Source organism: Microtus pennsylvanicus, chromosome 16 (assembly GCF_037038515.1).
Source record: "Microtus pennsylvanicus isolate mMicPen1 chromosome 16, mMicPen1.hap1, whole genome shotgun sequence".
Classification (NCBI taxonomy): domain Eukaryota; kingdom Metazoa; phylum Chordata; class Mammalia; order Rodentia; family Cricetidae; genus Microtus; species Microtus pennsylvanicus.
This window is the reverse complement of record NC_134594.1, coordinates 46067899-46138501: the sequence shown is the minus strand read 5'-3', so window position 1 is coordinate 46138501 and position 70603 is coordinate 46067899. Positions and strand designations below refer to the sequence as shown.

General features: G+C 45.0%; 3 protein-coding genes across 4 annotated transcripts; 1 reads left to right on the top strand and 2 right to left on the bottom strand.

The window, feature by feature from the left end:
- Positions 1-17142: 17142 nt before the first annotated feature.
- On the bottom strand, positions 17143-32105 carry Plrg1 (pleiotropic regulator 1). Of its 2 annotated transcripts, none has more exons than XM_075950715.1 (15): positions 32001-32105; positions 30570-30676; positions 29139-29281; positions 28498-28551; positions 27931-28021; positions 27230-27317; positions 24225-24326; positions 23294-23386; positions 21862-22011; positions 21620-21721; positions 20924-21026; positions 19687-19795; positions 18805-18944; positions 18124-18317; positions 17143-17304 (listed from the first exon to the last, which is right to left on the bottom strand). In XM_075950715.1, exons 1-15 carry the CDS (start codon positions 32007-32009, stop codon positions 17245-17247), a joined length of 1545 nt encoding a protein of 514 aa, XP_075806830.1. In that variant the 5' UTR covers positions 32010-32105; the 3' UTR covers positions 17143-17244. The 2 variants fall into 2 exon arrangements, with proteins under 2 accessions (XP_075806830.1, XP_075806831.1); XM_075950716.1 differs by having other exon boundaries at positions 28498-28619; positions 28669-29281; positions 32001-32096.
- A 6123-nt stretch (positions 32106-38228) lies between these two features.
- Positions 38229-45893, top strand: Fgb (fibrinogen beta chain). The gene is made up of 8 exons (XM_075950824.1): positions 38229-38360; positions 41290-41481; positions 41927-42110; positions 42990-43217; positions 43688-43801; positions 44116-44241; positions 44622-44907; positions 45508-45893. Exons 1-8 carry the CDS (start codon positions 38283-38285, stop codon positions 45734-45736), a joined length of 1437 nt encoding a protein of 478 aa, XP_075806939.1. The 5' UTR covers positions 38229-38282; the 3' UTR covers positions 45737-45893.
- An 8038-nt stretch (positions 45894-53931) lies between these two features.
- On the bottom strand, positions 53932-61226 carry Fga (fibrinogen alpha chain). The gene is made up of 6 exons (XM_075950815.1): positions 61081-61226; positions 58922-59050; positions 58315-58498; positions 57195-57340; positions 55566-56703; positions 53932-54803 (listed from the first exon to the last, which is right to left on the bottom strand). The coding sequence occupies exons 1-6, from the start codon at positions 61132-61134 to the stop codon at positions 54082-54084; spliced, it is 2373 nt and encodes a 790-aa protein (XP_075806930.1). The 5' UTR covers positions 61135-61226; the 3' UTR covers positions 53932-54081.
- Positions 61227-70603: the final 9377 nt, after the last annotated feature.

Below are 70603 nucleotides of genomic sequence, written 5' to 3'. Positions count from 1 at the left end.
AAGGGAGCTGGCCTAGGACACCTCTTCTCCCTCCCTCCAAGTCCCCGGGGAATTCTGCTCTATCCTTTGTGCCATTGGAGTTTCTCCCTCCCTCCGACCAGCTTTCTGAGCTAGAGAAGTGTTGGTTGCTAGGAGACTGAATTGCCTTTTCAAGTAGAGTACTTTAGACAGAAACAATTCGTGTGATTTTCTTCCTTAGTAAAAGGGAAATTGGTGAGACGTTTGCAGCACTGTTTTCTATGTCGTGCTTTTGTGCTCCTCTGTGTGTTTGTTTTTGCAATCATAGAACCTTTCATTTGCTTTTCCCACTGCTCCACGCTGCAAAAGAGACAAGACTGACTGCTCCTCCAGTTGTCTGTAAGGATGAAAACCGTTCCCAGGCTTGTTCCCAGGCATGGCGAGGTGATAGTTTGCCTGCTCCACTCCCAAGGGAGCAGAGAGTGAGAAGCAGAAATAACATTTCGATGGACTCGAAAATCAGAAAGTGACACCCATGAAAACATATTAGTTTTGCAAGCAGGGGCTTGTTTTATGCAACTACTTCTTAGGTTCATTTTTCTCAAATTTCTAAAGTCGTGCAGTCTGAACAGATCGTTTAATAAGTGTTCAAGCCACAACTTAGACGAAGAAGAAGTTGCTGACTTCCAAACAGAGGCTCTGTTGTACCCTAGGGGAGCAGGCAGCATAGACAGGCAGGTTCTTCTAAGGAGACACGGGAATGTCAAGTGCAAACGCCAAAAAGGAAGCTGTGTCAAAATGCGGTCTCTCCTACGGCATTAAATGTCATGTCTTGCATATAGTAAATGCCCATTAAAAACAAATCCTAGTGAGGATGATGGCAGCAGCTTTGCCAATAAAATTCTTTTCTTCCAAATCTCATAGCTTTTGCTTTAAAATCAAGTTGCAGTATTCTTTATTACTAGAATGTCATATTGTTTGTGAAGGTTGACAGTGTTGACAGTCTGAAGCCCAAGGACTTCCTTCCTTTGAATGGTTGAGGGTTGGAGAGTCTGCAAAAGAGGAGGGGAACGTTCCCTCCTCCTCCGCTTCCCCACTGTCACAGAAATCTGTCTCCTCTTGGTTCCATTTCTTATAACAGGTTTGTTTTATCTGTGAACCAAGCTAAGTGCTGCGGGGGCAGAGAAGGGGTCCTGGTTCAGGTTTGCGTGGAAACAATGAAAGCCAATGGTTCAAAGGCATCTGCGCCACCAGCTTCAGCTTGAAAGCGGCCACAAGTCCCATTTAGAACCTCTCGTCCCCCTCTAATGAGACTTGCTTTTCCTTAAGCTCCAGCATTCAAAAGAGCACGCTGTTTTGTTTCTGGTGTCGTTTAATGCTCTTCTCTTTTAATTAACGGTAAGAATTCAATTCTCCAGCTTAGTGGCAGGGTGCCTGTGATCCTGGAAGCTGTGGCTACAGACCGAGAACTGGAAAGCTAAAAGGGAAAATTATTTCAAGATCATCAAGATGGAGAGTTCCATTAGGAGTAATCAGCAGTCTTAGGGTCCACGTTACATTACTCTATGCAAGAGTTCTTTAAAAAAAAAATGCTGTGTGCATGCAGGTGCCCCGAGGTCCCAGATTTCTCCTGAAGCTAAAGTTGTGGGATGTCTGACTTGGATGCCTAACACAGAACTCGGGTTCTATCCAAGAGCAGCAAGTAGTCTTCACAGCTAAGCCATCTCTCCAGCCCCTCCACAATCTTTGAGAAAGTCCTATTCCCACCAGTGAATGCTCACACTTTGTTGAAGAGGAATGATCTACTCACCCATCTTCAGAACCGGCCTCAGTCTGATCTTCTCACCCAGGGGGTGTCTGGGCTCCTCTCGGTCTCTGCCTTCCTCTGCTCATCTTGTAGGAATCACAGGGCTCCTCGTGCTTTCGCACGGAGATGGGTTAGGTGGAGCTCTGCCTGGTCCTCACTGCTCCTGTCCCTCTCCCCTTTCACCTCCTGCCACCCTGGAAATGGCAGTGTAAAGCTAAGACCTCAATCCCTTGAATTGTAAAATTTTACAGACGGGAATTCAGTCTTCCCGGATGGTTATTTGTTTGTTGATTTTATTCTGCATAAAGAAGTGCTCTTGTACACTGTAAAGATTTATCACTCGTGCTGGTTTAATAAAACGCTGACTGGTCAGTAGCTAGGCAAGACATATAGGTGGGGCAACCAGACTAGGAGAATTCTGGGAAGAAGAAAGGCAGAGATGCAGTAACAAGCCAGACACAGAGGAACCAAGATGAGAATGCCTTACTGAGCAAAGGTACCAAGCCAAGTGGCTAAATTTAGATAAGAATTATGGGTTAATTTAAGTTTACAAGCTAATTAGAAATAAGCCTGAGCAAGAGGCCAAACAGTTTATAATTAATATAAGCCTCTGCATGTTTATCTGAACGTTACTAAACGGCTGGGGGACCTGGCAGGACAGAAACTTCCATCTACAAAGAAGGATGAATTAAAGTCTGGCTGGTCCAGGATTTCCCAGTGTTTTCTGACTGGCTCTGACCCATGTCAGAATGTGTTTTAGAAAGTCTTCCCTCTGGGGTTCCAGGTCAAGCCAGTATGCTTTAATTCACCACACAGTGGCTAGTCAATGAATAATTGCTGTCCAGTGATTTGTGACTCCTAAGCTGCCAAGGTGATAAGAATCCAGGGGTGTTGTTTGAACAAATGAATTTTCTTTGAAAAGCCTCTTTAGCCTGTGATTCCTCAATCAGTCTGGCTCATGTTATAGATGTCTTTCTTCCTCTAGAGAGCACAACACTGACCGAGCTGGCGGCGGAAGAAATAAAGGAGGAGAACCACATAGGGATGCCGTCAGGATCCAGCATCTTCTGCCTCTGATATCCTGGCTCCTTTATTATCATCAGCATCAGCACCAAAATGAATTCATAACCCAACTCAAAGGATAAAACCAAGACAACCAAAGTTTAATGACTAGTCGGACTAAGTATTTAAACATGGATAAAGGAGAACCTAACAATGTTCACACAGCTCAAAGAATAACTCAGTCAATGTCTACATAGCTCAGATTATATTTAGATAAAAACCTTATGAAGAATACTAGCTAACATCCCTTATAACAGAAAATAAAAAATACTTAGTGTGATGAGATGCCCGAATCCCTTCTGAATGGCTAATACATTGAAAAGAAGCGAAGTCTTTATAAATCCAGCTCTCGCTAAAGGGCATTGTCTCAGAAGAAAGCTATCATTACAGACGTCAGCTTCTAAATGCTGGACACACTAATCTGTTCTTCTGGACATTCACCATGTTCGTTCTTAGCATGTCTGCTAGGTTGCTATAACCAGATAATCATATTACTAAATTAAGATAATTGTATGCTTGTCTGTGTGCAGTGCTCACATGCATGTCCACAGACACATCCCTGCTGACAGTCTATGATTATAGATCAAAGAGCTCATGAATGCTATTCCCCTGAGGCTGACCACGTATGATTTCAGATTGTTTTCAGATAACAGGAAGGCTGAGACTGGGGCTAGCTTGAGCATCTGAGTGCTCCATGAAGGTGCTCTTCCTGGAGATTAAGGCTAGCTCGAGTGTCTGAGTGCTCCATGAAGGTGCTCTTCCTAGAGATTAAGGCTGGCTCGAGAGTCTGAGTGCTCCATGAAGGTGCTCTTCCTGGAGATTAAGGCTGGCTCGAGCATCTGAGTGCTCCACGAAGGTGCTCTCTCTGGCCAGCTGTAACTACACCCGTCGGGCTCTTTAATAGTTCGCTCAGGTCTGAGCTGCACCTACAGAACGCATGTCTCTTTCACGCCATTTCCTGCTCAGCTTGGCCACACATCTGGGAAGGTGTTTTGAGTCTTCATTTGCGTTCAGAATTCTCCGTAAGTCCTCAGACTGGAAACAATGGAAGACTGGCAGCGGAGCAGAACAAGGCATCCTTCCACAGTACTGTAGACAAACTAGATCAGCAGAGACGGTGTGTTTCCTAAGCCTCTGCTGTCTCTGGGACCCAGGTTTCATGACACACCTCTGTGTGCATAGAAGGTAAAACTAAATACTATCCTTTTGCCTTTTGTGTGCAGTTTTTAAACTATCTATCTACTCTGTCTACTCGCGGGCAGAATTTGGTGTCGCTCGGTGACCTAACCTTGGCAGAGTAACATGAAATATTGTTTTAATGGGCATTAGTGATGTCTCCAGAGTGAAGGCGTCTGAGAAGAACCAACACTGGGAACAATGAAGAAAAATGCCCCTGAGAAACTAAAGTGGACGTGTCTTGTTCTTGGATTCTTTTTGAGAACCTGATAAATTTCATGATAGTGCGGTTGCTAGGATACTCCTGAAAACCTATTAAAGTAAGCCCTTTCCTTTAAAGGTTTGGGCAGGGTCTCCATTATTTCAAAATAGCTTTGAAAATCATGATCTGTTCTCCAGTGGGCTTCATCTAAGTGAATAAAACAGGCGAATGAATAGCCCTTATGAGGAAAGAAAAGGTTACTGAAGTCCTAAAAATTAATTCAATTCTCTCATAATGAAATATCTTAAGGTAGATTTGTGGAGATTCAGACTCTCAGCCCTCAAAAGCAAAAGTATAAATTAAAGCTAACATAGATTCTGCAGGGTCAGTGGGATGGCTCGGAGGGCAAGGTCCTTGCTACCAAACCTGACAACCTGATTTCAATCTTTGTAACATGCAAGATGGAAGGAGAAAGCCACCTCCCTGGAGGAGTCCACTGACCTCCACACTGGCGCCATCTTCTTAGCTCGTGTGTCATGGTGCACTTGTCTGTGGACAAACATGCAAGGTGTGATATAAAGGGCTTTGTAGGCAGCCGGAAAGGGAGCTCGATGTCCAAGGGAGCCTCAGTTACTACAGACGAAAGGTACCTTAGGATCGTAAGCATCCTGCAGGGAACACATTCTTAGCCGGATCCTGACTGTTGGAGTAAGGCGACTCTAGCAAGGTGTGAAGCATCCGTAGACCACGCGTGCTTTGCCGAGACATCCTGCTCAGCAATACAGTTCTCCCCAGAGCTAGAACTAACTGGTACCTGCTTTGTCCAGCGAGACTACCAAGTTCAAGCTCATTTGCCTCAAGAAACCTGCACTTATTTTATTTCACGTTATGTATTGAGCTTAGGTCTCGTGTATCCCAGACAAACTGGTTTCAAACTCGCTATGTAGGTCAAAAATAACCTTGAACTTCTGATCCTCTTGCCGCGATGTCTGGCATTACAGGCTTGTCTCACCACACTCGGGTTATTGATCAATGCAGGACTTAGTGCATGCTGGGTAAGGACGTCCCCTGCCTACAAAGTCTGCCTTTGTTCATGAGGCCAAGAGAGGCAGCTTCCTCGGAGTGAGTCTCCTGGAGCAGAGACTGCCTCTGTGGCCACCAGAACAAGACAGCCTGTAGTCACACAACAATACTGTGACTCTGAAGTACAGCAAGGCAGAAGAGAACAATTACTAGATAACGATTTATCGATCTATTTAGTGATTTAAAGCATTGCTTACGCTGCCTGTTTGCCAAGAGTTCCCTGGCTACCTGAAACAGAATAACCTGGAGGAATAGCTGAAACAATGAGTCGTTGCCCTTAGCAACCTGCTGACTGCCACATAGACTTCTGTAAAACCTTGCTTGCTTGCCTGCCTGCCGCGCCTTGTGGTTTTGGAGTATAAAATGAGAATGTGGCCTGGGAAGGAAATCTTTCAGGAGCTCTCCTGGCTTTGGTCTAGTGGTGACATCTCTCTCCTTGACTCTCTTTGGGGAGGGAATGCTTACTACAACAGTCCACAGTGACATCTAGAAACCGCTGCTGACATCCTCTACCCATCTTAAGGAGATAAGGGATGATTGTTAAGTCCATAGCTAAGATTCCAGCCAGGCACACCCTCCTGTCCCCAGCTGCATGGGGGTCCTGTGGGGCTGCTAGGATCTGTCAGGGCGGAAAGAAAATTAAAGGCAGGGCTCCAGCAGACTTTGTGGTCAAACCCCATTCCGTGGTGGAGCATTTAGATGTACAATTGTTTTGGGGTCATCCAGAATCCTTATAAGTAACCCCCACAAGGACCGTCATTTCTTTGGTCGGTCATTGCTCTATCTGGGACGAATACACGTTTCTTTTCATCTCCCCAGGAGAAGGAACACAATGTCCTACGGCTCAGACGTGGGGTCAGGGGCTGAACCAGGGCTGAAGGTGTAGGTATTTGTCTGTACATCGTTAAGCTTATTACGTTGGTCATATTTCGGTTGCTATGACAAATACCTGTCACTTTACAAGAGGAAAAGTTTGCCTGGGGTCACAGTTATAGAGGCTTCAGACCATTACCAGTTGGTATCCCCGCTTTCGGCCCTACGGCAGACAATAAATCAAGAGGGGAATTCAGGGCGAAGGGAGCCTGCTCGTTTCATGGTAGATGAGAAGGGACGTGAGACAGGTGAGGAGAGAAGCCAAGGTTCCTCTTTCCTTTGTTTTAACACACTGTACTTCTTAAAGAACACGTGGGCCTTTGGGGGACACTTAGGATCAATACTACAGTATTTACAGTGAGACGCTTAATACGTTAGTGATAAAAATATAGACTCATAGATTGAATTTTTTGATCTGGATGTTTGAGATGTAACTCAGTGCACAAACCAGGCTGGCCTTGAACTTGTAGCAGTTCCCCTGTTCCTGCCTCCCAACTTCTTGGATGCCAAAAACGCACCCACTATGTCTGGCCAATCTGGAAGAGTCAAATTGAGCTATTTGCTAATCTATGAAGTTACATTAAATTGTTATCCTCTTAAATCTATGTCTCATTAGAAAGGCATTTTAACAAGAGTTCTTTTTTTTTAATTTTTTTTTTTTTTTTTTTGGTTTTTCGAGACAGGGTTTCTCTGTGGTTTTGGTGCCTGTCCTGGAACTAGCTCTTGTAGACCAGGCTGGTCTCGAACTCACAGAAATCCGCCTGCCTCTGCCTCCCGAGTGCTGGGATTAAAGGCGTGTGCCACCACCGCCCGGCTTAACAAGAGTTCTTAAAGGAATATCTTACACTGTCTTCCCTTCAATCCAGGTAAATGACAGGGAAATAGTTAAACATCCACCCTTTCTTTATGCATATTTGTCAAAAATGTGGGCATGGGTTTTATTTTTAACCAGTGTATCTTATATTACATATTTGATCAAATAAATTCTTAACAACAAGAATGGACTGAGTCATAGAAAGAGCTATCTACATTTGCATAATATAAAAAGGTTGATGAAATAAGCTAGCAAAACCAATAACATTACAAAGCAATAAAATTAAAATGAGTTCTTTGTGACATTTGAAAAATCAAGGTTATTTTTACAAGCTATGATTCCTCTACACAATAGTAACTGTAATAATGGTGATAATGTATGTAATGCATTAACATGACCTGTTTGCCATAAATAAATTTTCAAAATTTGGCTCCACCTCCAAAGACTGTGGCCATCCAGCTAATGAGTCTTCAACATAGCGCTCACCCAAAAGCTGTGCATAGTGTCCAGAGTCATCCCAATTTGACCCTAAAATAAAACACGTGGCTGTGACAAAGGCCTGGAGATAGGTTATTCCCCTAGCATCTAGAACCACGATGGTCCCTAGATAGAAGTTGGCAGGAAAGAACTTTATGGATATTTTGGGGCAATTACAAAAGACAAAAACAGTGGTGGAAAAACCCAGCTTAAAAACATGGGTGGCACATTCAGGGACTTGGAGAAAGGCAGCTGAGAGGAAACATCCCGCCTACGGATGCCAAGTGCGGAGTCAGTTGTCAGTGTCCTGTTGCGGGGAAGTGGAGGCCCTGGGATCTGAACCCGCCCGTCATCAGCTGGAGAAGATCAATGGTCCATAAACGACGAGTATATTTAACCCCAGGCCCTCTCTCAATCCAAGGCCTCTTAACAGAGAACAGTTCTACATTCAAACTATTAAGTTATTTTTACCACTGACACAGGATCACTTCGCTTTTTTTAAATTCCTTAATCCAAGTCAAGAAGTCAGCAAGGGTAGAAGACAAATTCATTTGGTATCATTTCTCCCCTTCAGAGTTGAATTCTTCAGCAATACAGAAACTACAGAAATTATATCCCCAATTTTTTGGTCGTTATAGAAGTTTCAAGCCACAAGCTATAACAAAGAAGGGTAGTAGAGGGTGCGTGGATCAGTGTAAGATGGGGCAAAGGTCACCGGGGACGCTGCGAGGTGAGAAGCTGATCTTAGCACGTGTTTGATCTTAGGAACTGATGAGTTTTTTTTGCTAACTGTTGATTACATTTGAAATTCACCGAAGTATAAACTAACTGCATTAAAATTACTTTCATTACCGCTTAATTTTTTGGCATTTAATGATTTGCTCAAAGCTTGCCTTCATTATAACTCTTTAAAGCCCAAATCAGAACACTGGAAAGCAATTTTCTCAATTTCTCAATGATGGGGATTTCTGATTTTCATGCTCTAACAAAGGCTATTAAGTACCTACCATGTGTCAAACACTGTTCCATGTACAGAATATGCTCATGAATGGTGTACCCCTGCTTCTATGCAGAACATATTCATTGGGTATTAATTTTGATGGGCTTTTGAATAGCCACTGAAGCATACCTCTAGACATGTCATGAAGGCATTTCCAGGAAGGTTAAGTGATTAGGAAAAGCTGCTTTGAATGTGGGTGGCACCATGCCACAGACTGGTGTCATAGATTGAATGCAGAGGAGAAAGGTAGCTGAGCCCCTGTGGGCATCTCTCTCTGCTTCCTGGCTGTGGATGCAATGTGACCAGCTGCCTCATCTCCTGACTCCATCCATGCCTTCCCTACCCTGGTGGACTGGATCCCTCTAAACTGTAGGTGCAAGCAAATCCTCTCTCCCTTAGGAAGCTTCTTGTTAGACATCAATCACAGCAGCAAGAAAAAAATAACTACTGTAGCAGGGAACCAGACAATAGAAAATAAATCTGTAAAACAGAAGCGACGTATGAGAACCAGGAACAGGTTTCAGAGAGCTTACCTAGCACGCAGGAAGCCCTGGATAAATCCCAAGTTCTCACAAAACAGGACACCTGTAATTCTAGCACTGGGGAGGTAGAGGCAGAAGGATCATAAATTAACTATGTAGCAAGTAAGCCTGGGCTGATCTCCCCTGCCCCCCCCCAAACAGTGATCCACGAGGAAGAAAATCAAGCAGAGCTGAGGAAGAGTGTAGGTGAAGGGAACAGACAAAAGCACCTTAGCCTGAGTACTGCCATTTTGACTTCAGACTCCATTTTACCTGCAGGGTGAAATAAAGTTCAGGTCCCTGAAACCCTAGAGGAGCTTTCAATGGCTGACCCACCTCCTCCCTAAACCATAGACATCGTCCTTATGAATCTTTAGTTCTTTAGCAACATCATGGCTGTTTCTAACCACAGACGGAACAAATGGATCTGATTGGTTGGGCTGAAAGCCTTGCACTGTATATCAGTTGACAATGGTGGAACACAAAAGGAAGCCCCTAATCTCTAAATCTTGACTGGTGAAAATTGTAACTGTAACTTGGCAACAATGTTGGTGGGTTTTGTTCTTATAAGCCCTGCTTCTGCCCCTGCTCCTGGCTGTCAGGAGAAGCAAGGCTCCTGTCCTTGTCCTGCAGTGCTGATCGGTCAGTGACCACTTATGCGGTGAGTTATTGAAATCTTTGGAAATCATCAGTGTTTTCTCTCTCCCTTCTCATGGAACAGAACAGGGGGGGTGTAACACTGGGGGCTTATATGTTTGGAACAGGAGGATGCTGATTTTAAATCGGGTAAGAAGTGTGTTTTCTGTCATCCCTTCACCAAAGAAAGAGGAATTTGGAGTTCCAATTTTTACTAAATTAAACCCAAATAGGCAGTTCTTACCAATATGTCTATTTGATACATTCAAATCATTAGATAATCACATTCCACTGTATCTTTCAAAACAGGTTTATTCATAAATATCGCAGAATTGTGAAGGAACTTAAACGTGGTGCTTGAACACACTTCATAAAATAGTTTAAGATCAGCTGTACTGAGGGACAATTGAGAAGTAAGATGTGTGTATTAAAAGCATATGGGACTTAGTACATATGCACTGTGACATTATCAGTCTATTACTATTTCCACCACCTCAGAAACAGCTGTTCTTTTAATGTCTATTTTATGTGCATGGATGTTTTCCCTGTAGGTATGTCTATGCACCAAGTGCATGCAGTGCCTACAGAGGCCAGAAGGGGGCGTCATATCCCTCGGAACTAGAATTAACAGAAAGTTGTGAGCTGCCATGTTGGTGCAGGGAATTGAACCCAGCTGGTCTGAAAGAGAAGCCAGCTCTTTTTTTTTTTTTTTTGATCTATTTATTGTCGGGTGGTGGTGGCACACACCTTTAATCCCAGCACTGGGGCGGCAGAGACAGGTGGATCTCTTGGAGTTCGAGGTCAGCCTTGTCTACAGTAAGTTCCAGGACAGGCTCCAAAGCTGTAGAGAAACCCTGTCTCAAAAACAAAACAAAAACAACAGCCAAAAAAGGATTTATTTATTATGTATACAGTGTTCTGTCTGCATGTTTGACTGCACACCAGAAGAGGGCAACAGATCTCATCACAGGTGGTTGTGAGACACTATGTGGTTGTTGGGACTTGAACTCAGGACCTCTGGAAGAAGAGTCATCTTTCCAGCCCGGAGCCAGTGTTCCTAATCGCTGAGCCACATCTCCAGCTCTATAGTCACTATTTGTACGGTGAGAATACTAAGATCTGTTCTCTCGGGTGACTTCAGTGCACAGAACACTGTTAGTAGCTAGTGGTATTTGCAATGTCAGCGCCCTCTGGAAGCTCATACCTCGGGCTAGCACCTCCCCAGGCCCTCTCAGAGCCTTTCCAAGGACTTCTGGACACTTGTGTACATCCCTATTGCCTAAAACCAAAGAGGTAGTTTCAAACTTGGCCACACACTGCACACCCAGAATTGCTCGGTGTTTGACATTTCTACAAACAGACCCGAGAATGTAAATGAAAGAACCAAGTCAAGAGGCGTTCTGTTAGATGGAAGGCATCCATACATTTGAAAACAATTACTGAAGGTCCAACATGTTCTTGTGTGTGTGTGTTTGTGAAAGAGAGAGAGAGAGAGAGAGAGAGAGAGAGAGAGAGAGAGAGAGAGAGAAGACAGGAAGTTGAGATTGCTTCCCAGGGAGTGGAAGGGTGGCTCTGTGGTTAAGGACCCATACAGCTCTTGCAGAGAACCATAGTTTGGTCCTGAATATTCATATGGGGCAGTTCACAACCAACTGCTCCAGTCCCAGGGGGATCTGATGCCTCCGGTGCCCTCTGGAACTTGCACTCACACCCACGCACACACAAATTTACACACATAACATTCCACTACACACACAGACACACACACAAATTTACACACATAACATTCCACTACACACACACACAAATTTACACACATAACATTCCACTACACACACACACACAAATTTACACACATAACATTCCACTACACATACACACACACAAATTTACACACATAACATTCCAACACACACACACACACACACACACATATTACTTCCCAGAGTAACTAACCCCTTGGGCTGACAACAACAACCTAGAAGGAAAGGGGAAAGACTGAACTCCCATTGTCCTTCTCTTGCAGCTTTCCTGGGCACCGGTGACCCAACACCTCCAAGTCAGCTGAACAGAGATACAGTATAGGTTGGGAGAGCGGCTCGGCAGTGGAGTACTTGCTGACGTTGTGGGGGAAGAAACCACTGACTTTGGTGCATTCCCCACCATTCTGGCAAGCACAAAAATGCATAGGCCCATATGAGCTGGGGAATACAAATTGTAAGTTTGGTGAGCTTGCATACAAATTAAGTGCTTATATTTGCATTTAAATGAACACTGCGTGATGTAAATATAAATGCTAAGATTCATGCTAATATTTATTTTTTATTTTTATTTAGAATGTTAAGTAGCACACCAAAAAATAAATAAATAACAGCATCAGAAAAAAAAAAGGAGGAAGCTTCATGTTGTAGGACCTACTGTTAATGGCACCTTCTGTCGGTTTGTAAACAGCAGGTCTTGAATTTTCATTTTGCTCTGAGGCGTGCAAATTATGTAGCTGATTTTAGTTTTAAGTATTATGTGCTAATATATGTAAAATCATTTGGAATAATGCCAGGCATACAGCAAGTGTGTTATGAACATTGGTTTCTACCATGGTTACATTACTAATGTATTTAGAAAGACAGAACACATCTACACATTGCTTCTGAAGACATTAGCTACAGCAAAACGTTAAAAGACGGTTTATATGACTATTTCCTGCCTACATGTAGTTCATGAGTGGTATTTGGATACAATGTGCCCTTTGTGTAACCCCAAGCTTTTGCCCATTTCCTAAAAATGTATTATGTATTTGACAACTTTATTTCTTAATTTCTGAAAAACTGAGGGGAAACAATGCCTGTTCTTTACAACACAGAACATTAGAGTGGCTCAGTCTATTGCTAGTGGGTATTTGACTTGCTTAACAAGTTAGGAGGGCTAACTAGCTTAGGGTCTTTCTTCTAAACGCATCAGAAGCTACCTAGCAGAGTTTATTATGTGGTTTATTTTAATGTATAAAGGTCTAGTCACTCAAAAAGATCTGTCAAATACTGGGTGGAGAGGCACAAGTCACACAAGGGAATAGTGTTTAGCCTCAAAAAGGAGCACTCCATTGCTGTGGGACAATGGTCTTTTATCCTGTCACTTGTATTATTTTTAAATAAATGTTGATTGGCCAGTAGCCAGGCAGGAAGTAGAGGTGGGGCAAGTATAAAAAGAGTGACGTTTCAGTCTACAGTAGTGACCCAGCCAGGGAGGAAGCAAGATAACAAGATGTGACTGCCTCGCCACTGAAAAAGGAACCAAGCCACGTGGCTAACACAGATAAGAATAATGGGTTAATGTAAGGTGTAAGAATTAATTAATAAGCCAGGCAGTGGTGGCGCACGCCTTTAATCCCAGCACTCGGGAGGCAGAGGCAGGCAGATCTCTGTGAGTTCGAGACCAGCCTGGTCTACAGAGCTAGTTCCAGGACAGGCTCCAAAGCCACAGAGAAACCCTGTCTCAAAAAACCAAAAAAAAAGGAATTAATTAATAAGAAGCCTGAGATAATAGGCCAATCAGTTTATAATTAATGTAAGCCTCTGTGTGATTTCTTTGGGACTTAGTGACTGTGGGAACCAGGCAGGACAGAAACCTCAGTCATCAAATGGTGCCCACATGGACAACTGCATCCACATAAAGCCAGAGAGAGCTTGGGAACTAATTCTAGACATAAAAAAAAAGGGAAAAAGGTTAAATTCCTTAAAATAAAAAAGAAAGGAAGAGAGTAGTTGGGTGTGGTGGCACACACCTTTAATCCCAGCACCTGAGAGACAGAGGCAGAGAGACCTCTGTGAGTTCAAGGTGTGGTGACACACACCTTTAATCCCAGCACCTGGGAGGCAGAGGCTACAGATCTCTGTGAGTTCAAGGACAGCCAAAAATACAGGGAGAGGCCCTGTTTCAAAAAAGCCAAAAATTAAAAATAATAAAAAAAGAAATAGAGGTTAAAATAAAGACACATAAAGATGAAAAATACACAGAAAGTCTGGATAACATATGTTATGTTTTCTTTGAATTTTTTGAATGCTGAGGAAGAAGCAACAGCTGCTAAAAGGTATTTGTTTATAAATACTGCTGAATTAATCTAAGATAGGTATTTTGAAAATACTGACTTCAAAATTGAAGTCAAAAGTATGTTACTTTGAAGAAGAGATCTTGCTTTTATTTCCACAAGCAACAAGAGGCTGTGGATTCATTCTGGGTTAAGAAAAATAAGGATTGATCAAGGAAGACCCTCTGAGAAATCTCTGCTAGGAGCCAATGGCCCAGATGTCTGAGTTCTACATCCAGAACTGATTCAAGACTGCTGCCTGAAACGATCAAGCCTCACAAAATTTTCCAACCAGGACTTGGCCACAATTCTAAATTTTCTTTAGGTCCCTATAAGATTATCAGCACTCTCAATCAGCAGGAAGTAGCCTAGAAAACTATGCCCACATTGCCAAAAAAAATGGACTATGGATATTTTCCTTTGTTTAGAATGTTGGTTACAAGTTGTTATGGATAATGGTCAGGAGAAAAGATAAAGGATATTAGATTCAGAGTTCTTATTTAAAAAATGGGGGGAGAGGCCGGGCAATGGTGGCGCATGCCTTTAATCCCAGCACTTGGGAGGCAGAGGCAGGCGGATCTCTGTGAGTTCCAGACCAGCCTGGTCTACAGAGCGAGTTCCAGGACAGGCTCCAAAGCCACAGAGAAACCCTGTCTCGAAAAACCAAAAAAGAAAAAAAATGGGGGGAGGAAATGCTGTGGGACAATGGTCTTATCCTGTCACTTTTATTATTTTTAATAAAACACTGATTGGCCAGTAGCCAGGCAGATAGTATAGGCGGGGTGACCAGGCAGGAAGTAAAGGTGGGGCAAGTGTAGGAAGAGGGAAGTTTCAGTCTACAGTTGTGACCCAGCCAGAGAGGAAGCAAGATAGCAAGGTATGACTGCCTAGTCGAGAAAGGTATCAAGCCACGTGGCTAACAGATAAGAATAATGGGTTAATGTAAGATGTAAGAATTAATTAATAAGAAGCCTGAGCTGATAGGCCAATCAGTTTATAATTAATGTAGGCCTCTGTTTGATTTCTTTGAGACTTACTGACTGTGGGAACCAGGCGGAACAGAAACCTCAGTCAACTCTCCATGATGAACCTTGAAAATACCGTCCAAGGGGAAGAAGGCAGAAAAGAAAGACTACATTCATGAGTCCACTCCATGGAGATGCCAGAACCAACATATCCATGTGATGTGAGATTCCCCTCTGTATGCTGTGAATACCATTGTTAATAAAGAAACTGGTTTGGACTGATAGGGTAGAACAGAGCTAGGTGGGGAAAACTAAACTGAATGCTGGGAGAAAGAAGGGCGGAGACAGGGAGATGCTATGTAGCCCCACCGGAGACAGATACCAGAACATTACCTGGTAAGTCACAGTCACGTGGTGATATACAGATTACTAGAAATGGGTTAAATTAATACGTAAGAAGCTAATGAGCCAAGCAGTGATTTAATTAATATAGTTTCTGTGTGGTTATTTTGGTTCTAGGCGGCCGGGATGAACAAGCAGCATCCTACTACATCTATGGGTGACAAACACAGATTAGTGGTTGGTGGGGGCATGGGAGGGATTGTGGAATGGAAAGGAATGTCACTGTGGTTGGTTTAATATACAAGCTGATTGGCCAATAGCTGGGCAGGTCGAGGTTAGGAGGACTTATAGACAAAGGAGAGCTTGAAGAAGGCAAGATTCTGAGAACGGTGAGGGGATGTGGAGAGGAGATGGACTTGACAGACTGAGAAAAGGTACCAAGCCACATGGCAGGGTGTTGATAAGAAATGTGGGTTAATTTAAAATGTAAGAGTTAGCTGGTAACAAAACTGAGCTATTGGCTGAGCATTTATAATTAATAAGTCTCAGTATGGTTATCTGGGAGCAGTTGCCAAGACATAGAGAAACTCCGTCTACAAGGGATGGCCAATATGCGTGCCAGACAGGCCTGGGGACTAAGTTCCATTGTGATAATATCCAGGGGCGGGAGGAGTTGTCCTTTGGCCTCCACATGTGTACTGTGTCATGGGTGCACACACATACACAATAAAAATAGTAAGCCAATACTTTTCAGATACCGCACAACTACCCTCCTTTTCTCTCCTCTTTCCCGTCTGGAGATGAACCTCGGTGGCAGTTCCAAGTACAGTTCAGATTAAGCAAACGAAATGCAGAACCTCCGTCTCCACGCAGGGATCACTGGACCGGCTTACACACGGGGGCTGGTGGCTCAGTATCTGCCATCTGTGCACAGCATTCTCAGTCACACACCCCCTTCTGCCTTCCAGCTTGAGGGAACCTTTTCTGAACACTTTTGTTTCATGATCATATACTAGAGAGAACAGTTTGTGAATACGTTTACCACATAACACAGGACAGCACAAGGCTCACTTCTAAAAGTGCTCCTTCAGTGAATACCGGCGTCAACACACCATCTGAAACCTTACTGGGCAGGATGGTAGGGACACACCCACCTTCTCGTACAAACGTCATTTAGGGACTGTGCTGACTAGTTTCATATCAGCTTGACACAAGCTACAATTATCTGAAAGAGAACCTCAACTGAAAAACTATGGCCACATAAGATCTGGTTGTAGGGTACATTTCCTAATTAGTTGTAGATGGGAGAGACCCTGGCCTTCTGTGCGTGGGCTTTACCTGGGGTGGTGGTCCTGGTCGTCTATAAAAAGCAGGCTGAGCAAGCCCCGATGAGCAGCGTTTCCCACACCCTCTGGAACAGCTCCCACCTCCAGGCCCCTGTCCCTTCAGGGATGGAAGTGTAAGCCAAATAAACCCTTTCCTCCCCAACTTGCTCTCTGGTCATGGTGTTCATCACAGCACAGAAATCCTAAGACAGCGACTAGATATCACCGATTTTGCTTTCTTCTGAGACACGTTAGCTTCTCCAGGATGCTGATTTTCTTCCTAGTATTGGTTTCTAAAATACATGCATTAAGAATTGAAGATAATCAAAATATATAAAGCAGACTAAATATTCTCCTGTAATTCCACTACCTCATCTCACAAAGCCATTGCCATCAATCTGATGCGACTTCATTAATTCTGAGTATGACTAGCTTACAAAAATGCTTGTGCATTTTACATAAGCAATCTAATGATCTAGTGTTTCCTTCCAGAGACTACTGAGAAATGTGGGATCACAATCCTAGCGCACTCGTCCCGTGTGGACAGGACCTTGGGTTGGTGTAAAGGACAGAGAGCAAGTGTGCAGTGCGTGGGTGCACATGTCAGATTCTTCCTAGAAAGGAAAGAGGACAAAGGATTCCAGGAGTTTCCATCAGCCTGGAAAACTGCTACACCCAACGACAGCATGCAGGATGTGACCTCAGAACTTGAAACTACCCAAATCCAGGGCAGCTTCACTTGGACTCGTTTCTGACTGCACACTGAGCCATCGTTCTTGACGGCTGCACTGCACTTAGCTGCTTTAGAAATAAACACCGCTGATGGGCACAGGGAGCAGTTTATTGTAAAGTACAAAGCAGCAGTGACTTCCGCATCAATGCCAAGCTAGGAACAGGGGGACAGCCATGAAGACAGTGCCCACTAAAATCTCTTCCTCTTGATAATCTCTGGTTTCCAGCTGACTGGGTGAGTTTCTTCCGTCTAAAAACAGAACAGTAAACACAGTGTTACTTTATCAGTTTGTTTCCTTCCCACAAGAAGACCTTGTCTTTGCTAAATCACACTACTTGGCAGGACATGTTTAATGGATCCTGAGGATTTTAAAACCATCTGACCAACTTCTGGCATTATCCAGTCTAATAAAGGAGGAACGGCTTTATCACACGTTCAAAGTCAGATTTCTGTTTAGATATTACACCACCACCCAGGCTGTGGTTCCAGATTTCATTTCCACAGAAGTCTACTACTAAAATGTATCGTTTTCCCAGTAACTGCACTGACAAAGAACTGGGTCTAAAGGTAATGTAACAATGGAGCCACCAGAGTCACTGGATCACACAGAAGCCAAGATGACCACTGCAGATGACAAATCCCTCAGGACTGTAAGGAGTCCTTCTCTTTCTGCAATCACGTGAGAAGCCCCGCTAAACTGGCGCGGCAGCTCTTACTTTAAAGGCGTGTAAAAAGCTGGGTGCTTGCTCATGCCCAGTCCCTGACTGGGGAGGCAGAGGCAGGAGTCTGCTTTAATCCTAAGGTCAGCTTGAGCTACACAGTGAGTTACAAGCCAGCAGAGACACAATGTGAAGCTCTGTCTCTACACAGTGAGTTACAAGCCAGCAGAGACACAATGTGAAGCCCTGTCTCTACAAAGTGAGTCACAAGCCAGCAGAGACACAATGTGAAGCCCTGTCTCTACACAGTGAGTCACAAGCCAGCAGAGACACAATGTGAAGCCCTGTCCATACATAAGCCAGCAGAGACACAATGTGAAGCCCTGTCTCCATGGAAAGCAGCACTTACCGCAGTCTCGTCCTCTCTGTAAACTTTAATAGTTTTGTCAGCTTCTGCTGTTAGCAACCGGCTTTCTGACTGATCAAACGCACAAGCAAATATTCCCGACTCACTGTCCAAAGACCCAGGCTGGACGGCTGCATGGACCCGCTGAAAATTATAGCCAGTTCTCCAGTCCCAAAGGTGCATGGTGCCATTGTCAGCTGCGAAGGAAAGGCGTGGTTAGGATTCTATCCCTTCAACAGCTCAGGTAACCCAGGAGCTAAACATCACATCAGCGCTACAAAGACAGAACACACACACACACACACACACACACACACACACACACACACACACTCACTCAAATTCCCTAATAAGGTTTTAGATACTTTCGTTTGTGTTTAATTCATAACATTTGAAATCCAACCAAACACGGGACAATTCCTAGTATAAACCCCTACCTTCATCACACGGGAATTCCAAGAGGACTAACTATATGATTCCTAGCATAAACCCCTACCTTCATCACACGGGAATTCCAAGAGGACTAACTATACAACATGCTGCATGGGTTATCAAGACATCATGAACATGCACATAGACCCCTCAAGTGAGCACCATCACAACACAGCTGTGATGCTGTAGGAACTACGCTAGCTCCCCCACTTCAACAGAAGGGCGAACAACACACCACAGAACCCTGCGTACCTCCAGACACAAGTACTCCGTCGGCATTGACTGCCAGCGTGTTGATGATGGCGTTGTGGCCGGAGAGATTCTGAATGAAGCCCCCGTCAGGGAACTTCCACTGCTTTATGTTATCTGGAGACCCAGAAGCAAATGTGTAACTGGAATAAAGATTGACAGGAGTTCATGGGAAAATCTCCCAGACAGAGACAACTTCAGCGCAAAGTCATCAATATCTCTGCTCAGCAATATCAAGGCCCAGCAGCCTTTCAAACAGTGGAAGGCAATTGAAATCCCAGAGTAATGCTTTCATGTCTTCAGCATTCTACGCTGACTTAGCATAACAAATGTGCACACCCAATGGGCAAAAAACCCTATGGCAATTTTGGAGAAAGGGAGAGAAGGAAAGAGAGGGAGGCTTGAGAGAGAGGAAGGAAAGGAAGGAAACAAGAGACAGTAATGGGAATGAGAGGGCCCAGCGAGGTGAGTCAGGGTTGCCTGACCTGAGGACCAGCTCTGACTTGTGCTCCTCTTCCATCCCCCCTCACCCCCCCCCCCCCCCCCGTACATTAGCTTCCTCCTCAAGGACGAAACTACTCTGTGTCTGTCTCAGACATCACAGGACAACGTATATGCCCCAGTCTATGATGGGTAAAGAGCATGTCCAATACCCCACATGAGACCACCCCCTTCTGCCGTGCAGGTCTCACATGACTCAGGCTATCTGTCACTGTGAGGAAGGACTGCCTCCTTCATTCCACAGAGCATGAAGCACAGCAGCGGCAGACAGAAAATTGAAGGACGTCTGTCCGAAAGCAGCACGGGCTGCAGGACTGCTCGCAGTCCTGGTGTTGGAGTTCCACTGAGACAGAGACAGAACAGCCGATTAGCAAACGCACTTACTGTCGTGGATGTAAGACCACAGCCCTGACAGATTTCTTATGATTCGTCAATGTCACTCTTGTCTTTCCAGCCACCAGATCCCATAATCGTATTGTGGTATCGTGACTCCCTGTAATGAAAAGACACGCACACAGAACCCACAAGTTAGAACACGGTAAACATGACCTGCTCCTCGGTACACATGACACAGTAAATGGAAGCCCCGACTGTGAGGAATCCCTCAGAGTTCTAAACGTGCAGTTTTATTTTAAACCCAGCTCTTCTGAAGATGCCCGGCTGAAGCACCAGTGACAAAGCCCGGTGGTTAAGAGCAGTTCTTCCTGGATTTGCTTCTCAGCACCCACACAGTGCTGCACAACCCTGTAACTCTGCTCCAGGGAACCTGACCCCTTCTGTCTGGTGTGGGCACCAGGCACACGTATAATGTACAAACATACACTCAGGCCAAACACACATAAAAATTTAAAAGTAAAAAAATAAATAAAATATCCGATCCACTATCAAAAAATATAAACAGCAAATCAAAGCAATCTGCATTTTATCCTCCAGCGACCGGGGGGAGCCTGGATCTTGTCTCTTAGTACCTCTAGGTAACAAAATCAAGTGAAAGAATTAATTTGAGGTCTTAGTAAAGTCCCACTGTCGTTCAAGTAAGACTCGCGCCTGTTCTGAAGGTATTGGGGGCACGGCGTTTTCTAACTTTAACCCCCTAGAACGAGAGTCATGACACTCTAGATTGACACCTGCCTACATCTAAAGCAGTTTCTAGACAGCTTTACAATATCTAACACATGCTACGATACATAAAAAGCACAAGAAAAAAACCTTGCAACCCTAAACTTCAAACGCCATGACTAAATACAAAGAGACACCAGAGCACAGCGAGGGAGGGTGGGGAGCGACAGCGCAGGCGCGGACTGCAGGGCATCCGATGAAGGATGTGAGAGCATAGCACAGGCGCGGACTGGGAGTTGGGGGGGGGGGGGGGCAACAGCGCAAGCGCGGACTGCAGAGCATCAGGATGAAGGATGTGAGAGCATAGCGCAGGCGCGGACTGGAGGTGGGGGGGGCAACAGCGCAGGCGCAGACTACAGAGCATCCGGATGAAGGATGTGAGAGCATAGCGCAGGCGCGGACTGGAGGTGGGCGGGGGGGGGGGGGGGGGGGGGGGGCAACAGCGCAGGCGCAGACTGTAGAGCATCAGGATGAAGGGGTAGGGTGGAGAAGCACAGCGTACCGGTGATAATCTGTGGTTCTGCAGCCTGGCATCTCACGGTAGCAACTGCATTTGTGTGTCCGGACAACGTGTGCACACTGGCTTTGGTCCTCACGTCCCAGATCTGTGAAAACACAAGCAGAGAGCTCTGAAACAGGACACCTGGGCGCTCCACATCTGCAGGAGCAGCCGTCTGGACACAACGAAGAGAAGGCACAAACGAGGGCAATGATCCTGTACTTTGGGGAGACAGAGGCCCAGGAGACGGAAGTTCAAAGATCGGATACTGATCTATCAGAGAATTAAACGGCTAGTGGACGACCTCTGTGAAAGCCCAGGGCCGTGGTCCTCAACCTTCCCAACGCTGCAGCCCTTTAACACAGCTCCTCATGTTGTGCTGACCCCCAAACATAAAAAGATTTTTGTTGCTACTTCATAACCATAATTTTGCTATTATAAATCATAATGTAAATATTTGATAAGCAGGATGGTCTTAAGTGAGCCCTATGAAAGGGCTGGTTAACCCGGAAGGGGTGACGACCCACAGGTTGGGAACCACAGGCTAAGAATTCGAAGCTGTCACAATGTGGGGGCAGGACATTAGCAACAGGAAACGCAGAAGTCGTGAATCCTGAGAGAGGATAGACTCCATTGTTCTTTATGGAAAACAACACGTTTGCCTGTGAGAAGACAAGCACACGGCGACAGCTCACTCACCCGTGCAGTTGAATCTCGACTACAAGTCACCAGGACGTCGATTGTTGGATGCAAATCCAGACCATACACTGCACTTAGATGGCCATGATAGTGCCGTATGACCTGAAGGTAGGAGCAGAAACGTTACACCTTCGGAAGTTAGAAAGACAGAGCTGGCCTAGCAGGCAAAAGGCCCCATCAATCCCAGTGTAAAGACAACGCATGGGGTTCATGCTGTTTGAGCGCTTTCGCTCAGGGCTCACCTTGTTATACTCAAGATCCCAGCACTTCACTTGCTTGTCTTCTCCACAAGAGAACAAGTAGGGGCTCCTTGTGCTCACAATCACACCACGCACCGTGCTGATGTGCCCAGTCAAGGACAGCTTCAATTTGCCACTAGCCAAGTCCCAAATCTGAAATCAAATAATTGTTTTGCTTTACACTGGTTACCTCCCACCAAAATTCCAAACAGTGACATAACAGTAACTGTATACACATAAAAACTAAGACGGTTTACACTGATTCCTCTCCAAACAACAGCAGGAAAAAGCACACATTCAGACTGGGTAAGAGTTTGCAGGCAGCGACAAGGTTGATACCCCCAATGCATAATTAAAATACCAACAACACAGTACCCAAGGGCACAGCTGAACCCAGAAAAGTACCAACAATGAAAATGTCCACCCTCACTACATGTCTGCATTCAGTCCCAATGCACCCTTCTGACGGCTGTGTGGTCAGCACAATGGTCCAACGACCAGCTCACTAACTTTGGAAAGAAATTTGCGCTTTCTGTACCATTCGGGCTAACGTGTAGTTATGACAATCTATTAAAACAAAAATACAGCTTATCACAATAAAAACCATCAAAACTAAAAACTTTAATGTTGAACAGTAAGAAGCAGGTTATAGAACTACCTGCACCGTCTACCCATTTAAAATACTGAACTTTTCTAAAGAATGGATCTTTAAGTGGCTGGAGAGATGGCTCAGAGGTTCAGTTCCCAGCAACCACATGTAATAAGATCTGGTGCCAGCTTCTGGCCTGCAGGGACACATGCAGGCAGAACATTGCATATATAATAAATTAAATAAGTAAATCTTTTTTTTAAAAAAAAAAGATGCATCTTTAAGACAATGCTATGTGAGAAAAACAAGACTCAAAATATATATAAAAAAAAAAAAAGAGGATTTTTGCCAGGCATAGTGAAACACACCTTTAATTCCAGCACGAGAGAAGCAGAAGCAGGTGGATCTCTGTGGGTTTGAGGTCTGCCTGGTCTACAGAGCTCATTCCAAGATAGCCAGGGCTACACACAGAGGCCCCATCTCAAAAATACAACACCAAAGGGAATAAAACAGAGCCAACTCGTACATACACCGGCACATCAACATAGACCAACACAGACATACTAAAATGCACGCGCGTGAGGGTCTAAAAGTGCACGCCGTGTACAGTCTAGGCTCTCAGAGTACTTCCCCTACATCTCCTCAGAAGTATGTCTCCATTTTGCAATCACAGGATGAAAACTCCGTTCAGTAACAGTTGCATAGAATTAACAGTAGGCCATTAACATGTTTACAAGACAAGTTTGAATGTCACTTTGCAAACAGGCATTGCACGCGGCAATCTCAAAAAGAACCTACAGCATCAATTCCTCCTAGGAAGTAACCTAAGGAACAGACCCTTATTACCTTTATAGTTCTGTCGGCAGAGCCAGTAACGAACCACTGATTGCCAGGTTCCACAGCAATGCACCGAACCCAGCCAAGATGCCCACTGATAACCTGGAACAGAAAGGGAAGTGAGCAGACGCATACATACGATATTTAAAAGGCGCCCAATTTTAACACCCTGCATCATCTTCAAACTACGGTTCTATAAAAATTGACAGTTATATAATTCAGAGTGAGAAAATGAACTTCTTTTCAATGCGAGAATGAATACAAAATCGAGGTCCATCTATACAATGGTCTACTACTAGTCAAGAAAAAGGAGTGCAATTTATTTCAAAATCATTGAGTGAAGAGCACTATTTTCAAGAAGCAACTATTACACACTTTCAATTTCATGGCACAATTTTTTTTATAAAAAGATGCAAGTATAATAAGAGAAACGAATCAGCAGTTGCCAGGACTAGAGTGTATAACTACAGTAGTACTCGGTGCTCCATGAGGCGGTGTCGTGATTATGGCAGTGGATACTCAAACCTGCATCTGTGACACTCATCAGACCCACACACCAGTATAGAGGACAGGGCGGTTGAAAAACAGGTATGCTGGCTGTCCGTTTCCTAGCTCATATTTTATCTTATAATTTATTACAGCAGGGATGATCACTGGCCAAAAAGCTTCTAAGGAATCTTCTTCACTGCCACAGAAAATGCTTCTCTTTCTTAATTATCCGCTCTCCACATTTAGTACTGTCCACCAATACCTTAAACTGCACTGTATTTAAAAACAAAACAAGCCAGCACGTAGCTGCACCAGGAAACTGCCCCCGACCTCTCAGCATGGTGCCCAAGCCCACCTCCCTCAGGTCACTCCCTAAATTCCCAATCTCACTTCTGGCTGACGGGAAGCCCTCAATGTGCTCCAAGGTAGAAGGAAGAGCAGATCCACTTACCCTATAGAGTTTCCACGGTGGGTGCCACTGGGGTTTGGGCATTGTAGGGGCTTTTTTAGCCATTAATGCAGAGTTCTTGGTATTGCCGGCCTCCATGATCATCTAGATACGGACAATCATCAGATTACACAGCTACCATGGCTGACACATTGAAGGTTCTAAGCCACTAACTCAAAAGTACAAACTGAAAGGCGATGTATGAAAGGGTGACTTTTTCCCCCATTAACTGAAGAGGAAGATGCCTAAAAAATCTTTTCTTAACTTAAAAAAACAGGTATAAAGCTTCACCCGAATGCTGCATATTCCATACTTTTAAAAAGAAAGTAGAAACACCTGAGGCAGACAGAGTCCTGTACTCTGAACAGATATCTCTGTGCACTTCAAAATTCAACTGAGCCAACTACTTGTCGATCAACTTTCGGCAAAAACTTGGTAACCTCCCTTAATCACTCCATTTTCTAATAGAACTAAATATTATTTTAAAATATATACTAGCTGACAAAGGCTCAGCATCCTTAATCCAAAAATTTACTTGCAAGTGCTCCAATACCCAACCAAGCCTAATTTAGATTTCAGATTGAGCGCCCACCAGATGTTGAGGCCTTATAGCTAAAGACACCGTGCACCTGGGTTGTAAGACACAGAAAAAACAACCTGGGAACTGAAATGGAAACTCTCCCAATTAGCCAACTTTTTCAGAAGTTCTGCACAGGCTCTCAGAGGAGAAAAGGATCAATGATCCTCCCCAGCTCTGACTCCTATGAACTTCAGTACCAACTGGAGAGGCAAGATGTGGTCATTTGTATACTAGTGACGTCACTGTTAAAGGAGTCACCAACTGCTCTTTGCTTGGATTTGAGGCCTGTTCCACAGCAGGGAACCCATACATGGTACTATAAACCTGGTCAAAACCATACAGCTAGGAAATCCTCTAATACCATCTCCTCTAACACTGCGGAAGAAGAAGTGGGAAGAAACGAAGAGACAAAAGTTAAGGGAAGCACAGAGTGATGCCATCTTCTGAGCCTAATGCCATAGCTGCAGTCCTGCACTTGTAGCAGTCACAGGAACCTGCACTGGACCTGCAGCCTGGCCCATCAGCCATGAGCTGTGGACAGGGAGGGGGGCACAGGCCTACACAGCCTGGCCCATCAGCCATGAGCTGTGGACAGGGAGGGGTACAGGCCTACACAGCCTGGCCCATGAGCTGTGGACAGGGAGGAGTACACAGGCCTACACAGCCTGGCCCATCAGGTGTGGACAGGGAGGGGGGCACAGGCCTACACAGCCTGGCCCATGAGCTGTGGACAGGGAGGAGTACACAGGCCTACACAGCCTGGCCCATCAGCCATGAGCTGTGGACAGGGAGGAGTACACAGGCCTACACAGCCTGGCCCATCAGCTGTGGACAGGGAGGGGGGCACAGGCCTACACAGCCTGGCCCATGAGCTGTGGACAGGGAGGAGTACACAGGCCTACACAGCCTGGCCTATCAGCTGTGGACAGGGAGGGGGGCACAGGCCTACACAGCCTGGCCCATGAGCTGTGGACAGGGAGGAGTACACAGGCCTACACAGCCTGGCCCATCAGCTGTGGACAGGGAGGGGTACACAGGCCTACACAGCCTGGCCCATCAGCTGTGGACAGGGAGGAGTACACAGGCCTACACAGCCTGGCCTATCAGCTGTGGACAGGGAGGGGGGCACAGGCCTACACAGCCTGGCCCATCAGCCATGAGCTGTGGACAGGGAGGAGTACACAGGCCTACACAGCCTGGCCCATCAGGTGTGGACAGGGAGGGGGGCACAGGCCTACACAGCCTGGCCCATGAGCTGTGGACAGGGAGGAGTACACAGGCCTACACAGCCTGGCCCATGAGCTGTGGACAGGGAGGGGTACACAGGCCTACACAGCCTGGCCCATCAGCCATGAGCTGTGGACAGGGAGGGGCACACAGGCCTACACAGCCTGGCCCATGAGCTGTGGACAGGGAGGGGTACACAGGCCTACACAGCCTGGCCCATGAGCTGTGGACAGGGAGGGGTACACAGGCCTACACAGCCTGGCCCATCAGCCATGAGCTGTGGACAGGGAGGGGCACACAGGCCTACACAGCCTGGCCCATCAGCAATCAGCTGTGGACAGAGACTACAAACTACTGAGACTTTTAAGAGAGGAGGGGTCGTTGTCCTCAGGTGTATACCTACTGCTGAGCCCGCCAAGCTCAAATGGACAGTTCCAAACCCACAGTCTGCACACAGCCTGGTTAAACCCATGGGTCACTAAACAAACACAGAGATATGGAAGTGGAGAAGGAATCTGTAGAAGGAGGAGGGCTAAGGGGGGAGGTGAGAGTGATCAGAACGCATTTGTTTACATAGATGGAGTGTCAACATGCACACATAAGTAATTTTAAAACATGTGTCAGTATTCTAAGAAAAAAAAAATCTAAGAGCTAAAGCACTCACAGTGCAAGTCATTTAAATAAGGAATGCACACCCTAGAGAATCTACCATCAGCATCGCCCCCTTACTCCAAAACTGCATTAAAGCTATACAATCTACCCTTAGGCAGTCTAAACTGTGCCAAGGGATGTAGCTTAATTGGGAGATTGCTTGCCTAGCATGCAAGAAAGATCTGGGTTAATCTCTAGTCTGTAGGACGTGGAGGTAGCAGGATCTGGAGTTCAGGGTTAGCTCGGCTACACAGGGTCAAGGCTAGCCTGGGCTACCTGAGACCCTATCTTGAAAAAGCTTAAATTATCCTCCCAAGGAGACAGAAATTCTGAACACAGATCCGCTCTGAAATGTGGTCTCTGCCAAATGGACTCCAGCACTGTTTTCAGGGCTGTGAGACGCTAAGGACTATCTTGGGCTGCTATGTTATTAACAGATCCCAGGACAGTGTTGACTTCAGTATCCACGTAAGACTTTTAAGATAAAGGAAAGGAGGGAATCATGTTCCAAAAGCTAGAATTCTGTAGTTTTTTGACCCAGGAGACTTACAGAGTTCATCGCTGTGGGCTGGGAACGGTCAGAAGCTCCTGGGTGTCGGTACTCACTCCCAGCAGGTCCAGTACGATTTGCATCAGCTCTGCAGAATGGAAAAATCATGAAATAATTACTCAGCACCTCTCTAGTTATGTGTTCTGAACAAACAAACTTTCTCTTATGACTTCTGTGAGCCAGCTGGGCGACAACTCAGTTGGTAAAGTGCTTGCTACTGCAAACATAAGACCTAAATTCAACTCCCAAAACTGTTGTTAAAGAAAAAAAGAAAGAAAGAAAAAGCTTGGTGACATGTGCTCGTGATCCCTACACTGGGGACAGGGCAGGCACACTAGGGCTGCCTGCCTGCCAGCCTAGCTAGCCTACTTGCTGAGTCCCAGGGCAGAAACTCTACACAAGCAAAGGGAGGAGCAGGGAGTTACACTGTGGGCTAAGGCCTTGTTTAGTCACCTGACTCCAACCTCAGCCTACAGTAGAAAGAGAACCAACTCCCCAACGCTGTCCTTCACTTCCACATGAGCACCGTGGTGTACACACAGAGACACACACACACACACAGACAGACATAGACACAGAGACACACACACAGGATTCTTTCTAATGGCACACTGGTGGTAGCAGCTGGCTCCCAAATGCACATACATTAACAAGCAACAACTGCAATGGTGGGAATCTCTGTGACAGCACAGCAGCCGTACCTGGCCTGATTCGGCAACGCCACAGCTAAGGACTGTGCGGCTGACTCACTGGGCATTCTCTGGATCTTGGTGTCGGCGGTCAGGGCAACACCTGTGGAAATGAAGCCGTCCTGTCAGTACTGCTGTCGACCGTAACCCCCTGCACTGGAAACACAACTGGAGTGGAACACAGGCGTTTCTAAGCAGTGACGGCGTGGTAGTCTTGATTCAGTTCAGCTTGTCTGCACCTTAACTTTCTCACAATACACACTGGTTAACACACAGCTCAGATGTGAATACAAGTGGCTGGGCATTAAGAGCTACACAAAACTACTTGATAAAGTTAACTTTCTATGATTCAGACCGTATGTTCACAAGCAAATAGCAGTTATTTAAACCTCACACACACACACGCGCACGCACACACACGCACGCACACGCGCACACACGCACGCACACACACACACACGCACACGCATTCATGCTTGTCTCAGCCACACCTACTCATGCGTGTATCCAGGCACCTACACACTTGTCGAAACAGAAGAGGCAGTGGTGTGGGCCTAGTACAGCCTTGGTGTCACCTACCAGGTCCTGGAGGGTATGGATGGGTTCCTGTCACCAGGTATTCAACATCTTGTCCTAAAAGAAATAAATTCATTGCCAGCATATTTATCTTTATTCAAGTATCTTTTAAAATGTATCATTAACTACATTTAAAATGTAGTTAATGATACATTTTAAATGTTAAAATGTAACATTAACTACAGTTTTCCTCTCGAACTAAACTGGAGCCGCAGAAATCAAGGGAGGTGATCATTTTGCCTATAAGCTCTATCAAAGCAAGAGTGAGCACGCATTTCTGTCTAGCCGTGCTGAGAACACAGGCTGTCCCATTCACTGACAACTACCTGGGCAAATAATTTCACATCGAATACGAGATGCTCTTTGTTCCTTGCAACTTCATGTTCCTGAATTACAGACCAGACAGATGGCCTCCCCATGGGCTCGTAATAAACCTCAGTGTTTCCCTGGAGACTCCACTGTAACCTTGTCCACCTCGTAAGAGTCCTGCTGCTACATCCTGTTTTCTAGTAAAAAGTCATCAGCGATGAATCTCAGCTACTACTCTGAAATTTCCACTGTACAAGTCTTCCCTAGTGGGGCACTAAGAAAACGGTTTTTTTTTTCTATTTTAAAAGTTCACATATAAGCCTGAGAGACCTCACCTTGATTGGCAGGATACTGTTTATGGGGATATGACTCTGCCGCGTTCTGAGGTCCCTTCTCCTTAAGGTTCTCTTTAGAAGTGGGCATATGCAAGACAGGACCATACTCATTACGAAGCTTGATTGCCATCTTCCGCTTGTGACTATTTAAAAATCAAAAACACAAAATGCATCCTTAAGTACTGAAAACATATTCACCAATGAAATACTCATATAGCCAGAAAACGGGCACATGAGCTAATACTTTATTCCAGCTCACATACAGGGTGTTTTCAAGTTAAATAGTATTTTAACAAGTACAAAAGTCCAAAATACATTTCCATACCATATATATTTACTTTTTCTCATAACATATCATACAGTATTCATTAAATCCAAGTAGGACCGTAGTTTGCAGCCCAATAAACATAAAGGCTTTTTCGATGAGACCTCAAGGGTCCAACTAAACTGAAGGCATAGTCAAGCTAATATAGCTTTAAAAAATCTTCAATGTCTGATAAATACCCTCGCTAGTTAACTAAAATGGCAGACCCAATGAAAGCACTAAAGTAGCTCAGCATTTTTAAAGAGAAATATACTTACATTACTAAAAAAAAGAAAATCCACCTTATAAATTAAATAAAAATGCAAATCAAAGAAAAAGCAAAGGACAAAGAAGGGTACTGCACACAACACAATCCCAGACTCAGGCTGGTGAGAACCAAAATATGCTCCCGAAAAGTGTTCATTACTGTAAGGAGCAAAGACGGAGTAGAGGGACCGGCCAATTCCAGTTCACCTAGGACTGCTCTGAGAGCAGAAAGCTGAAAGCACACACGAAGTGATTCATCGAAAATAAAACAACCTACTTTTCTATTGCTGGGACAAACACCACAGCCGAGGTAACTTATAAAACTTGGGGCTCATGGTTCAAGAGGGCTCGAGTCTTTGACTATTCATCTGGGGACCAAGAGAGAGCTGGCAGGGTGCTGGAGTAGCAGTGGATAGCTTATGCCTGACCCACAAGCATGGGGAAGGGGGGAACGGGAGCAGGCTAACTGGGAATGGTGTGGGCTTTTGAGATCTCACAGCCCACCCCAGTGACACACCTCCTCTAACTAAGTCACACCTTGTGATCCTTCTCAAACAGTTCCACCAACTGGAGACCGAGCATTCAAATACATGAGCCTATGGGGGCCATTCTCCTTAAAACCATCACACTGGGTATTTCTAAATGATGACCAGCTAATGGGATTTTTACCCTAAAAGATAAACAATAGAAAAAAAAGGAGAGTAAACTACTTATAGTATGATCGAAAGCCACTGGCTATTGCCCAAGTAGCCTGTGAGTGTCTGCACCACTTTTAGACTTTAAATGCCACCTTCTCTCTGCACTCTTCTATCAATCTTAAAATTTAAATATTTCAGCGACTGAAAAGGAACAAAACTTGCCTCTCTTCATCCAAAGGCACAGGTTTTCCATTATCAGCTACAAACATGTCATGGGTCCTCTTCAGTGACCTGAACACCAGCGTGTGTACAGAATGCTTCTGGACCTCCTGCAAAGAAGCCACCAAAATCACACACTGAACCACAGGTGACCCACACACTCGCATCAACACTTCAATGTTAAATACACAGAAGGATGCACGCTCCACACCATCTAACTGGGTGGTGCAGTCAACAGCAAAGATGACAAAGCTCCTGTCTGGCCGGAGCGCTGGGTAAAGTAACTGAATGAAAGAAACCTAGGATAGTAATGTTTAATCCACATTTACTGAGCTTGCACTCTATCTGGCACGGAGTGTGCTCAAGAAAAAACAGACAAAAAATAAGCAAAATAATTCCACATTTTGGGAGGTTCTATAAAAATGGGCAACGGGATGAGTCAGAGGAAAAAAATAAATTGCTAACTGTAATTACAAAAGGTTTATCTGAGGTGATATTTAAGCAGAGGGAGACAGTCTTACACAGAACAGGGGTATGAGCTTTGCAAGCTGAGGGAAAGGCCAATGCAGAGGTGTTCTGATAATGCCAGAACGGAAGCACAGTTGTGACCTCTGCGGGACTGAGGGCTGTAGCATAAAACGAGACTTCAAGGCTGGGCAGTGCTGGCGCACTGTTAATCCCAGCACTCGGGCGGGAGGCAGAGGCAGGTGAGGCCAGCCTGGTCTACAGAAGGAGTTTCAGGACAGCCCGGGTTACACAGAGAAACCTTGTCTCCAATAGCTCCCACCCCAAGGGTGGGTGAGGTTCGGACCTCTGCCACACCTACATTTTTATTCTAGTAACACTGGGCCAGAAAGGAGCTTTAAGCAGTAAAAGCAGGTCCAATTCACATTTTGTTTACGTTTGTGGTGAGGGAGGCTGAATACAGCTCCTTGTGAAGGAGTGAAGGACACTCCTTCAGTGCGTTCGTTAAACACAAGCACTTAGACCAGCCTGAAACTCATTCATCAGTCCCAGCAAAAGGTGCTGGGCCAGATTAGAAGGACCGCAGTGGTCTGGAATGCAGCGGGTGAAATTAAGAAACGTTTGGGAGACGCGAAAACAAACCACAATCAAGCAGGGCGGGCTTTACTCGGGTAAAGTAACAGTCCGCACTGACAGGAGAGCTTGGACCAGCAACCCCAAGCCCCGCCTCCGAGGACAGCGCCAGCTCCCAGGGACACACACGGACCGCAAGGTTCTCCCTCAGGCTTCCCGCCGACTGAACCTCGGAGCCGGGATGCCATGGGCCTTCCTTTCGCCCCGAGATCCCGGGACCCCCAGTCTCGGCTACACAGCTCTTCTCTCCAGATTCCCAGCACTTGCATCCCGCAGGCGCACGCCCTTGGGCAAAGCACAGCTCCAGAGACAAACGACTCCCGGGCGTTACTTTACCTCCACCATTGTCGCCGCGGCTCAGCCAGCTCCTCCAGCAGCCAACTAACTCGACGCAGAATTCGCCGCCACTATTCTACGGCTCCTTCCGGAGACTGGAGCCCGTCGGCGGAAGTGACGCCACCCGCGCACGCGTATTGGCCGCCCGCCGCAAGGGGAGAGGCCGGGGGCGGGGTCTAGCCGCAGGGGCGGGACCGAGGCGGAGGCGGAGTTGAGCGGGAGCCGCGGGGAGGAGCTAGGCGGGGTTTAGGCGGGGATGGGCGGGATCTTCGGGCGGAGCGGCGGGGCGGGGAGAAGCTGGGCGGGGTTTCATGGCGGAGGGCGGAGTCTCCTGCAGCAGCAGAGGGAGCGCGCCAGCTTTGGAGCCCTGCTCCAAATAATTGATGTCGTTGGTGTTTGCAATCTTAAATAAGGCATTTTCACTAATCATTTCTCTTCCTGAACTGTGATTAAGTTCACTGATCCGTCCTCAGAGAATACGGCGGATACTTTGGTGAGCGTGAAAATGTAACATAAATATAGCAATATGAATCAATGCTCTCAAATTATTTTTAAATTCATAACATCATTAGAGTAGCGTTTTTACCTGAAGACAGTCATTTCTAGTGTTCTTTATTTGTTTTTGTTTTTGTTTTTTTTCGAGACAGGGTTTCTCTGTAGCTTTGGTGCCTGTCCCGGAACTAGCTCTGTAGACCAGGCTGGCCTCGAACTCCCAGAGATCTGCCTGCCTCTACCTCCCGAGTGCTGGGATTAAAGGCGTGTGCCACCACCGCCCGGCTCTAGTGTTCTTTTGTTTTTTGTTTTTGGTCCCTAACTTAAGGGCTGACCCATCTCTCTAGCCCGAAAATAGTCATTTATAAATTTAAATATGAGTTTAGCCTAAGGACCTTATTTTCTGTGAAAGTGGCCAATGGTGGTACACTTTGCAAGAAAATACTATAACTCTAAAACATTTTGAGGATTTAAATAATATTGTAACTTACCTAGAGATAGCAGTAACCATAGCAAAGAGAATTTTAAATCATAATAATACTAAAGAAACATAAGAAAGACCTTAATATATCTATGGTAATGTAATGGCTGCCAGACAGCTCTTACTAAATCTGTCAATATTTAGTCATCCGGAGCATAACTTACGAACAGACTTGTAACAGCAATATACTGAGAAAAAACACGCTAGATTTTTGCTCTTCTTCCAGCTCTTGAATTATGTCATCCATGTGAAAATTAACGACAGATTAATAGAGGGCTTAGGTGACCCTGTTATCCATAACTCACAAATATCATAGGCAGAGTTCCTGTGTTACGTAGGAACCTGGGTGTTTCTGTTTGATGTGGCCCTTCTCTTATTTCCTTAGTTTTGTTTTTTTTTTTTTTTTGTTTTGCTTTTTTTGTTTTTCGAACCAGGGTTTCTCTGTAGCTTTGGAGCCTGTCCTGGAACTCCCTTTGTAGACCAGGCTGGCCTCGAACTCACAGAGATCCGCCAGCCTCTGCCTCCCGAGTGCTGGGATTAAAGGCATGTGCCACCACCGCCTGGCTTTCCTTGGGTTTTTTTAAAATATTTATTTATTTTGTATACAGTATTCAATCTGTGTGTGTTTGCAGATCGTTACAGATGGTTGTGAGCCACCATGTGGTTGTCGGGAATTGAACTCATGACCTTTGGAAGAGCAGGCGATGCTCTTAACCACTGAGCCATCTCTCCAGCCCTTTCCTTAGGTTTTTGAAGGGATCCAGCATCTGCAGCTGGCGGTGATGGCACACGCCTTTAATCCTAGCACTCGGAGGCAGAGGCTGGCGGATCTGCCTCCTGTTCAAGAGTTCAAGGCTCACCTGGTCTACAAAGTGAGTTCCAGGACAGTCAGGGCCACACAGAGAAACCCTGTCTTGAAAAACCATAAAAAGCATCAGAAGGTAGAGGCTCGTGCCTTTAATTACAGTACATGGGAGGCCAAGCCAGGCAGATCTCTGAGTTTGAGGTCAACCTGAGTTACAGGGCAGCTTGGACTACATAGAGAAAATAAAACAAGACAGAAAAATAAACAAAAGAAAGGGAAGGGAAGGCAGGAAGAAGGCAGGAAAGATGAATCTCTGCCCCGGCTAACATCCTGCTCTGCCTTATATGGACGGTAGATGGCACTGTGGCTCTTCACGAGGGTGCCGAGGATTTTTCCCCCCTTTAAGCCAACAGGACAAACGTGATAAAGATGACTGCTGAATATGTGTGTGTGAAAACAGTAATGTGAATTTTAAGGAAAACCTTTCTTCATTAACCAAGCTGTTCTTGCCCAACAATAGAAATCTTTATTTCCCTTCAAAGAGTGTACCTGACTGCTGAGCAGTGATAGGCGCGGTGAAGTGGGACCAGGCACTGCTGGAAGGGCCTAGGGCCTAACAGATTTAACTGGAGAATCAAACGATTAAGCAGAGAAACGTTCTCACTCTTGAAGTGCAGCAGCCGAATCTTCTCTCTGCGGTGCTGCCAAGACTCGAGCCTCTACTTGCTTTCTTCGCAGATTTCAAGTTGCTTAAGAGACTGGTAGGGTTAGCAAGGGGTAAGGCTAGCACGCCCGCTCTTAGTCACCCGTAGTGACGTCATCCTGACAGGATCACTGAGGTCCCACTCTCTCACTCCCAAGAGTCTCAGGACCACGGAAGCAGAGGGGCATCTTGTTCTTGCTCTTACACCTGTGATCTGTAACTGTTCTCCCTGCTCCTCGGGTTCCTTATCAGCTGCACACTCAATGGTCAACTAGGTCAACAAAGGCAGCTGTCCACAGAGACAGTGACCCCCGTACACTTCATCCCTCCGCATGCTCTCTCCTGCTGAGGGTGACAGGCCACTGGAGGTGTCCCGGCCACACTCTTCTCATGTTTGTGCTGGAAGTTCTCTCTGGCCTCCAATTTCCAGGGCTAATTTCCACTGGACAGTTATTCTTAAGCTGTTGCCAAGCAGAGCATGCGAAAAGACTAATAATTGGAGTGTTTCCAATCATGCCTGTGTAGGCAAGCAAGGTCACTGATACGTCTTACCTATGTATTCATGCGTGCATTTATGAACCCAGTCACCTGACAGATATGAAGTACCTCAGGTGCTGGTGTGTGATACGTGCAATTGTTGCTACTCGGTCCCACCCCCTGCTGCCCAGTTCAGAAACCCTTTTCATTTTAAAGATCATTTTCCCTTGGAAGGTTGGTACCAAGTCATTGTGCAAATGCCTTCTCTGACTGTAGGGTTCAGCCCAGGTTGCTGTAGCTCATTTCTCTTTCTTGTCTTTCCACATAAACTCCGGATCCTTGCCTCTATTGCTCACTGAGCTACCTCATCTGCCACAAAGGAAGAATTCAAAAATTGCTACTCAGTCCACATTGCTTTGTGTTATGTAGGCTGGGCCTCGGAGGAACTGAAAAAGTCACAAGAAGAGTGTCTTGATAATTGGGGTTTACAAGTCTTTGTCTTTGGCACCAGGAAGCTGCTGGGCAGGATGATGACGGTCATGTTTTCTCTGTCACCGATCAACTGCCCTTGACTTACATAACAAGATCAACTAATACGAAAAACACAGCGGTATTGGCTCAGCAAGCAGCACTCCCTTCCCTTCCCACCAATGGCAGCAGAGTGCAAACACAGCTAAACATTTAGTAGGTGTCTTCTTGAAATGGAATCGTCTGCTTGGAACTGCTAGACAACTCTGGGCTCTGTTTACCTGCCTTTAACTCTAGAGAAAAGAAGATGTTACAAGGTATCACCTAACATCTGTCTGAACATCCATGCTCACACTATACACCACGTTGAAAAATATGAATGAAAGTTAGGAGGTTAAGAATGAGTATGCCAGCCGGGCAGTGGTGGCGCATGCCTTTAATCCCAGCACTTGGGAGGCAGAGACAGGCGGATCTCTGTGAGTTCGAGGCCAGCCTGGTCTACAAGAGCTAGTTCCAGGACAGGCTCCAAAGCCACAGAGAAACCCTGTCTCAAAAAAAAAACCAAAAAAAAAAAAAAAAGAATGAGTATGCCAATCATAGAGACTGTAATAACCATAGATGAGCTGGCCCCAATGGCAGCAGCAACAGACGTAAGGTACAGGTAGAACTCTACGGTTGGTACTGGTTTGTACATGCATTCCATTGGACAGTGCTGTTTAGTGGGCACAGAACATGGCCTGCTGAGTTAGGCAGACTCAGTCAAGTCTGGTACCAGCCCTTGCCACCTCTGTGCCTGTAGGTAGAAGAGTTGACCTCTGAGCCTCAATTTCATCCTCTTTGGAAGGTGGTGGTTTTAAGAACTAAATAAGAGCAATGAACACCGGCGAGGCACATATCCACGGAGACCAGCTCAGGGGTTTACTCTGGGATTAGTGGTTGGGATGCCTTCTTTTCTGCTCCTCAGTGTATCCCCAGCCCCTAGCACAGTACCTGTGCTTTGGAAGGCTTGCAGGCACTGTGTGGAGAATGATTGTTGAATCTCAGACTGCCAGTCTAAGCTGCATGGAGAGGTGGTTGAAGATCTTCCTCTTCCATGTTAGACAAGATCTGCCTCGCACATCTGTAGAGAGGCCCAGATGTGTGCAACGGTTAACACTGCCGCTAGGAGGGGACCTGTCAGAGACTGGAAATGTAGCCATACCATACTTCTCGAAACATGATTCATCCTCTTACAAGATCATTCTTTTAAAATCAGCAAAAATAGAAACATCATTAGCATGTGTTTCTTATATTCGAAGGATATTCTCATATCTCCTTTTGATTAACACACATATACAAACTTGATTTTTCTGTCAGATTGTGTATTTTTCCAAGAAAAAAAAAAGATAAAATAAAAAGGAATCTCAAAGAATGCTTAAGCATCCTGATAAATAAAGCGCAGACTGGGAAAGAGATCAGTGGGTTTTTTTTGTGTCTAAACTCAGACTTTGCTTCTACAGTCTAAGCTAAAAGAATTTTTTTCTTTTTGTTTTTTTCGAAACAGGGTTTCTCTGTGGCTTTGGAGCCTGTCCTGCCTGGAACTCGCTCTGTAGACCAGGCTGGTCTCGAATTCACAGAGATCCGCCTGCCTCTGCCTCCCGAGTGCTGGGATTAAAGGCATGCGCCATCATCGCCCGGTGCTAAAAGAATTTGATAAAGAAATTCAATGTCTCTGTTTCGAAACTTTGTTCCAAACTCAGATCGCTTTCTCTTTCTTCTCAAACTGTAAAGTTTGTGAGATTGTTTCACTTCCCGCCCAAACCCAGAAGTGCTTTTGAGCAATGACTTGCAGGAAACGTGACTTGTTGACTTTGGATGTCCTTTGATTTAGGTAGGTGGATAGGTTCTTGATTCTTCTGACTGCCAATGGATGAGCCGGTAACAGATGTGGTGGCTTTTGAGAAATGACAGAAGAAACCAGGCCACATTTACTGTATGGCCACACTAACTGAAAGAGACATACGAAGATGTCACTTCTGTAAAATTATCAGTTCATGTAAATATAACACAAAATAAGGTATATAGTATAATATTAAAATGAAATGTTGACTGTGTGTTCCATTACTATAATGATAATCAATATGGGAACCTTTAATCTGTGATATCATAATAGTTTTTAGAATTGATTGAAAAATATAACCATTAAAAAAAGGCAAAATACGAAAGTCTTAAGGGCAGAAATAGAAGCCAGAACTTTTAATTTTTCTCTGATGTCTGTCTATTACAGCCTAGACAAATGGTTATTTTATAATTCTGATCAGCACCTACAAAAAAGGATAGGCACATCGTAGTACACTAACGCTTGACCTCAGTGGCCTCTTTCAAAAGCGACGTTGTGACCGCCACAAGGCATGAACGTACATGCATCTCTTTACTGAGATTATAGTTTCCCTGAGCCCTTCCTGTACAGGCCAAACGGTTTGGTCTGAATCAGACGTTTTTCTTGCACTTCCTTTGTGAGCTCCTGGACCAGTCAGAACATCTTACGAGACCTCTGACGTGGGGCTCTCTTCAGAATGTCCCCATTTCCCATCATGCCTCTGACTGAATGAACTGAAGAGCCTCCCCGTGTCCGCTTTAGACGGGCAGTGAGGAAGAGCTGTCTGACGGGTAAACAAGGCTTGCTGGGAAGATGTTGCTCAAATGATAAAGCGGTTCAGCCAACAAGTGACCTAAAGGTCAAATATTAACTAACGGGAGGTGACCATTGCTGAAGCCACGCCTGAGAGGGGACCCATTATATATAAGATCCACAGTCTCCCAGCTAAGTCCGCAGGCAAAGGGCAGCTGCTTGGAATTTTCCGAAAACCCAAAACCATGAAGTATCTATGGTTGCTGCTGTTGTGTGTTCTCTCGGTTCAAACTCAAGCTGCTGACGATGACTACGATGATGCGGTGATTTTTTATAGATATTATCAATTGCTACTAATATTATTAATATAAAATTAAGGAATCATAATTTTGAGTGTATAGCTGTTTAAATTAAGGTAGCCTTGGCTGTACTTACAAAACTGAATTGTTAATTTCAGGGACCTGTCTGACTTTCAACGTGTTTCATATCTTTCAAGGTCATATGTTGTTTTCTGGTTTGAGCACCTTTATTTTCACAGGGTGACGGTGGCTTGATCAGTGTGTGGTGTGCTTTTCTGTCATCCCAATTCTATGAATTTTCACTTAGTTCTTGCAATACATTATTGCAATTATAATGATAATTTTTGAAATTTATAAGCTCTATGATGGTAAAAAAATGAGTCTTTTGAAAGGGAAAAAATGGTAGATTGTTTACTTTTGCTGATATATATATATATATATCCCAAGATTACTGACTATGGGTAAGAATTATAATTTTAAAATCATAAAATGAAGTTTTGGGGCATTTTTCATATTAAAAATTATAACAGGTAATAGTCATTGTCATTATTAATATATAACATAACTTTCTTACTTGTAGAAATTTTCTTCCTCGTGTTTTCTTCTTTCTTCCTTCCTCTCTTTCTTTTTGACAGGGTCTCACTACGTAGCTCTGGCTGTCCTGAAATCTCTTAGTAAGACCAGGCTGGCCTCTCATGAACTCATAGTGATCCGCTTGCCTCTAACCCCCTAGGGCTGGGATTCAGCCGTGTGCTGCTTGGCTTGACGCAGCTCCTCAACTGCATTGTAGACCTGAGCCATCACACCCAGTCCATGTGTTAGCTTTACCAACTTATTGTTCGTATCACTCTGACATCATGAAAACGAAGTGTGTTTAAGAAAGTAGTTTAATGTTATTACTAACTGTATCATAATGAAATTCACTCTGTGTAGTATATTATCTACAATAGAAACCAGAATACACATTAATATCTCAATGAGCAGATTCACTATGGATCATTTGGATTAAAAGGCATGTAAGAATTCAGATTATCTGAGCATACAAAAAGAAAGAAAGTTGTCTGGGTTAAGTGAGAAAATGTAGAGGATGTATTAGGGTGCATTTTCATAAATTACTTCAAAAGCGCTTTCAGATTCTTCCTAAATTAACCCTTCAGTTAAGCTTCAAGTGTGGGCTTCCTGGTTTTAACTGTTTCTGTAAGCGCTCTTTCCCTAGCCTGGTGTGGGCTTCCTGGTTTTAACTGTTTCTGTAAGTGCTCTTTCCCTAGCCTGTGTCCCCATTGGCTCTCTGAGTATTTGTATTTTACCTTCTCTAGTTCAGCCAGACAGCGTCACCTGCATCCAACAGTCGAAAACAAGTAAACAAGTCGGTAGTTTTCTTCTTCATAATTGTGTTTGCAGTGAACAAAACCACATTTCATTAAATTGGTGTTAGAGCAGACAAGCTCTGATTAGGGCTGTGCCTTTAGTATGGAAATGTACACCTTTCCTATTATCCTGAACGCTCACCCATTAGAAGTATATAGCAGTACACACACACACACACACACACACACACACACACACAGAAGAGAGAGAGAGAGAGAGAGAGAGAGAGAGAGAGAGAGAGACAGAGAGAGAGAGACAGAGAGAGAGACAGAGAGAGAGACAGAGAGAGACAGAGAGACAGGGAGAAGAGAGATTCAATCAGTAATTAAGCCAGTGAATCTGAAGCCAGTCTATCAGAGTTTCAATCCTTGCACCGCCCCACTAAATGTAAAATACAATAATGATTTAATGAACACATGACAGTAAATTTTCAGATGCCGCTCATGTGCTGGCTTAGCTGACACCAGCAGAGAGCTCGGCTGTTGCTCCCAATTGCGTGGTTTCTTCATCTGCGACGAAAAACGATAAACGTATTTAATTCACGTCAAAACCGTCCCACCTGATTGCATCTCTTCTACTTGGGCATCTTCTTAAAGAGGTTTAAGTTAGCAAATAATCTTTAGTGCCGTCTATAAACTCTGAAAATTACTAAGTATGGAAATGACATCATGTTTGACACAGAAATTAGGTAGTTTCAAGAGAACAGCTTAACAATTTTATTGAAAACTGACTACTAGAAGAAGAATTAACAGTGGAGTTATCAGGAATATCTTTGTAATGAGAACTTATAATAAGCCAAGGATAGTTTGGAGTCATAGGTAAAAATAATTCATCTTTATAATGATCTTATAAGGCAAATACAAGATGTGGTTGTCCTTATTTTATAAATGGGAAAATTGAGTCATGAGTAACGTTCCCAAAGAGCAGGTCAAGCCTTGAACCCAAGCAGTACCCTATCCCGCACAGTCTTAATTCTCTGTAACATGTTAGAGTCATTGTCTTATGACTAGTAAGTTTTCTTTAGATAGATCTCTTGTCTCAAATATGATCATGCTAGATTTAGCGCCTGATCATAAGCTCATAAGTTGAAAGTAGGGGAAAATGGTTAACAACAATTGTAGGGATTTACTAAACCACATGGATGGAGAATATTCATTCTTTGGGATCATTTTGATTCCTGACAATTCTGTGTGTTCCAAAGTTTAGCTTTCACAATCGGGGGTAGATTTGTCTTAGCCCCACCCAGCCACCAGGCCTTAGCTTTAGCATTGCGTGTTGCTGATCCTCCACTTGAAGCACTCAGGAGGCAGAGGCTGGTGGATCTCTATGAGTTCGAGGCCAACCTGGTGTACAATAGGTAGTTCCAGGGCAGGCTCCAAAGCTACAGAGAAACCCTGTCTGAAAGAGAGAGAGAGAGAGACAGACAGACAGACAGACAGACAGACAGACACTCTGCCGCAGCCAGCAGAGAGACCTGTAGCCAGTCTTCAGGCTGGTGCTACCTCAGCTATGAAGCAAGAGGATGGACTAGTTAGGTCTCACAGCTTCTCTAACCTTGCGCTGTGTTCCTGCCCGGTTCCTGTAGGGACTCTTGGATGCCCGCGGTCACCGACCCTATGACAAAAGAAAGGAAGAGGCTCCTAGCCTGAGACCTGCCCCCCCTCCTATCAGCGGAGGCGGTTATCGAGCCCGTCCAGTCAAAACTGCTGCCAGCCAGAGGAAAGTGGAACGAAAAGCCCCTGATGCAGGAGGCTGTCTTCACGCTGACCCAGACCTGGTAGGGGCATTAGTGATTTTTACAGTGTGGGTCTCCTGTGTAGAGAAAGCTTAATACTTCATGGACCAACATCTCTATCACTGCTCTTTTAAGAATTAAAATTCAAAATATGAACTTCTTTGAATCTTTTATTTTTTACTCACCGTTCTTTTATTGGACTTTTGGGTCTGGACACAAGATAACAAGCCAAGGTATTTGGACATTGCCTTTTCTTTTGTATTTTGCCTACTTTCTTCACTGGGCTGGGTAAAATTTTTCATAGCCCAATTACATTTTTTTTCCTGTGGCAAGGACTATTTCTGTTCTTTTTTAAGAGTATCCCGATAATTCTAAGGTTTCTGGTCTTCCATAAAGAAAACGGACTATCAAATTTAATTGGTTTCCCTAGTGTATGTTTTAAACAAATGTCCATCACTCTGACGCCGGCCGCTTTCTTCATTTGCAGGGAGTGCTCTGTCCTACAGGATGTCAATTGCAGCAGGCCTTGGTCAACCAGGAAAGGCCGGTCAAGGCCAGTGTCGCCGAGTTAAAAGGCAACATACAGTCCATTTCTGAGTCCTCCTCCACCACCTTCCAGTACATGAAGCTGCTCAAAGACATGTGGTTAAAGAAGCAGGCCCAGGCTAAAGGTAGCCATCCTGGGGGTTTCTGTGTGACCCATTTGTAGCATGAAAACCCTTGACCGTGGATTCACAGTTGTGGGTAGTTAACCGTCTGAGGCTAACCGGCACTTGGGGCTGGTTTCTCTGCCCCTGCTTACCCTGGTTCCTCTCTCAGGCACTTTCGACTGCAGCTCACCTGACCATGACTTTCTACGAGTCATGTCCCTACGGTGTCTTATTTTCAGCCCCATCAGACATCTGTCTCGTGACTCGGAAGATAATATGCACAGAATAAAAACTTAGTGTTTCTAAGTCGAACCCCTGAGGTGTTGAGCGTGAGGACAGTCGGCGTGGCATAAACTAACACACACGCAGGGACATCTGATTTGTAAACCTTGAGAGCTGTGAACCTGGTGGGGAGGAGCCAGTTGGGAGTGTCAGCACGGCACAGGACAGGCTTTAGGAAGAGCTCACTCAAGTGTAGACATTTAGCAATCAAAAGAATCCTGAGATGCACGCGCCAATTCCAAGGCTCTTTAGGTAGGGTGTGCAAGCGCCAGGTGCCCCTGCTCTGTAATGTTTCTTGTGGGGACGAAGTCTTCAGATACTGGTCACCAAAGAAAGACAGTTTGTTGTTGTTGTTGTTGTTTTCCACGTATGATCTTTAGCTTGTACCCAGGGCAAATCTCTGGAGTAGCAGTGGGACTGCATGCCAATTTATATGTACCATGAGACAAATAATGCTAATGTTCGTTATTAAATAATGTTAAGTTCAACTGTCCTGATTGCTTGATGATACCTCAGTCTACTTATTCTCAGAAAATCAAAATCATATTTATGTAGCTTAGATATACTTTCATAGGCAAAAAAACGCCAACCATCCCTCCATCATTTTGCTTTCTCCAGATAATGAAAATGTCATAAGTGAGTATTCCTCTATTCTGGAAGACCAGAGGTTATATATTGATGAGACCGTGAACGATAATATCCCCCTTAACCTTCGTGTGCTCCGCTCAATCCTGGAGACCCTGAGGAGCAAAATACAAAAGCTTGAATCTGACATCTCGGCGCAGATGGACTACTGCCGCACCCCGTGCACGGTCAGCTGCAACATCCCTGTGGTGTCTGGCAAAGGTAACGAGTTCGCAAACAAACTCCGTAGAGCTCCAGGAGATGTAGCGCTCTCCAAACACAGAGACTGGAAAGTGAACACTGTAGCTCTCCCCCAGCAGAACAGAAAGATCTTCTGCATACTGTGGCTGTTCCCTGGGCTGGTTGTGCGCTGTCTTGGCGGATGACTCCACCGAGCTCTGCTGCGTAGCATGCGCGGGACATACACAGATGGCGGGCCTTGGGAAGATGGAGGTGTTTCCTAGTACCGTGTGTCCTGTTTGCAGGGATGGGAGATAAAGGGAGCTTTATAATTCACTTGACAGAATTCTTCACACTTTAAGTTGATTGTCAGTGTAAAGAAGGCCCAACCCATAGGACATTATTCCCAAATGCTTGTGAGAAAGCGATCCTTTGTATCCAGTGTAGTCAGAATGAGTGGCTGAAGACTGTGTTTCTGTCTCTGAACCCAACGCAGCGATGCTTTCTTGCAGAGTGTGAGGAGATTATTAGGAAAGGAGGGGAGACATCCGAAATGTATCTGATCCAGCCGGACACCTCCATCAAACCGTACAGAGTCTACTGTGACATGAAGACAGAAAACGGAGGTAAGCCCATCAGTCAGCGTTCTGTGAGGATCCTGGCTGCTGGGAAACACGGCTCTGCTCCAAACAGCCGATTGGAAATTCAATCTGGTATTTGAAAAGCTTTAAAAGATCCTTGACGCATGCATTAATGACGTATGGGGCCTGGCATTCACAAATACCTTAAGAAGTTTCCCCTCGTACTTATTTCTTTATACTATCTACACCCAGAACCGAACATAAGCAAGTATAAAATCAAACAAATGGGCGATGGGTACAGACTCTCCTCTCAGAGTGATGTTACTACTGGTAACCTTAGGCTAATTTTATTTCTAAAGGATGGACAGTCATACAGAACCGTCAGGATGGCAGTGTTGACTTTGGCCGGCAATGGGACCCGTACAAACAAGGATTTGGAAATATTGCAACCAACGAAGATGGGAAGAAGTACTGTGGCCTGCCAGGTAAAGACTTCGGGCGCAAAATGAGATTCGTCAAGTTTAATGAGTTTTTCCCCCATTAAAAACATCAAGGATAGGGGTCTGTTTTTAGATTTCTACACATGCACACACACACACAATAAATAAAAGTTAAAAAGTTAAACTAAAGATATGGTGGAAGAGGGGCGTGTTTGCCAAGGTGAAAGGGCAGTGCGTGGTTGCTAGGGTGGAAGGATGGTGCGTGGTTGCTAGGGTGGAAGGGTGGTGCGTGGTTGCCAGGGTGGGAAGGGCGGTGTGTGGTTGCCAGGGTGGAAGAGCGTCGCGTAGTTGCCACGGTGGAAGAGCTGCGCATAGCTGCCAGAGCCCTTTTTTCCCCCCTGATATTTTGTATTCATTTTCTCTAGGTGAATATTGGCTTGGGAACGATAAGATTAGCCAGCTTACAAGGATGGGACCCACAGAACTTCTGATCGAAATGGAGGACTGGAAAGGCGACAAAGTGAAGGCCCATTATGGAGGGTTCACAGTGCAGAACGAGGCTAACAAGTACCAAGTCTCAGTGAACAAGTACAAAGGAACGGCTGGCAATGCCCTGATGGAGGGAGCCTCTCAGCTGGTGGGGATAAACAGAACCATGACCATCCACAACGGCATGTTCTTCAGCACCTACGACAGGGACAACGACGGCTGGTAAGCGCTGCCATCTTGGCTCCTTTTGAAGTCGCAGCATCGTGAATGTACCTAACGTTATTAACAACTGCCCATGCTTAAACACCTGAAGTGTATCAGGCAGCCCCTGTCCGGAACTCCAGACGTAATGATGAAAAGCATCCCAACTGTAAGGCAGACATCATCAGTTTCATCCTTCAGATGAAATTTAGAGAAACAAGTTTACCCAAAGCCAGGTAACTACTCAGACACAGAACAGCAAGTAGAGTGTAACTCCTTGAGCTTTGTGTGTCTGCATAAACGTCTGTGTTCTTATTCACTAACGGGTCTACTGAAACGACCATTTCATATCTCAGGGTCTCTCATACTACAGTATCAGATAAGTTCTTTCAGAATAAAACAATCCCATCCCTTCAGGATTAGACCAGAGAGGCCCAGCTGTTTCCCTTTTCTCGTTAGGGGGCAGAGAAGACCTTTGCTGTTTTTGAGCTTTGCATTCAGGACTCAAGGGCGAGAGTACCATATGTAACTGAGCACGGTCCTCTCCCGTGGGTTCTCTCCAAAGAACTGACTCGACAGTGGGCCTTGTCTGCATCATCCCTCAAACTCCTTTCCTTTCAGGTTAACTTCAGATCCTCGGAAACAGTGCTCAAGAGAAGATGGTGGTGGATGGTGGTATAACAGATGCCACTCCGCCAATCCAAATGGCAGATACTACTGGGGTGGTCTTTACAGCTGGGACATGGCCAAGCACGGCACAGATGACGGTGTGGTGTGGATGAACTGGAAGGGATCCTGGTACTCAATGAGGAAGATATCTATGAAGATCAGGCCCTTCTTCCCACAGTAGTAGTCCCCCAAGTGTAGACTTTTATTCTTCTATGTGTGACATTTTTTACTGTATGTTGTTGCAATCCTCTTTGTTACATTATACCCACTAAAACTCAGAACAATCGTTGGTTGTGTCTTTTTCGGAAAGGCAAAGGATAAAGACATTGAAAACAGCACATGGATATTTCTTTTGTGTTCTTTTTATTTTACGTTTGTATTATTCTCAATTGTGTGGCTGTGTCTGGATAGGTGCACCACAAGTGAAGGGGCCTGCAGAAGCCAGAGGGGCCAGATTCTCCCAGGGCTGGGGTTACAGTGGCTGTGAGCCTCCTGATGTAGGAGCTGGAATCAGATCGTCTTCCTCTCTAGCCTGCGTTTACCTTCCATGCAGAGAACTAACGAGAAGGGCATAACAAACAGAGTCTGTTGACTCCAGCTGACCACAGAGCTTTTCAGGCGAGGCACCGTCCGTCCCTGTTGGAGAAAAGCATTACACAAACGAAAGCCAATGTTTATAAGTCTGGTTTCAAAAATCCCATTTATTCATGTAAGGCATCTTGCAAAAGATCATCTTCCTAACAGGTTTTTACATAAACCGGCCCCTGTTATCATAAATTATTGTTTTGTTATCTGGGGGGGTCCATGCTGTCAGGATCTGAATTTGTAGGCAGGAAGGTGTGTGCACAGTCTCAGATGTCTGCTGAGCTGACATCGAACACCTGAAGAGTCCATGGGGAAAGGACCGTTCTGCCTCTCACGAAGACCTCAAACCAGCAGAGTCCAAGCAAGCAGTTAGAGGAAGTCTCACCGTGTCTCTTAGGGAAATGGTGGATGAGGAGGCCCAGGTTTTCCGTCATCCTCAGATTGTTCTTTCTGTAGAAAGTTACACTGGAACCAAGGTGGAAGTAGATTTTACTATCCTTTATCCCTCTCCCCATAGGCACCCATTGCAACACTCCTTCAACGGACCCAGCTCAGTGCTCCTTCCCCGCCATTGTCCTTGCTGCCTGTTGTACAGACTTAGTGTCCCCAATCCCATCTTCTCAGTTTTCGCTTACGTAAACAAAGATTAATTTGCTGCTCAGAAATGCTCTCTCTTGTCCCATTGCTTTATTTTTGCCTGGCCTTGTGGCCATAAATTCTACCAAATCACAGTCTATTCCACACCTGCCATCCTGGTATCTTATCTTCTACGTTGCCCCAGAGACAGACAATTCTGCCCAAGTTACCTACCTGCTTCAAGTTAGCTCTTTACTACCAATGTCTGAATGCCTTGCACCCGAGTCCCACTCTTAGAGGCAAGGCTGATAATTAACATCTCCCGTTACCATCTCTTGCCCCTTTCATTGCGCGCCTGCGTCTCATATACATATACAAAACAACAAACCGGGAAACCTGCCTGCATATGCTTGCACATGCTAACACGAAATCAAACTTCTTTACTGCACACATGCTCACATGCCTGCACACACGTGCCCTTTGCCCACATGGTATTGCATCCATAACCTCCTGAACTTCCCCTGTGTCTTTCTGCTGTCCTTCATTGCCTTAAGGTACCAACACTTGACATGAGATCATTTTTTGAGTGCACAATTCTGCACGTCTGGCTACAGGGGAGCTCTAGAACTTATTCATTCTTATAACTTCATACACAACACGATTTCCCCCTTCTCCCCTCCCGTCCCATGCCTCCTATCATCCTGTTGTTAATGAGATTATAAAATAAAGAGACCCCTGTATAAAATGTGAATTCCTCAAAAAATGAATTGATTTGGTGATCCAACAACCCCACTCCTGAAAAAAAGAAAATGTCCAAACACCCGAAGTTAAAGTCTCGAGGAACTGCCTGCACTCCTGTGAACATCACTCTGGCCCAGCAGTGTTCTTCCCCCAACGCAGTCTGAAAAATTACTGTTGATTTTGAAGTTCCCTCCCTTTCCCTGCTCCCCCGTGTCCCCCACCACCATCTGTTGACCCTCAGGACTTTCTGAAAGTCTTTGGCTCACATTTTAGCAGTGAATGCCAGACATTGGGCTGTTGCTTTTGCTTCCCTGAGAAACTTTTCTTCAGCTTTGACTCCAGCCTGGGCAGATTGTAATTTTGTAAACCTTGAAAGAATAAACTCCAAGAATTACAAGGCCTTGGATCTGTCTCTTTTATATGTAGGCTGTTTTTTCTAACAAAGGCGTGCGTGCACACACACACACACACACACACACACACACACACACACACACACGCACACATACACACATTCAGAATGCAGAATACTTGGAAGTAGAATTTGGAATTACACAAGTTCAGTGAGTTAAGCAGGTGGAAAGCATGCCCCTCAGTCCTTTGCTCTCTTCTTTAAGCAAACACAGAGCGCAGAATGAGTCCCTGGAGCCTAAAGTAAAGCCACAGTCGATCCACGGAAGCAGAGACCATCGAGTCCATTTTCAGTGGTCAAACAGCAGATGTAGGTGCCTCTTGAGCAATCTGTCATGTGGAAATCTATCTAGAAAGTAGTGTTGAGGTTAAATGCCTGGGGCACCAGGCCCAGCTCAATCTGCAGGCCTTAAAAACAGAGATTTCCCAGTGCTAACCTTTATTTACTAGAACGATCCTTTGCTTTTCAATAAACAGCCTGAGACCTTCTGGTCGCTAGCTGGACTTTGGGATTACCTGTATGCTCATGTTCATTAGAGGCTCCTTCCGTCCTTCTGACCTAATGCTAGTCTGACGACAATGGTGACCACGGAGCACTGTTGAGCACAGTGTCATCCCTGAAGCTGCTATGACTTTATAGGTGACCTTAACGTGTCTCCAAAGGCTAAAACCAGGTGAAAATCATTTTACCTGTCAGGTTCACGTGATTCTTCCAGTTGGACTTTAAATTCCTTTGAAGCGTACCCTTTGGTTATCCACAGATCTAAAACTATCACATCCCCCCCCCCCCCCCCCGCATGTCTCTTCTCAGGCAAATGTGATCAAAGGGCAGTGTGCTTCTGTTTGTTGTCCTGATTATATTTAGTTCTTGTCTTAGCACTTTATTTTGAAAGGCTCAGACGGAAGAGCAATTACAGGAAGAGCTTAATGAGTACCCTGTGTCCTTCACCCATAGCCAGCGACTGCTGTGTGTGCTGGATCTCCCCAAAGGAGAGGCTTAGCACAGTTTTGCAACCCCTTGTGTAGGTGTGCAAACTTGGGGTCAGGGACCGTATGGCAGGGTCAAAGGTGAGCTTAGCAAATGTTTTCTAGAGGCCTCTGTTGCAATTGCCGCCGTCACCCACCTTCAGCAATGAGTTGACAGACAGCTAGACCTCTGCCCAGCCATCACACAGGAAACCTGGCAGTGCTTTCAAGCTGACTTGACTTCACAGGGCCCAGTTTTTGTGTAAGAATGAAATCGTCTCTACTCCGCAGCTGCCAGTTTCTTATCCTCACGCTCTCCTCTGTGATACTTAAGGCCTTCCCTGCTCTTGCTTTTAGTTAGTCATGGATGTTACCCTATGCTTGAGATTTATAAAGCACACAGTTTAAAACAATCCATCAAGCTGGGTGTGGTGCCCCATGCCGTTAACTCCAGCAACTTTGGAAGCTTGTAGGGGCATCTGTGCGTTCAAGGCCAGCCTGGCCTACATCGTGAGTTTCGGGACATCCAGAGCTTTTAAAAGGACTCTGTCTCAAAAAACTAACTAACTAAATTCCCAACCTTCAGTGAGGTGGCAAATGCATAAATAGGAGAATAAATCAAGTATATTTCAGAAATTGTTTCTGTGTAAAGACTATCACCTATAGAGAACTTGTATTATTACCAGGGCTAATAAATAAACATCTATCGTCCCAAACTGTTTCAGTAAATGCTAAGTGTCCCAGTGTCTTTCTGTTGTTATGATAAAACAAGAAAACATCCTGACAAAAAGCAGCTTATGGAGTCCCTGCAGTTCCTGGTCATAGTCTATACCAACAGGGAGACCAAAGTGGCAGGAACTAAAGACAGTCCTCGCGACCGCAGTCGAGAAAAGTGAACGCACGCACGCCCGTGTCTAGGATTTAGCTCCCTCTCCTCTTCTTTTTTAGACAGCCCAGGACCCCAATCTAGGGAATGGTGCCACCCACAGTGAGTTCTGCCTTCTCCTGTCAATTAATGTAAGAGAGACACGCCCCCAGAGACACGCCTGTTCAGAGAATGGAGTTACCTGGCTTTGGTCCGAGTGTGGCTTTTGTTTTGTATTTCATCCCTGTCACTTCAGAAAGACTTGAAGACAATGATCTGTTTGTTCTGCTACATGTTCTTTAAATCAACTTAGAGCAAATGAGGCCGTTAAAACTTAATTTTATTTCCTATTGCTTCATGTGCATATGCCTCTCTCTCTCTCTCTCTCTCTCTCTCTCTCTCTCTCTCTCTCTGTGTGTGTGTGTGTGTGTGTGTGTGCGTGCGTGTGTGTGTGTGTGCGTGTGTGTGTGCATTTGGCTGGCTGGCTGGTTGTCTCCTGGTTTAGGGATAAAAGGAAGAAGTACATTTATTTTCAAATTAGTAGGTAGTTTCTAAGCAAATGTTCAGTTAATGTGAAAAGCAGCCACAAGGAGTTGAGAGTCTCCTTTATGAAAATGGCGGATTGAAACTTTTCTTAATGTTATAAATGTGCATTGACATCTCACAGTATGTGTGGCAGACCATTTCTCTCTTCCACACATACACAGTGTGGGGTGTGTCTCCATCTCCCCACTGCTGCAGGGAGTCTCGCCACAGTCTCCTGGATGCCCAGCATCCCAGCATCCCACCCCAGGACAATAGTTCCCTAGCTGTGTTCTTCACTCACCGCACGATGCCAAACGCTGCTTCTGTGCCGTTGTTTTTGCTGCTTAGTTAGTCTGAAGCCCTGGGACTGCCCATGTGTCTGAAAGCGGGAGACCAAGACTTCAAGGAACTAAAGAAACCATGCATGGCAGAAGGGCCCCGTGCTGTTGGGGTCAGTCTTTTCACCGGCCTTAGGAGAGAAGCTGGGGAGAATCCACAGAATTCATCCTCCACCGTGTATACCATGGGCTGAAGGGCGCAATATTTAAAAAGCCAATGATGCTAGAAGATTCAAAAGTTAATGACATTTAACTTTTGTATTCCCTCTGCTTTCTAATCTAAATTTATTTTCTCAATAGCCTACTTTAGTGGGTTTTTTCTTTGAATGACAGCTATTTTTTTAGACAAAGGATTATTTAAGGAACAGTTTTTTCTGAATTTTAAGACTTTTTGTACTGTGTGTGTGTGTGTGTGTGTGTGTGTGAGAGAGAGAGAGAGAGAGAGAGAGAGAGAGAGAGAGAGAGAGAGAGAGAGAGAGAGAGAGAGAGAGAGAGAATGAGGGCACGAGCATGCTTTGTCTCACAGTGGAAGTGCTGGGATTCCAGACGTGGGTCCCTGGGATCAAACCCAGGCCATCTTGGTTTATGTGCCAAGCACTGTACCTGCTGAGCTCTCTCACTTGCTCCGGTTCCTAAGGTAATTTTTAGACTATTCTTTTCAAAAACATCATGTGTATTTGGTGTATGCCGCGCGCATGGATGAAACCTGAGTGGGTCACTTCTCTCTACCATGTTTTTTTCCCCAGACTCAACTCAGATCAGCAGGCTTAGCAAGAAGTACCTGTACCTACTAAACCATCGATCGAGGAACATTAAGATCACATGAACTTTGATTTTATAATAGAGAGGCTCAGTTGCAGGCAGTCATTTTGCTGTCTTGCTACATGGTAAAGAACTGACAAGGAGTTTTAGGACGCGATTCAAATACAGGATGCTTACGGTTGGAATGTTGTCAAAACGATTGAAGTTATACTTGTCAGTTTGGGGATGGAGTATCAAGCTGCACTCCGTTCACTTGGTGGGCTTCTTAGCTACCCGCAACAACAACAACAACTTTACTCCCAATGAAAGGCAGTGTTCCTGCAGACACGTCTGCCTCTTTGGCTTCTAGAAGTCTTACATTCCTTTAACACTAGGCTTTTCCGAGTTGGTACTTCATAAAGGTGGGGGAGGGGGCCTTATTTGCTTCCTGTGTGTATTTACTATCAGTCTGCCCTGAAGTCTCCGGTGGGGATGCCTACATATATGTTAGAGGTAACTGTATGTTCTTGCAGCTCGTGCGTGCTCTAGCAGACTTTGTATTTGAGGTCCCTTTGGACATAAATGCTTAGATTTAAACACACTTTCTCTGTTCTCAACATGATCAGCAGGAAGCTGTGCATGTCTTCTGTACCAAGGGAGAAAGCCTCTGGAATACTTTTGCTTCTTAAGCCTTTCTTTTATTAAGGACTTTTTTCCCTCTATTGGCATGGAACTTGGTGTGTAGACCAGGCTGGCCTTGAAGTTGCATGGATTCTATTGGTGTGGAACTTGGTGTGTAGACCGGGCTGACCTTGTAGTTGTGTGGATTCTCCTGAGTGCTGAAATTACAGGCATCCACTCACTCCCAGCTCACTGAGGATTGAAAACACTCTAATCTCCACTCAAATCATGTATGTGACTAGATAGTTACGGTGACTCAGGCTGATACAGGACTCTGCTCAGGCTTGGTGTAAAGTTAAGATGCATCATGGCTGTTGGCCTGTCGTGACCGGCCAGGGGCCCTTGTTTGAACAAATTTCCCGTGTGTCCAGTGTGCCTACGGAGCAGCGGAGGGAGCATTCTAAGTCTCATCTCACGGTGCTCAGGAAGAAGGGAGGCATCACCTTTGAAGGTGCCTATGCGTGCTCCCCGAATCCTCCAGGTTGTCTCTACTAGGTTGCCCCCCTGGCTCTGCTAGAAAACTTCCATAGCATAGGTTAGCTCTGGTATTATCCCCTTAGCATAGGTTAGCTCTGCTTGGTTACCCCCAGAGCATAGGCTAACTCTGCTAGTTATCCCCTTAGCACAGGTTAGCTCTGCTAGGTAACTTCTATAGCACAGATTTTAGCTCTATGCTGGCCTGAATTACATTGAAATTCATCAGTTTTTCTTCCCTCTTTCTCTCCCAGACGAGAATAGGTGGCTCTGTCTTCCTGTGCTTGGCTTGCTGCACCTTGTAGCCCTTTGCACTCAGACTGGAATCAGGCAAGGAGCCCAGAAGATGACCTCTAACCTCTGGTCAGTGAGATCCCGCTTCCTCGAACACTGTGCTTTCACGTGTCCGTTCCCATCCGTTCCTCCAGGGAGATTATTGCCGTCGCCCCTCAAGAAGTGAAGAGCGGTAATTCCTGAGCAGTAATTGCTGAGCATAGCAGCTGAGTTTTCTGAAGGAACTCAACAGTGATTCCGCCCCCCTCCCCCACCCAGTACAATCCTCAAATCCAGTACCTATTCTTGGTAAAGCTTAGAAATATCATGTTCTTACAGTTAACAAACCGAGAGTGGAATTTGGAGTTATGATTTCTCAGAAAAAAATATTGATAGCTGTGAATATAATAACTAAATTGAGCTGATTCTTAAAAATGTTTTTTTTTATATATCCAGAAGCATTCAATATGGGTTTTACATATTGGCTGGGGAAGGGCTGGTGAGTTTTCTTCCAACAAACTCCAGTTTAGAAACCAGGAGAGTGCTGGGAAAGCAAGAGTAGCATTTAGTACCAAGAGCAACCAGAAAGGCTTTGGGAAGGGCCAGGCAGCCCCTGTTGCTATGGAGAGGAGGGGGCCACAATTTAGGTCCTTTCTCTGCCTGTATCACTCGTAACTACAGTGGGGAAAACAAACAAACAAACAAAAACAAAAAGGCAAAAACAGAAAAGCAACAAACAACAAAAACTTCTGTGCCTGGGCCTTGGCTCTGTCAGTAAAGATCCAGCCGTGTGCAAATAGAAGAATCTGTGTCAATTCTCCAACAACCACACAATAAGCCAGGAGCAGAGACACACCCTGGTAACCCCATCAATCAGATCTGCGGGGCTCACCGACCAGTTAGTCTAGAAAAACTGGCAGACTCCAGGCTCAGTGAGAGACCTTGACTCAAACCGCAAGGTGGAAAGCAGAGGCAGGCAAGCACCGGAGACTATTTAGTCTGAGCCAGCTTAAAACCCATGGAACTAACTTCTGTCCTCCCAGGGGGCCTGTGGCTGGCGGTCTGAGAAGAGCCATGTTTAAATCAGCACCCTTCAGGGAGGCCATGAAGAGCTCAGGTTTGAGTCCCTCTTCCTGACGGAATGAGTATTCCTTGGCATCTCCTTGCAAAAGCTTTGAAACTCACAAAAGTATTTAAAGGTGAAAAAAAAAGTATAATTTTATTTTTTGGAGGAGGAATACATCTCTGTTACAGTTAGCTACAGTACAAAGAACAATAAAATAGCACCTGGGAACTTGTAAGACGCTGACAAGATTCTTGACTCCATCTTTCTTATTTAGCCCCCACTCCCTACTTCTTCAGCTTCTGCTCCACCAGCGGTCTGATTTTCATGCGAACAGCCTTGAGGGAATAATCTGCCCCTCTGAAGGGGATCCAGACGACCCCGTTCTCTATCTCATAGGGGCTGTTGTTCCTGGGGTCATACGTGCCCCCTGGGTAGTAAATGCCATTGAGATTGGCAGCCTGGCAGCTGTTGTACCACCAGCCTCCCCCATAGACCTCGGCACAGTTCTCTTCCCACTGATCCGCGTCCCTGTCAAAGGTACTGAACCTCATGCCGCTGTGTGAGGTGTATTCGGACCCCTCCTCCACAGAGCCTTCTACCAGAGCATCTCCCGCTGTGCCCCGGTAGGAGAAGACCTGAAGGGCATAGCCCTCAGCCTCAGAGCCGACCCGGAAGTGGTACTCGGCATAAGCCTGTTTTCCAGCCCAGTCCTCTAGTTCAACCCTGAGGACAGAGGTCCTCAGAGTGAGGAAGTGGAGGTAGTCATTGCCTAGCCAGAATTCCCCTTCCCCCTTGTCATTCAGGCTGCCGAAACCTGTCTTGTAGTCTTGCCAGGTCCGGTTAAAATTCAGTGATCCATCCATTCTCTGCTGGATCAAAAGCCATCCTCCCAAACTGGTCTCTTGATCGCAATAAACAGATAAAATCTTACTGGATCCAGGGAGCTTGATACTGAAAATGCCACTCTGGGCACCTGAAGGATGTGTTTGGAGGGCATCATCACAGTCTAAAAGAAAAATTAAGCTGGTTGGAAGTAGTTGCTCTCATATAAGTTTACAAAGAAAACATTGCCCAGATTAAAGAAGATAGTTACTGCCTGCCTGCTTGCCTGTCTGCTTGTCTTCCTTCCTTCCTTCCTTCCTTCCTTCCTTCCTTCCTTCCTTCCTTCTTTCCTTCCCTTCTTCCCTCCTTCCCTCTTTCCCTCCCTCCCTCCCTCTCTCCTTCCTTCCTTCCCTCCTCCCATGGAAAAAGACACACCTACATTGAGATGTAATTTTAAATAGGTAAAGAATACTTATGTCTTCAAAGTGCAAACTTTCTTCAAATGGATTCTAAATCATATTTGCACATACTAATAGCAGATGGTCATCAGAGGTGGCTAAACATCCATCAATCAATATAGTAAGAGAACAATTTTTAACCCGATCTAAATGTTAACTGAGACGTAACACCAAATTTAAGGTTAGTGAGTTGGATGTCACCATGGCACACATTTTGCATGGATTCGGTTAAACAGACTCAGAATTGAGTTTCAGAAGGATTTGTTCATTTATTTGAAATATATTTATTGAGAAACGAATGCACTGTTAAGACATTTGGGAATTACAGAGATAGACATGCGGCAAAGTCCCTGCCCCCATGGAACGTACAGTCTAGCACGAAAAACTGATGGAAAAAGGAAAAGTGCGATTTCAACAAGGCACTCTAGAAGGTTAGGAAAAACGGTGCAGAAACGGTTAACTTAATCTAGGGGGTTAAGTGTGGATACCTCTCGATGCCCGCAATCTGGCACGGCCCCTCTTAGTGGTCCGAGCTTCTCCAGCATCGTGAGCTTCACTTCCTGCCTCATCCGCCATTTTGTAGGTCTTGGTGATCTGCTGCTTTCTGACAGTGGAGGTTTTACCACTGGAAGGATAACTAGGAACATGGGAGCCTGGGTCTTCTAAGCCAATGTCAGAACCTACTGCCTCGGTCTTACTGCCAAATTCTTTGAAGTTAGAGGAGAGCGAGTCGAAATGACTGCCAAAAAACTCAGTGTGGTCCGGGAAATTTTGGGGAAACGAGTCAAACCTGCCACCAAAATTATGCTCCACGCCTAAGTCAATGGCTCCACCACAATCAGAGGGGTCATCCGAGGTGACCACTTCCTTGACCACTTCCCTGCGGCCATCAGAACCCGTAACAGTCTTGGTAATGGTTTTAGAGCATGAATGACGGGTGGTGCTTGTACCAGAGGAGGTGACTTTCTCGTTTCCAATCAGGAGCTCTTTATCTCCTTTAGAGGTGGTCAGTTTACCAGTGTGGTACTCTTTCTTTATTGCTGGGCTGCTACTTCCTGTGGACTCTGAAAATTCACCCCAGTCCGGGTTGCTAGGCATGGGGTTCCCGGAGCCTGAGCTATTTGGCCTATAACCTCCAGATTGAGAGCTTCCAGGACCCCCGCGTCCATCAGACCCCATAGCCCAGGAGGAGCTCCAGCTTCCCTCACTTCCAGGCTGGGAGCCTGCAGGCCACCTATGCTCAGATACACCAGGTGTCGGTTTCAAGGGGCTTTCTGCCTCTGCCTCTGTCCCATGTGTTGGAGAGTCTCCTCGAGAATCCCTGCGTGAATTTCCACCCTTCCCGAGCCCCTCCAGCTCCATCCGCATCTGCCGCATTTCTGTTAACGCCTTCCACTCTGGAGGGGCCTCCTGAAGCTGGCTCTTGTAAGTTCCAGGAATCAAGTCGGGAAGGGGAAGCATTTTTAGCGTTGGCAAGTGCTGCTTCTCTTTCGCAGGAAGCAGGTCTTTAGCGATGACCTGTTCCAGCTGCTTTTGCTGCTCTTCGTAGTCCCTCAGATCTAGCTGATGGACCACACCCCTGCTGCAGGACCCTTTGCAAGAGCGGATCTTGATATCAATGTCCACCTGAAGAGAGGAAGACAGAGAAATGATTTATGTCTCGTGACAAACTTGGTTCCTGGTAATTGGTTTACATTTTGGAGATGGGTTTCACTTCTTGGACTACCAGGGAAAAAACACTTTCCACTTTTCCCAAGACATCATCACTGGAAGCCCTGCAGGGGCAGGGAGGTTGGGCAGTGGGAGCTCTTTGGATCCATTTTAGAATCTGAATGGGGAAAGAGAAAGTTACTAATGCCTGTGAATGGAAGCCCTCACTGAAGAGCCTCCTGAGGCTGGAGCCAAGGGTTCAGCATGTGATGGGCAGACAGGGCAAAGTGTGTTCTTTTGAAATATGCTGTGTTTACCCTTTAAGAATTTTTTCTGTTTTCATTTCTAGGATGGAGACGCTTCTGTTTTGGGTGGCTAATGGACACAGCAGCCACTCAGAAGACTAGCGTCTTCCTCCTCCTCCTTAGACAAACCCAAGGCAGTTGGGACCTGGGCTTCACACCTACCTCCAGGCGCTTCATATCGATCAGCTGAGCCCTGACATTGTTCTGCAGAACCTGGATCTGCTGTGCTTTCTCTACGACTTTGCGCTTCAGGATCTCTATTCTGCGTCTCAGCTCTTCGGAGACTTGGCCATAGGTGTTATCATAGTCTGAGACAGGAAATGCAAGGCATTCAGGTGGCTGCAGACCGATTTGCTTAGTAAAGCAAAACAACAACAACAACAGAAAACCAAACACCCAAACAAACGAGAAAACAGAAAATTGCTCATAAACATTTCCACACTTTATTCCTTTGCAGCCTGTTCTCCGGGTGTGTATTCTGCAAGCTTCAGGCTTAACTAGATTGTCCCCCACAGAAGCCATCCATGTGTCTTAGTTAGGACTGGACATCCATCCATGTGTATTAGTTATGACTGGACATCCAAATAAATCCAGAAAAAAATAACTTTGGAGTTTGAAACAGAGGTTCGGTAAATAGTGAGTTTGATCACATCCAACTATTTTATTGTAACTTAACTCAAGGGACTTGAATCTATTATTATATATTAATGTTGAAGAGGTTATTTTTTTTTCTACCTGGAACTTTGAAATCATTTCTAAGCATTTTGGGAATTACCAGGGTCAGTCACCTGCCAGCTATGGCTGCGCCACTGACATTAAATTGTTCAGTGTATAAGATTAGGGACTTCCATGGAGACCTTATCTATGTCCAAAGGGACCTCAGTGCTTCCCAGCACTGGAGAGTCCCACGGGGAACACTGAGCATGGTCCTGTATCTTAAATTTTTTTTTAAAAAAATATGTAATTGACTCAGCAGAATCTGGAGCTGACATCTAACTTGTGTCTTTGAGAAGTCCCTTGATCTCTGAGACTCCTTGTCTAAGGGCCAGAAGCAGAATAGCTGTTTGGACAGTCTGCCTCTCCTGATTTTCAATATACGGGATGTTAAAAATCTAAGCTGACTTCTCTAACTTTCTGGAAATGACATACATCTCCTTAAACTTGAGTGGTTTCCGCACTGAGAGCTTTGGAATAGGATCATGGTAGCTGCAAGGAAACATTATAATTGGGGGTTTTTGTTGTCTTTGTTAGAAAGTCTGAGCACTAACAATGTCCTACTCACTGTTGGCATTGGTGAAGTCCCCTCTCAAATACTCCATAATATTCCTGGTCAGCGTATTAGAATCCTTGTTGTTTTTTTGAAAATCAAATAGTGAGTTTTTGAGCTTGTTTATTCTGTTGGTAAAATCTTGATTGACTTCATCAATCAGCCCTTGCATCCTGCAGCCAGAAGGGCATTTGTAGTTCTGAAAATGAAGCGGGGGGGGGGGGGGTGGGATTATATGAAAGGTCTGTCTCCTAGTAAGTTTTGTTAAAACAGTTCCTGCAGCTTCCCCTCCCCAGCTCTTCCAACTATCCACCGAGGATAGCTCCGAGGACTAGTTAAGAGGCCATGGGGAAACTCCAGAGTGAAGGACCACTTAGTCTTGTGTGAGGCTCTGGGAATTCTGAAGTCCTACTATTCAGGCATCCCCCCAGAGACCCTTGATAACTACACAAAGCCTTAGGACAAGTGTTCATTCCATTTTCTTTCTCTAATTTGGCGTGTAAGGAGCTAGTTTCCTGTTAGATTATCTCTGATGGGGAAAGGTTTGCAGGACTCACTCGGTGAGCCTGCAGCTCTCTGTGCCAGAAGGAAGGACACCCTGCTCACCACGTCCTCGGCTTACCCACTCTTCATCGGAGCAGAAGGGCCAGTCTGTCTCTTTGCAATGACTCTGCTGTCTCTCCACAACTCTTGGGCCACGCACTCCGCCTCCTTCCGCCAAGAATTCACCTCCGGTGTCAGTGTCTGAGGTCTTCAAGGGTTCATTCAGACATAGGGAAGGGAGCAGAGGCAACAATGTCAGCCATTATGATGCCCGTGGTGGAGACACTCTGATGCTCACAAGCTCCAAGAAAGAAAAGGCAGAGGGAAAAGGCCAGTTTCTTACAGTCAAATGAAAATTCTACTTATTTTAGGAGATAAAGGTCGTGAATTTTTTTTTAAAACTGTGTTTGATGTTCATTAAACACCTGCTAACTGTCAGGGGTTTTAAACGAAAAATAATCTGGATTAGCAGAATTAGTTAAATTCCATCTTTTTCTTTCCTTTCATGACCACAGATGAAAAAAATAGCTGAAAAAGTCTAGTTCTTCCTCCTGTAAGTCCTTCTGTATGCGAAGACCCGCGCCCTCTTGCGGGTCCCTCTTGCCCTCTCCCTCGCTCCTTCAGGTTTCTATGGTAACCTTTGGAGAGGGTCCATGATTCAGGCAAGCATTGAAGGACAGAAACGTAGGGAGTTAGGAGTTGGCAGTGTTTTTGTCCTACAATCACGCAACTGTAGATTTTCATTCAAAATGAAAACAATAAACAGTTCAAGCAGTAGTCAGCAGCTAGCAATTTTTTAACACCTTATAATTAGAAACGCAGAATTAAAAATTCTCAGCTATAAACCAAATGCAGACTTTATAGTTCAACGGCTGAAGATGGCGTTGAGGGTCCATTGTTTTCACTCTGCCGGCCAACTGACAAGCCTTTCAACGTCACTGCTTTTGTTTGGGTAGTTCATCCTGATAATTAGTCAACACAGACGAAGTCTCACTTGCGAGGACTCAAATAACCCTAATTATCATAATTAAAGGAACGAAGAACAATTCATTTAAAAGAACGAGCAGAATCCTTTTGTATCAGAAATATAATGGTAAATTCAATTGCATTTCAGAATAAAATAATCCAACAATAAAGCAGACAGAAATTGAATACAATAATAAGAGATTAGGAAAATAACAACTATGAATTACCCAGAAATATCGCCTTAGCTGGTGATTTTAGCTAAATAAAAGAATAAAAAAAATGTTTTTTTCTTTACTTTCTGATATCAAGATTTAGGAATTGGCGAGCCAAGAAGGCAACTGAAATAACATGCTGCCTGGGTCACTAATCAGGATGTCACTAAGTTCCTTGGGCATAGGCGACATGTTTGGTAAATTAGAATGCTCCAGAAGCCTCACAGATTTAGGTTTCTTTCTTTTATATGTTTTTGGAATATTTTCAGTATTTACACGTTATCTAAAAAAAGCAGACACACACAATGCCTCATAACCGAGTCCTTCTGAATTTGCTGAATGTTTTCAAAGGGAACAAATTTGCTTTTTTCCTTCAGGTCTTCAAAGAGATAGAAAAACTATTTTTTAGAGCTGAGGATGTAGGGCAATCGGAGAGTTCTTGTTAGCATTTAGAAAGTTCCGGGTTCAGTCCTCAACGTTACAAACAAACCATGGCAAACAAAGCAAAAAGCTAGAGAACAGCAACACCAAACCTAAAGCGTTCTGTTCATTGCAGACAAACAGCCAGAGAGTACAAGATAGAGAGTAATTCTCAACTGTTCTGTTCTGCTAGTGGGATGTCTCCAGACTCTAGAAGGACAAATTTGGGGAGATTCACCAGGTTGACAATCCGGCAGTGTGACTCCGCTGTAGAAAGCTTTCCTGGCACACCCAGATGCTAGATCAATCCCCAGCACCATGAAAGTCTATAACAAACAAAAGTGCCCTGTTGGAAGGCTGAATCTGACAGACAAATGACCCTGTATGACTGATGTCAGGACCCCTTGAGAATGTGGTCCTTCAGCCCCCTCCATGGCCTTCCCCTTGACATCACACTACCCGTGGACTTGTGGGGCCCATCTAGGAATCTGCCTCCATGGCCTGGCAATTATAAAACAAAACAGATATCAGAACGAAGACCTGGTATAATAGTCTGTCTGCTATATTAGACCTGGTAGACTCCAAACTCAAAGCACCTTGCAGGAGAAATACTAGAGCATGAGAGATAAGGAGGACATACCCAGACTGTGCTGGCCACACTCAGGATGAGGCAGGCAACCTTCAGGGAGAGCATCTTTCCTGTGTCTAAGGATGGCTCATGAGGGTCACTGCAGCCAAAGGCAGGAGGACTGGCTACTCTCAGCTCCCATCCTACTTAAGTCTGCAGGAGGCTGAGTTAATCATCACCTTTGTCCTGCTCAAAGAGCCAAAGCTCACACGGAGTCCTCTGCTCTGACCATAATGCTGGTGGCATCCCAGAAATTCTTGCTCAATTCTCTGTAGCTTGTTTGCTTCTGATAAGTTGTTGCAAATGGTAGCGTTTGATTGTGCAGCCAGCAGTTGGGGGGAGAAATCCACATTCCAGGAAGTAGGGGACTCTGAAGATGAACCATTTCCATACCAGCAGGAGGGTGTGGGGAGCTAGGACATTCTAGCTATCACTTCTGTGAACTAGAGATATAACCAGTGACATTTGACTCTGTGTAAGATTCAGAGTTCATCGAGTTTCAAAATGGCTTGAAAGCCTTTAGTAAGTTTATTTTAAACATATGGTTTTCCTCCGCTCAAGTGTCAAAATAACAGCCACTGGTGCTAAACACCTAACTCCACAAGCCCAACTCCAGGTCCCTGGCATGCTGTGCTCCTATGAAGTTTACTTTGAATTCTTGGGAATCCGTGTCCTCCACTAAAGAATGAAGGCAATGACAACCTACTACACATGTTAGTGAACAAATTATGAATGCATTATTTCAAGGCTTTCAGGGTAGTGTTTGCCACCACTGCCTGGCAGAAAGTGGTAGCCGTTAGCGGAGAACCGAGATGTTGTGGAAAGTGCCCTTTCCTCCCTCACTGTTCCTCTGGACATGGGCTCTCTTCACTGGTTCTCCATCTCCACGTCCGGTTCCTCTGGGTTCAGTGGAACTCGGTGTGACCCACCGACCCGTTTCTGTTTCTCCCCCGCAGAGCAACAGCTGGGTCTGCAACTGACCCTTGCGGTGTCAGTCATTCACAGCTCCTGACTAGGGAAGCGGCCCACGAGCCCTCAGCGCATGAGTACAAGAGATGATTGCTCCTGCGTGAGCCTAGGGGACACCACGCAGAGTGGAAAAAACTCAACAGGAAGACATGATTTCACGTCTCTATGAGTCCTAAAACGTGGGACTCAGAGATGAGAACACAGTACGGTAACTAGGAGACTAATAGGTAATGAGGGAAATCAGAAAAGGAGAAAAGAAAAAGATAATTAAATGGGGCGATACATATGCTTATTAGCCAAACAGGGGCTATTTTACATCAAGCATATACATAATCAGTCATGATTCAACAACGTGAGAAGAAGCCTTTGACTTAAGTTTGTTATATTTAGTAATAAAATCTGAGAATGACTAGTTAAATATGAATCTCAGACGAACACTATATCTTAGTGCATGCATGTCTTCTGCCATATTTGGAATATACTTATACTAGAATGTTGTTGTTGTGCATGTGAAATTCAAACTTAACGGGGTATTCTGTTAGCTGGCAACCAGCCCTCCTTTGTCTGATCCTGGTCCTCCGTGAAGCCACTCCTGGTAACAGCCATTTACCAAGTGCTTACTGAGCATCCAAATGTTTGCTGGACGTTCTACTAATCCTCAAGTGTCGTCCCTTGTTCCCCTCTCTTTCTTAGCTCAGTTATCTCTAGTGGCTTTGGTTGTTGTAGGGTATTATCTGTCCCTTCCACTAGAACAGAAACTGAAAAACTGAACTATTTTGCTTGTTTTTACAGTCTGCCAGAAAGGTGCAGACCCTCGTCGAGCAAGCAAGTATGAATGCATTCCTCTGCTGCAAACAGAGCAGCTCAGACATGCCAAGCTTTCTGAAGACATTTCAAAGCTCTCATCGAACAATGTCAGTCTGAGGAAAGTTCCCCAGCTCTTTAAAGTTGGCTTCAGAGCTCAGAGGAAGCCCGAGAGCCCATTGAGATTCCATACAACAACAATTCCTGAGGATGCTGTTCCCAGCATTTGGCACCCCCTGCCCCCCCCCCCCCCACACTGTATCATCAAAATGTACAAAATGGCCTGGATGGGAAACCCCCTCAAAAGTTTTTTTTCTTTCTTTTTTCCCTTTCATGGAGGGAGATTCCTTTCAGGTAAATGGACAAATCATAATCTTCCTGAAAGCAAACTAACAGAGACAATTTTATTGGAAGCCACCACTGTGGAGCCTGTGGAAGCATTTTCAAGGACTGTGTCCTTGCTGTTTCATGGTCCCCTGAAGTCACTTCCTGACTCCATCCCAGCATCTGTTCAAAAGGCCCTTCCTCCTCCCCTTCCTCCTCTCCCCTTCTCCCCTCCTCTCTCCCCTCCCTCCTTTCTCTCTTTCTTCTCTGACCACTTCACCCTGAGAGCAGCCACCCTGAAGGGCTTTCCCCCAGCTCTGTATTGCTTTTCCCTGTGGTAGTTTATCACATTAGTCAATAGAGCTGCAGCAGAGGCTGCGCAGTGATCCCGGACAATTACAGCGGGATGGAATGTCACCTGAGAAATGGCACCTGTTGTTGTTCTAGAAGGTCCAGTAGCCTGTAACCAAAAGCTCTGCATTTTCTCTTTAGTGCTAGGATTCCTCAAATAGGTACTTGGGTGAGTAGCCTTGACCTGGTTCTTTATTCTTTGGGGGTGGTTTTCCACCCTGTGGCACTTCCTGTGCCGTGAAAATCATGCAGGCTCACAAGATAATACAATAGTCTTCAATTTCAAAGAGCAAATGGCAAGAAGGACACTTCTCTAACCGCAAAAAAATTAATTGTTAGAAATTTTGTGTGGCATATTTCTGACAACTTTACCCCCTAGAAAGTCACACTGTTTTTCTTAGCCCCGTGGAGATATTTGATTTAGATACCTTTTTCAGCTGGTTTCATTCTACCAGTTATAAATAAGCAGGAACAAGAATTTACAAGTTTGATGGGAATTCATATCTCACCCTGTAAAAATCTATGTGAAGATGCACATTTACTTTTTCCCAATAGCAAGAAGTGTTGGCACGTCACCAGGAGATTCTTGGTTAGAACAATCCTTAAACACACAACCGGAAAGTATAAAACACTTCCTAGTTTTGTACTGATCATAAACAGGAGCTTTTGGCTTTTGGTCCTAAGTTTGCAGGATCTTTGTCTGGGTTGTACAATAGTGGTCAGGTTCTAGCAAGGATTTAGTCAGTATACACTGTCAGCAGGGCTTAGCTTCGTGTCTTTGTTTGACCTGAAGCTCCCTGTATTTCTCAGCTATTGCAAAAGTCTGGTTTTTGCCTTGGTATGCACTGAGAAAGGCCAGTGAGGCTATGCCAATCCGTGTAGGAGGACCCAAGCGGCAGGCATTTGTTTGAAAACCTGTCACTGCTCGGGCTCCAGAGGATCAGTTCTAGTAAGAAAGTGGGAATTTCCGTAAGCACACAGAAATGATTACGATCACACATAGGAAAGTGAAAAGGAGACCCAATGGGTGATTTTTGTTTGATTGATTAATCATGCTTGATTCTCTTGCCCTACATTTGTTTTTAATATTCTTTTTTTTGATTTTTTTAAAATTTATTTATTTATTAAAGATTTCTGTCTCTTCCCCGCCGCCTCCCATTCCCCCCCCCCCCCCAGCCCGAAAAGCAATCAGGACTACTGAGAACTCAAGAACAATGGCAATGGGTTTCTGATCCTACTGCACGCACTGGCTTTGTGGGAGCCTAGGCAGTTTGGATGCTCAACTTACTAGACCGGGATAGAGGTGGGGGTTCCTTGGACTTCTTTTTAATATTCTTAATTAGGAAGTAAGTCTACCCTAATTCTTAAAATGGAACTCTCTCAGATCAATGGACACGTGCATGAATAATATTTAGCAATTTTAGAGTTTAGTAATATAGTAATCAATCATTATTTGGGGAGGAAGTTGCTGTGGATTGAATCTGGGCCTTTAATTTTGATTGTTTTGCTTGCTTTTTTGAAACTGTGTCCATGTAGCCTTGGCTGTCCTGGATTTCACTATGCAGGTCAGGCTGGACTTGACTTATAGAGATCTACTTCTCTGCCTCCTAAAAGATGGGATCGACGGTGTGCACCCCACCCCTGGTTGACTGTGCCTCAGTATTCTAAGGCAGGGTCTCACTACATAGCCTAGATATGGGTTTTCTTGAATTCAGAACCCTTCTTCCTTACCTTCCTAAATGGGGACTATGGGATGACAGGTCTGCCTCACTGCATCTGGATAACGGTCATTCTCATTCCCTCTGTCCACTCAGGTTACTGTCGGTGGCCTCTTACATAAGCTCTCTCAGTAAAGTTCCCACTGGGTAGTTATGAGTGTTCGTAGGAGGGGGAGGGACATCTGCACCACTGCAGCCCTTGAGTTTTCCTGCTTCTTTTAGCTGCATTATTAATGGAATATTTTACCTGCAATGTGCTTTCTTCAGATTTACCACTTTTTAAACATTTGATATCTATTAAAGCATAAATATTACTTATGAAAATTTCAGCTATGGAGCTGGAGAGATGGCTCAGAGATTAAGAGCACTCACTGGTTGCTCTTCCAGAGGACCTGGGCTTGATTCCCAGTATCCATATGGTGGTTCACAAGAGTTTGTAATCCCATAGGATCTGATGTCCTCTCTTACTTTTATTTTTATTGAGCTCTACATTTTTCTCTGCTCCCCTCCCTGCCTCTCCTGCCCCCCTTCAACCCTCTCCCAAGGTCCCCATGCTCCCAATTCACTCAGGAGATCTTGTCTTTTTCTGCTTCCCATGTAGATTAGATCCATGTATGCCTTTCTTAGGGTCCACATTGTTGTCTAAGTTCTCTGGGTTTGTGGTTTGTAGGCTGGCTTTCTTTGCTTTATGTTTAAAAACCACTTATGAGTAAGTACATATGATAATTGTCTTTCTGTGTCTGGGTTACCTCACTCAAAATGATGTTTTCTAGATCCATCCATTTTCCCGCAAATTTTAAGAATGCCATTAGTTTTTTCTCCTGTGTAGTAATCCATTGTGTAAATGTACAACAATTTTCTTATCCATTCTTCGGTCGAGCGGCATTTAGGTTGTTTTCAGGTTCTGGCTATGACAAACAATGCTACTATGAACATAGTTGAGCACATGTCCTTGTGGCATGATTGAGCATCCTTTGGATATATACCCAAAAGTGGTATTGCTGGGTCTTGAGGTAAGTTGTTTCCTAATTTTATGAGAAATCACCACACTGACATCCAAAGGGGCTGTACCAGCTTGCACTCCCACCAGCAATGCAGAAGTGTTCCCTTTACCCCATATTCTCTCCAGCATAAGTTGTCATCAATGTTTTTGATCTTGTCCATTCTTATAGGTGTAAGATGGTATCTCGGAGTTGTTTTGATTTGCATTTCTCTGATGGCTAAGGATGTTGAACATTTCCTTAAGTGTCTTTCAGCCATTTTAGATTCTTCTGTTGAGAGTTCTCTGTTTTTAGGTCTATACTCCCTTTTTTTATTGGATTATTTGTTCTTTTGATGACCAATTTCTTGAGTTCTTTGTATATTTTGGAGATGAGACCTCTGTCTGATGTGGGGTTAGTGAAGATCTTTTCCCATTCTGTAGGCTGTCATTTTGTCTTATTGACCATGTCCCTTGCTTTACAGAAGCTTCTCAGTTTCAGGAGGTCCCATTTATTAATCGCCTCTCTCAGTGTCTGTGCTACTGGGGTTATATTTAGGAAGTGGTCTCCTGTGCCAATGCATTCAAGTGTACTTCCCACTTTCTCTTCTATGAGGAACAGTGTGGTTGGCTGTATGCTGAGGTCTTTGATCCATTTGGACCGAGTTTTGTGCATGGTGATGCCCTCTTCAGGCCTCCATGGGCACTACAAGCATATGGTGCACAGACATACATGAAGGTAAAACACCCATACACTTAAAATATAACTAAGGATCAAAATAAAGTACAGCCATCCTGTGATGTATTATCTCAGACAACGCAGCTTCGTTCTAAGCGTTCATCTTCCATTTGCTCTAGTCAGCAAACTCTTCTGGCTTCGCTGGGATAAAGATCACACAGAAATCCTGCCAGTTGTGAGCATACCAAACTGAAATGTGAAGAAACTGCTCTACAGGGCACTTAGCATCCTCGAGAAAGGAATTACATGCAAAGGAAGGTAATGCTGACTGCCATGGTCCATTGCATTTTGTCATGTGGTGTTGAGGACAGCCTAGCATATTCTAAACACAGGTTCTATCATCAAGGAATGGCCCCAGTCAGGGACCCAATTAAAAGGGCTAGTTGAGCTGGTTTCACCAGATTGTAAAATGTTGTATTTGGGTAAAAATTCAGCAGCCACAACAAAAATACTAGGAAATACCACAGAGAAACCTACATGGATGGACATTTTCCAACATTCCTGGCCAGGACACAAAATTAGATTCTTCTAAATTGAAAAAAAATATGTCTAAAACCTGCAGGACAAAAGTAAGTAGGAAATGTGCTCTGGGGTCTCTGCAGGTGTGGTGGCACGCGGGCAATCCCAGGGCTCCTGCTGTGGAGATTTAAAGACTGCCTAGGCTAAATGAGACCCTGCCTTAAAAAAAAATGTTTTAAATTTATATTACCAAACTTAGTATCAGATTCCAAGCTATGCAGCGTGCAGTAATACTAATCTTTCCAGCAAGAAACAACTCAGTTTCTGTTGTTCTTGTTGATTTGGAACAATTTCCTACGTTTTCTTGTTGATTTGGAACAATTTCCTACGTTCTGTCACGTGACCCTAACCACAGCTTTGCAATGTAAAGGAAACAAACGATAAAGAAAAATATCTCTAGTCCAAAGTCTATACAATGTTAGCTTTTTTTCTTTCCTTTTGTAACATTTTAACTGCCTGTCCTGGAAAATTCCAGAGTGGAATCTGCCTGTTTGTTTAAGGAAAGCACTTAGCTTGACCATGAGTTCCCTCTACTTGCCAGTAAGGGGAAATCTAGTGATGACCTGGCTGGTAGGAGCCAGTGCCAAAGGCCTGCCTGGTGTCTAGATTTGAAGGACACAATTGTGACCCAGTTAGCAGATTTGAGCGAATGCCGCAATCCTGAACTCACCTTGCGTTCTGCCTTTACTGTTTCCCAGCAAAACTGAGGCGAGCAAGAGTTCCACCCTGAGCCAGCAGCCTTCCCAGATGGTTGTCTCTTGGCTCAGATGGGTGGACCGGTGACACCTTAGAATAATCTAACTGTGGTCGCAATGCCATTGAACCAAAGCTTAGAATAATCTAACTGTGGTCACAATGCCATCGAACCAAAGCTTGGCTCAGATGGGTGGACCGGTGACACCTTAGAATAATCTAACTGTGGTCGCAATGCCATTGAACCAAAGCTCATGCTTACGTAGTCAGCATTCATTTGCATTTGATCTGGTTTTTATTTCTTCTTAAAGGAAGTAACAATCAACAGGCCTCTGCTGGGCCGGTCATTCGGAGAGCGGGTATGAAATGGGTTCATTTTGCAGCGTAGATTAATTAAATGGCAATCCTCTTCCCCCAAATTACTTGCAAAACTTTACCTTTGCCCAAGCCAAGAGCACTGAGGCTGTCATAATGTGGCATTTAAATGACAATTTAAAACATATTTGAAAAATTTCAAGTTTGGAAATAACATTTATTTTAAAATGCCGGGACTCAAAGGGAAGCTGAGGGAAATTATAACATTTTCAACTTGGAGAAGGCTCTTAAAACAGCAGCAAGGTCCCTGAACAAAGGGTGTAACTGCCGGGTTGAACTGTATTAGACTGTGCAGGACTCTGGACTGGATGTTCACACCGTCAAAAATAAAAAGAAAAGGAAAGAATGAGAAGGGGGGAGGGGAAAGCAGAGCAATGAAGATTTTAGAGATTCTCACACTGCTTGTGAGAAAGAGCCACTTCTTATTAAAATTCTCCTCAGTTATAGGTGTATTAATTTATAAAACACAATGGAAACAAATTACTAGATAAGTAAACATTTTAAAAGCTACACAAAAGAGCTGGGTATAGGGGCACACACCTTTTTTTTTAAAGGTAAAGTTTTTTTTTTAAAAAAAAAAAAACCTTTTTGTTTATTCTTGGTGTCTTTCACATCATGTGTCCCAATCCCCACCCATCTCCCTTCCCCTCACATTCGCCCTCTGAAATTCCCCAAATAAAACAAAATAGAATTTAAGGTAAAAAAGAAAAAGAAAGAAGAAAAAAGCGGAAGAAAGGGAAATCTCACGATGGAAGCTGCAGTGTGGCAGAGTGAGTCACTCAGTGAGTCCCTTTATCCATACTTTCTTTACATGCAGGTGTGTTCGTCTCAAAATGCCATAGGTGTGGCTGGAGGGCCCAGCTCTGCTACACTACCAACTCTGGGCCCTCACTCGGACTCTTCCTGGACATCCCATTGCTGCTCTGTGTCATGGACATCCGGTAGCCCTGAGTTCTTAAGACCCCGCCCCTAACCTGTGCTCCTCCAGATACAGATGAGGTGGATGCCACGGTGGGCCAGCACTTAACCTTGGTTCTGGGCCCAGGTGGTTGCAGAGTTGGTCAGCCCATCGGCTCTCCCCTGTCTTCACCCCCTGGGTGGGCTTTCCAGCTTTGCCCCAGCGAGTTCACCCTTGCGTCTACCCGTAAGGGGTGGGGGTCGGTAGGGCCACACCCACACCTTCCGGACCAGCTCTACCTTGTTGCCCAGCCCTCTCTCCCGGGGACTGCCGCTAATAACGGGCACCGATGGCTCTTCTGCTCTACTCTTATGGCCCCAGTCCCAGCTCTCCCAGCTGTGGGGCCTGAGGGTGGGGGGATATGTCCCCCATGCTGCTGTATGACAGCGGGGTAATGGGCACAGTTCGCCCATCTGCCTCGGGGGTTGGCGGGTGGGTGAGTGAGGATATCTCTCCCACTCCCATGCTGTGGCACACGTTTCTAATCCCAGCACTCGGGAGGCAGAGGCAGGTAGAGCTTTGAGTTCCAGGCCAGCCAAGGCTACATAGAACAAAGAACAAAACAAAATGAAAAACAAAAGAAAAAGTGAAGAAATAAAGCTACATAAAACACAGCCCCCAGTTTTTTGCTAGATTCAAAAGGCAGAAACATTTTAATAACTATAAGCTAAGCAAACATAATATAGACAAAATTTTCTTCTACGTGATAATCTCAGATTTTTGTATTTGGTGCAGACTAGCAACAGATAAATTGAGGCTCAGTTCTCAGTACCACTGATTTATAGAAAAGTATCCTTTGTTAACTTAAAATGATTTACACATACAATCTAGGCTAAGCAAAAAAGCAGGTAGGTAAAGTAGTTCTTGTTAGACTTCTTACACTGACTGCTCAGTAAGTAAGGGAATCAGAATAAATAATAGTTAATAACTCTAGAGACTGATCCAGCACAGGCCAAAGGGAATAGTGTACCAGGAATGGGAGCCTCTCCACTTCTGCCTCCCACGGTGAGCACATCCACACGGACATACATGAAGTAAGGTTCCTTCTGCACTCAGTGGTCCTCTTCTACGTGGACTAACTGCCTATCTTTAATATTTTCACCTCA

What these genes read in the sequence shown, in the direction of transcription:
- Plrg1 (XM_075950715.1), bottom strand. An exon ending in GTGCCTTTGGATGAAGAGAG is followed by an intron (nt 29,282 to 30,569) that starts GCAAGTTTTGTT and finishes ATTTTTAAATAG; the next exon opens with TCACAAGCGGAAGATGGCAA. An exon ending in CGGAGTACTTGTGTCTGGAG is followed by an intron (nt 18,318 to 18,804) that starts GTACGCAGGGTT and finishes TTTCCTTCGCAG; the next exon opens with CTGACAATGGCACCATGCAC.
- Fgb (XM_075950824.1), top strand. Translation starts at nt 38,283, where the DNA reads ATGAAGTATCTATGGTTGCTGCTGTTGTGTGTTCTCTCGGTTCAAACT. An exon ending in TTCACGCTGACCCAGACCTG is followed by an intron (nt 41,482 to 41,926) that starts GTAGGGGCATTA and finishes CTTCATTTGCAG; the next exon opens with GGAGTGCTCTGTCCTACAGG. An exon ending in CATGAAGACAGAAAACGGAG is followed by an intron (nt 43,802 to 44,115) that starts GTAAGCCCATCA and finishes TTATTTCTAAAG; the next exon opens with GATGGACAGTCATACAGAAC.
- Fga (XM_075950815.1), bottom strand. Translation starts at nt 61,134, where the DNA reads ATGCTCTCCCTGAAGGTTGCCTGCCTCATCCTGAGTGTGGCCAGCACA. An exon ending in GGACTTCACCAATGCCAACA is followed by an intron (nt 57,341 to 58,314) that starts GTGAGTAGGACA and finishes TTCCTGTCTCAG; the next exon opens with ACTATGATAACACCTATGGC. An exon ending in CAGATTGCGGGCATCGAGAG is followed by an intron (nt 54,804 to 55,565) that starts GTATCCACACTT and finishes TTTTTCTTTTAG; the next exon opens with ACTGTGATGATGCCCTCCAA.